Below are 63,044 nucleotides of genomic sequence, written 5' to 3' on the forward strand. Positions count from 1 at the left end.
TCATGATTTACTTGACTCAACGATAATTTGATGTACATTCACGATGATAATACACAAAATTGTCCCTTTTGTAAATTAAAGTTTCATTCTAGATTACACCAACAAATTAAGATTTATTAAAGGTTCTAAATGTTTTTTTTAAAGTTAGTTAGTTAAGACATGTTCATGAAATTTTAGACAATGATATAATTTAGAGTCCAATGTCCCCCTCGTCCCTGGGGTAAGAATGATTCAGTCTAATTTTTTTTTCTGTGTTTCTAATTAGCGCTGTCTACAACTAATAAACAAACAAAATGCACCAAATTACCAGGGTGTTAAATTAAACACTAAATTTAATTTTGTGTTTGTTGAACTTTTTAAGCATTATTTCTTAGTTTAAAATGAACATACATTAATTATTGAGGAATTTAGTAAAATTGCCTAAAACCAGCTCTTATTATGTCTTATATCCAATTATATTAAGTACTGAGATTTTAATAACTACCGATTGAGCTCTCCATTTAAGGGAAGTTTAACATAGGCCATAGGATCGTTTTATTCAATTTTTCTTGCCATCGTTTCCCCTTCAAATAAAAAAGCCCTTAGATGTTCACAGCTTCTTGTTAAAAATTAAATCAAATAATTGAATTTTTAAAAAATGACAAATGTACTTTATAACGTATTGTTAAAGATTAGTGTCTCATAAAATGTGCATAAAAATAAAATCTAGAAAAACATCGTTTGTATGCAGAGTTTGAAATCTAATGGACAATTGAAAAAATGCCTAGGTTAACACGCGGAGTTATCTATATTAGACTGTCCCTAAATTTTGAAAAGCTTTGATCTTAAAAGGAGGGAGGGAGGGGACATTGGACTGTTTATTACACTAGTTCCCGAAGTTTTCTTATTTGTTGGCTTATAAACTTTGGGTACTTTTATTGAAGTTTAATGGGTTGGTTCGTTGAGTGTCTAAACGTTTCAACCACCAATTGTAATAAAAAGAAGGGGTAATTTTGTCCATCATCATGGAAGGATGTACATCAATTTATCGGTCATTGTCTTATCCCTTTATATCCCTGCTTAATGATGTAAACTTGGTTCTGCAGATAATGTCTAATTGCATTTAATCCACCAACTAATGTATAAAAATGCCGGGAATGATGGTTATCCCAGCTTTTTATTGCTTCTAGTGGAGAACGAGAAGAAAGTTTTTTCTCGTATTCATTCGAATCCGGTAAATAGGAACCGGTTCTCATCCATACGAAAAAACTAAGCCTAGCATCGTATTATATCCAGTTTTCTACGAATTTAGAAATGTACGATCATAAGATTAAAACCATTTTTAGCCGGTGCTTTGGGCACCTCGGGGCTAAAAAAACTAATTTACATTCTATATCCGCGGAAAGCCGTTTTTAATACGATACGAGAAATAACTATTATTTGTAAAAATAATATATTATATTCTTTAAATTTATTTAGATAACAAATTCTTTACATATTTATAAACCTAATTTATCTAAGAATGAAAAGAGTACTGAAATACGGAAATATCTTTAAAGTATGGCTTTGAAACCGTTTAATAACCGTAGGATTATAATCGGTTCTCAGAAATACTGAAGACTAATGCATATATGTATCATCGTATAAAAGACAATTTTTTACGAATATTTAAATAAAAAATATAAAATAGACAGCTTTCTGCGAATATTAAAACAAAAAATAATAAGATTGAAACCATTTTTTTTAGCCCGGACGTTCGATCATTCGGGGCTAACTGTTTTTAATCAATCTTATTATTTTCTGTTTTACTATACGCGGAGAACTGTCTATAATACGATGCGATAAATTAATATTATAGTAAACTTTAAATGATATAATTTTAAGGATAATAACAGCCTTAAAAGCAAAGGACATGTGAATACAGAAGAAAAGTCATTACATTGTCAAATTAAACTCCTGACGTTGACAATCTTTTGTATTTAAGATATTGCTTTAGAGAAAAGCTACGCTTGTTTAATTGTGCTCAATTTAATATTGTAAATAAAACAATCGTAGATTTTTAAATCTTGCATAAGATTGATAAAAATAGCAGCATGTTTAAAACGAATATACTGGTAAAAAGTAAGATTTAGCCTAATATAGAAATTTTGAATATAAATGGTAATGAAAATATGATATAGTCATTTCACTTTCAAACAATTTTAAGTTTCATTCCTAAATATTTTTTTACCCTAGCTAGGTAGTTCAGACTATACTTTGTTTTAAATATTTCCCACCCAGGGAATTGGGCTGTTTATTAAACTAGTCCCCAAAGTTTTATAATTATGTTTTCTTATTATTTGGGTTAACAACTTTGGTGACTTTTTTTTCGAAGTTTGATTGGTTTTGGTTCATTAAGATGAGTACGTAAACTTTCCAACCACTAATTATAATCGGCAGAGGGAGTAATTTTACAATCATTTACCGGCCACTGTCTTATCCCTTAGGATCCCTGTTTCCTAACACTATGTCCTTATTTCCATTAGTAAATGAAAGATAAGTTCTTAATAAAAAAGTTGCATCTCATACCATATAAAACTTTACCACTCAAACAAGATAACTCACAAAATTAAATACCATCCAATATTGTCATTTAAGATCTCACGAAGTGCTAATATTTTAACATTACAATTCCAATAATTAAGAACTTTTAATGAAATAAATAAATAAGATACGAAAATTTATCTTTTTCAAGATATAATAGGTATTTTATTCACATTTACCAAGTAAAGAGGGTAAATATCATAGTAAGATCTTTAAGTTCAGACAGATAGACTTACAAGTTAATCATACATTTTGCTAAAGTCAAAGTAACAATAAATTTACAAAATTAAATCTATCAGAAATTAAATTATGAAATAGATTGATGAATATCAATTATGCTTGGATGATTGCTGATATGTTTAAGGCTTCCTATTATAAATTTTCCACATTCGATATCTTCAATGTACAGAAACTCTAATAATGTTATTATTAACCTGTTGATATAATAACAGTAAACTAAAAGTTTCGATTATATATATATTTTCAAAAAGTATTTTTCAAATAAATCTTAAGTGCTCAAAAGTTAGTAAAAATTATCATTATTCTTTTTAAAGTACTTTAGTAATTATAAAATAAAATGTTTCTTTGTATATAATTAAAATTAACAAAATCACCGAAAAATACACCAAGTCTCTGAGAGCTACGGTTGGTATCACCATCTCTCTAAGACTTTGGCCGTGAAACTAGCGGAGATTTTCTGTTCACCTTATAATACCCTCCGATATTTTAGGCACTCTCTCTCCCCCTTACCCTTCCCTCTCCCAAACCCAACTCAATCTCCCGCTACATCCCTCTGTATCTCTATCTTTTTCTCTCCCCATATCTCTCTTGCAAATATCTTCCTGAGTAGAATAATTTTTGTAGTATATGATACCAATAATTTTAGACTTTTTGCATATTACACAGTTTTTTTTCATATTCCTTAAATTTATATCTATTTGAGAATGGTATGCTTTTTAAAAAGCAAAGCTTTTCTATAATTAGGGTCGATTTGTCCGTCCAGAACGGATAGCTTTTTTCATTAATTTATAAATGTTAGAATTGTCCTATCGATTTCAAACTTTGGCTGGCTGACGATTCCTTTATCAGTTAGGTACATTAATTGTTACCAGGAAGTCAGTACGTCCAATTAAAATATGCTGCCTTTAACTGTTTAAAAATAAAATTTTGCATGATATAATTATCCTATTAATCCTACGATTTTTGAAATATTGATTCTCAAAACAACAATGTACAATATTATAAGCGAGAAATCTATATAATTTTTACTGAATATGGTATAAATTACTCAATTTTGCAATAAATTTATGTACAATTTTGTTTTTACTTACAAATAAGTGTTCTGTTTATTATGCTCTGACACAAGGTTTAATGTTTCTTATCCTTTCTTCTTATTTTAGAGCTACGCTTTTGAATGTTGTAATTCTTGTTTACATATTGCTTGAGATTTCATCTGTATCATATAAACAGAAAAGAATATTTGTTTTCATATGAAAATATTTTCTAAATAGTAGAGAAGCTACTCTATAATTTGTTATGTCTATATGCCCGATAATTAGCTAGAAAGAAACGCTTTTTTTCTATTCAAGACAGCTGATTTTTTTTTGTGAATATTCCTATCAAGCATCCGGTGTTTAATTTACTTGGTCCATTGGTCTGTTATTCATGCTACAAAGATATGGTTTTCTTAATTTTCTATTATATTGATTTATGACCTCGGAACATCGGCTCTTTAATTCACCTTGGCCTTATGTCCATCTATTTTGTGCTTTAATACTCATATTTGATGGCATCCTTGTTTAATACCAAAAAACTACATGAAATAATCAACAAGGTTAGCTACTTTCAACAATAGCCAAGCAAATAACTTAACTAATATAGGAACAGTAATATACATGGAATAACAGATGATAGTGTATCTTTAATAGCAGCTTAGAAAACCACGTCTTCTATATCCCTCACTTCGGCTAAACTGCATCGAAGAAGACGAAGAATGTCGCTTAAAACATCAGCATGTGACGTCATAAAAATGAGGGATTATCCATCTATTTTGGACTTTCCTCGTCTTCTGCATTATATTGGACGGACATATGGAAAAAGTGAGTTATAGAGTAGACACTAATTTCTCATTGGTAAGTGGAATCAAAATTCATTCACACATTCATTATAAAGAAGGTTTAAAAATACTAAAAAGTAACAAAATCAAAGAATCGTTATCTATATTATTACACAAAAGCGTATTAAGATCACAACTTAAACATAATTACATAATTTGATTTAAACAATTATATACAATACTAAAAAAATAAGTTATACAAGTTTTGTCCATTCTGACTAGAATTATTTTTTTGTGCTATTGCAAGACGATACTTAATCGTCCTTTTCAAATACTCATTTTCTACATGCTTACTGTTTTTATATAAAATCTTTCATTTTTAAAACATTTTTAGTTTATGCTAAATTAAACACACCAACAGATAAGTCTTGTATATACTGTTGCTTTGCTACAATAAAAAAAAACAATATTTAACAATTAAAATAAATGTTTAAATTAATAACTGTTTCCAGGGGGGGAAGGGACATTGGGCTATTATTACACAAGTCCCCAAAGTTTTAAAAACTTTGCGGACTTTTATTGAATTTTGATTGGTTGGCTCACGGTGGTGAATGTCCAGACGTTTCAACCGCTAATTGTAATCAACAGAAGAGGTTATTTTGTATATCATCATTTGGGATGTAGATCAATTTATTAGCCATTGTCTTGTCCCTGAAGTGTATTACACTTCAACTTCAGAATTATTGGCAGTGCTCTCATCCACAATTTTAAAGCTATCCAAAGAAGAATCATCACTAGATGAGTCACTAACTACAATATCATCATCAGCGTCTGTATACAGTTCGGCCAGCTTCTTGAATGGTCGCCCAAGAGCTCTGAAAAATAAATTAAATGAATGTAAGCTTACAAGAGCTCTTCAATGGCCAATGAAGTAATAACACCCCCACTCCATATTAATTATATTTTAAAAAATTAAGGTTCACTTCCTTTCAATTATTCTATGTTAAATAGGTTTCAGAATAAAATCGCATTGCTAAAGAGAACAAAGGGGCTAAAACAGTTTTGGAAAAAAAACTTCTTTTGACTTCAAATTATTAGAAAAAGAAGTCGAAATGAAGGTTCCACTAAACGGTTTAAGAGATCCGACTTTTCAGTACATGCTATGAAAAATGAAATTAAATACTTTTAATATATGCCTTAACTTTCATGCATATAAAGTACACCGACCGTAGTACAGCTTCTAATCACGGGCGTGCGTAAGGGGGGTGGCAACACCCTCTTTTAAATTAGAACAGGGTGTCACAAGGAGGGAGGGAACATTAAAATCAAATTAGTCCTTAAAGTTTTATAATAACGTTTCCTTATTCGGTTGATTAACAACTTTGGGAACTATTATCAAATTTTGATTAGTTGGTTCATTAAGTTATGTGTTTAAACATTTCAACAACTAATTGTAATCTACAGAAGAGGTAATTTTTAGGGGGATTTATATTTATATATGACCCATTGTCTTATCCCTTTAGACCCCTGAGGTTGTTATGCATTCCCCATATTTAGCCTCATTATCTTCCACCCCCCCCCCCTTAGCAAAACCCTGCGCACGTCACTGCTCCTAAGTAATTGAAATGGTTACAGACAGTGTACTTCAATGAAATAAAAGTTTTAAAGAAAAGAAAAATTATGCTAAGCCTTTGATGTCTGGTGCAAAACTTTAAAGGGATTAATTGATTCTGTCTGTGTTCACCACCACTACATACAACTCAGGGAGGGAGGGGGCATTGGTACCCAAAGTTATCTTAATATTTGACTCTGGAACTTGTATTAAGTGGTTAGTTAAAAACTCATAGTGTCAAAACTTTTCAACCATAAATTTAATATACAGAAAGGAAAATTTTGATTATGATCATTGTAGATGTACATCAAATCAATTTATCTTCATTGTCTTATTCCTTGAGATCCCTGCCACCAACTACTTGTTCGATCAACTGAAAATAGTTGCCGAATGTGTACGCAGTTTCCTGGGTGTTTCCTCATCCTAGCTCAATATTTACTACTAGCTACAAATCTTCAAACTTCCCTTAAACAAATAAAAATTTGAATGTATAAACGATTTATACATTATACATTTTAAATTTGAATTTTTTAAATTTAGATTTCTTTTGTTAAGTTTGAAGCTTTTTTTAGCTAGTAGTAAATATTGAGCTAGGATGAGGAAACACTCAGGAAACTGCGTACACATTCGGCAACTATTTTCAGTTCATCACTTGTTCTGCATATTGGTGTATTATCATTTCCACAAATGTACAATTGTCAACTGGACAGGTGCTCAGGAATCTGCCATGAGGGTTCGAGAAGCACGGTAAACTTAGACATACAATTGATGACTTTTAAACCCTCTAAAATAAATTATTCTAAACGGGGGGGGGGGGGGGTTAAAGACGAGTATATGTAAGTGCTGTCAGAACACCTTAAATTAAAGCATATTTTCTTCATATATTTAAAATTTTAATTACTAAAGCATAAAATCTTAAGCCAACATTTTTTTGGTGTTATTTACACAAGCGTATATTTAATTATTTCTGTGGCATTGATTGACAACTGTACATGATATGTGCTTAAATTTATTTATGACATTGAGTAACTTATAAAAGATGTGTCAAAATTTTATGCTTAGGAACCTTCTTCTGTCAATCGTCTGGGACTACATTTTTATCTTGGCTGCGATTTAAATAGATGACATAGCACATGGTCATTGATTTGTTTGTAATACTGTAATGTGGAGAACTGGAATTTATACGTGTGAAATATAATTCAACAGCTGTTTTACAGATATAATAATGCAATTTAAAGAAAAGATTCTTTATTCCATTTTCTTTAGCTTTATATCTGACTTATTCTGTCTGCCTATTATGGTTCTTAGCTGAAAGTTAAGATACTAATATAAAATTTAATCAAACATTATTAGTATCTTATAAAAAAACAATTACATGCTCCATAAAATTTCTGATTTTTAACTCAACGTTCTTTCTATTTAGATAAGCAGAAAAGGAGAAAGTAATGTTATTTTTTCCTAATCACTATTTCTGATTATTTATATAATTTTTTAGATGACTAAATTATTGCACGATTCATAACTAAGCAAATATTTACTAAAATTCTAAAATTAGCAAAAATTCGCAATATTTATTTATTACGCAACAATTATATGATTCATTTTCTTAATGATGATAAAGAAAATCTACTTGCAATGAGACAATCCTGTTGATAAAATACCTCAAAAGAGATTAACTTGTCTCATCTTTTTCTCAGAGGGACAATATTAAAATAAAACACAATTATCTACTTATATAAAAAATGTTCAGAAAATGAAAATTCATTCTAAAAAATTAGACATGTGATTATTGTTGTAGTATACAATTTAAATGGTGGATAGCAAGGGCGACGGGCGTCCAAGCTTTTTGTTATTTGGGGGGAGTAAGAATTAAAAGTTAAAAATTTTGGGGGTAGGGTAATAACCCCTTTACACCCCCCCCCCTTGGACGTCCCTGGTGGATAGGCTAATTATGTACTTGTCCTCATACCCAAAATATGACATAGACAAAGAAGAAACTGATTTTATTAGTATATTTTGACTTTGAGCTGATTTAGAAACTTACCTAAATTCTGCCTCCAGATCTATGGATTCAGGTTCAGATTGAATACTGGACAGAGATCCTGCTAAACTTCCATTTCCTTCATAGCAGTACTCTTTTGTCTACAAGTAAAAAAAGGATAGTATTATAATTAAATTAATTTGCATTATGTATTCAAATGAATAAATTGCTTTTAAAAGCTTTGCTTGAAAAAAAATTACCATTTGATAACATCATTATCATAATTAGTTAACTAGATATTCATATTTTGTATTTGGAGAACTCAATTGTTTTGGTAGTAATCAAAATCTTAATTTATTGACAATAAATCTTTCTACTTGTGTAGGAGAAATTATTTTTCAAATTCAATGTGAGAAATCTCTATTCAAAAGGTAGAAATGTCATAGAAAAAAACTGATTTTGTGTACATAAAATATAATTTTGGCAAAGATTTACCTGGTCTACAGAGTAATCACATTCTTTTTGTTTACCAATATCTGGTTCTGTATCTCCCAGATCTGTTTGTGTCTGCAGAGCTTGTCCCAACAGGGGTTCTGTTTCTGTTGATACTCCACCACTATAATATTTGCTTAGGTAAGGCAAAAATTAAATAAACTATTATCTCATTTAAAATCTCACTTACCACTGTATTGATTGGAGTTTTTAATTATTTTATATTTCAATCTAAGGGGAGTTTTAGACTTTATTTCTAAATTTCTTTATGATGATGCTCCGGATTCTCTAGATGATCACTTAAATGGAAGGAGAATCCCGCCCTTACAAGAGGCGCAGCTCCCAGTATAATAAAAAATACAGTTAGTCTTAAGCAATATATCTGTAAGTTGTACTGTACTCCCATACAGTTTTACCATTCAGGAAAGCTTGTTGAAGTATCATGCTATTTTCTTTAGCTTTTAGAGAAATTAAAAACTTCCAAAATTTGTAACGGAAAAATAAACTTAAATGCAAAGGACTAATCTAGAAGCCTTCAAAAAAAAATATGCACTGAGATATTTTTTACTTCCAAATCTTATTACAGTTAAGAGGTATGCATTTTGTTTCAATAATCCATTCTATTTGAAGTTACTCTTCAAAACTGTCTTGTCTTAAAACTAGTTTATAAAATGTAACCATAAAGACAAGTCAATGACTGATAGAGTTTAACTTAAAGTCAAGAAAATAAAACATTATGATAACCCGTTTTACCCCATCCCTTATCCTCTACCCCACTTTTGCTTTCATTACAAAATTCTTCCATCCTAACTTAACAACGCTACTCAATACTGTGGCTCACCAAATTTACACATAAGGTGACGTTAACATGGGAAATACATATAATTAATTATGAAAATAATATATCCAAGTGCGTCTGTCGATAAAAAGAGAAAGACACAATAAATCATTTAGCTCTTTATTTTTAATTTTTTAAGTTTAAAAATATTGTACTCGGCTATTCCTTGGCCGATTTAGGCTTTTAATCATATCCTGGCCGAGACAAATTTAGACCGTTGACTAATCAAAAATCGGTTCAGTTAGAGGGATACCCAACGTCTCAATTTATTGCTACCAAAAGTCTTATAACTACGTTGCAATTATATAAAAACCCGTAAATTGAGTTTAATCAAAGGAGTATACTACACATTTCAATCACGCCCCCATCCCGTGATACAGCGTGGCATTAATTTGTCATCGACCCAATGACTAAACTTTGGCAAGTGCATATTGTTGGGGAGGGGAAAATTAATTAGAGATCGTTTGAAAAGTTCATTAGATACATTAGTTTAATTGCTGTTGAGATTTTATTACTAAAAAGGCTAAAAACATCCACAAAACTAAACGTTTTGTTCCAGGTATTTTCGCCTTTACAAAGAATATTTGCCTAGGAAAAGCATAAGCTGCTGGTTAATAGCAGCCGCTGCATTGCAAAGATGTTTTACAGCTTATCACGGCTATAAAATTATTTTTGAAAGAAAAAAGAATAACATGTAATTATCAATCTTATTGTAGAAAAGACACATGAATTAAAATCTAACAGATAAATCGTCTTTTTTCTTCACAGCATTTTAAAATATGATAGAACATAGCATCCTCTTCATTGTATTGCAGTTTAGCTGAATGTTAAATGCCAATTATATAGAATATAACTGCTAGTATGAAAATATAAAATGGAATAAAAACCATGATATGTCTAGTAAGGATCCAAATAATCTAATTGTTTTCTTCATCTAATCTGATTAAGTTAATTTTCCTTATGTGTAACATGTAATAATACAATAACATAAATAGTGTGTATCCACTTGCGCATATGCAATGCATCCTATTGACAAATAATTAGAAACGCATATTGCTCCTATAGCAAAAACTTTCATTGCGGAAGTGAATGAAAGTTTATCTTTATATATTTATATAGCAAAAAAATTATATGGACAAATTGTTTTGATTTTTTTGTGCTAGATCATATTTTGGTCAAAGGGCAAAATCTCTTTGGAGGGTTGGTGGTACTCCCCTTCAAAATAGATATAAACCTTCCCAGGACCTATGATAACCTAAATTGTAAAGGAAAATCATTTCAGTTAATCAGATAGCGGTTCTTTTGGTACACATAGACAGACAGATAGATATCCTGTTACTTTTAAATAAGGAAACATACAAATTTATCAAACAAATTGTTTTGAATCCATAAAAATCATATGTGGTAAAAAGATATACCTGATTAATCTTCCATTTGCTGGGTCTGTCTGAATTATCATTTCTCCTGTTTCTTTACTCTACAAAAATAGTATAATTTGTCTTGTTATTTACAACTGGAGGTTGCTATCATTCACAATTATTTTTGTTATCTTTGAATTTCATCTTAGGGGTTGGCACCCCTCCTCCCAATAGCCTAAAACCAGTCATGGACCAATGTAAAACCAGTTTAGTTTTAAAAAGAAAAAGTAAATTTTTTTAAGGGAGGTATGTTTTTTCATGGTGCGATTTCTGTTGGAAGGGTAGAGGTCACCTTCCCTCAAAATAGGTGTAAACTAACCCAGAACCTACAATAACCTTTATTGTAAAGGAGAACCATATCGGTTCAGTGGTTAGTGAGATCCTTTTGCTCAAGAAAAGACAGTCAAACATCCAGTAAATTTTATAAATTTATACTAAGATTCCATATTCTTATTCCTGTGAAAACTGCAATTGGTTTGGTCAAGTTTCCTTTTATTACTATATTTTGCAGTTTGAGTAAATATCAGGGCTCGGCAGCCGTGCGTCAGCAGCCATGAAGCCTCTAATTTATACCCGTTTGGATTCTTTGAAAATTTTTTTGAACCGGGATTGTCATAGTTGGGTCAGTTTTAGACTTACAGCTGATTAATAAAATGTACTAGCGGTTGAAACACGGCTACGGATCCCTGGCAATTTGAGTAAATATTGTTTCAGCAACATATTTCTTATAGAATTTTAACCATGAGAAAAAATATTAGAAAGATAGGTACAAATATACAAATTACTAAATTTATGTTTAAACTGAAAAAGATATTTTCATAGATAGATAGACAGGGATAGAGAAAGAGTGACAGAAAGTGAAAGAAAAATAAAAGGAGAAAGATAAGGAGAGAAGAGAAGAAAGGATAAATATGATATTCTGATATGATAAATACCAACCTCCAAAGAGAAATTACCCATTGAAAAAAAATTCATCCAATGGATTAATCAATAGTAGGGTCGTTATTGTCATTGGATATGAATATATGATTTCATTGTCCATTGTCTTAGCCTTACAGACACACAGACAGATAAATAACTAAACCAGTAGAAATTAATCTAATAACATAATTATTCTATTACCTCTGATGGTGCTATGGTGACTATAGGAGTAGCAAAGCAAAACCTCTTCGTATAGAACAAGAATCCTGAATAAAATTACTTAAAGATCAATAATTTGAAATCAGACTGTAGGACAAACGAACATTAACACTTGAAGAGTGTCAGAACTTGCAAAATTACGTATACACATAATATTTACTGTTTGAGGACATTCTTATATTTTAGGACTATATTATAGAGAGGATTCTCTAAAAATATTGCACCTTGTTATCCTAGCACCCAGTGTTCCAAAAGTGAGATAAATTGGATAATTATCGTAAAAATGTTTGTCAAAAAGTAAAAAATCAGCAAGTTTTAAACGGAGGTAAGAACATTCTAATAACGATTATAGATTTGGGATGATCGTTCCCATCTTTTAAAGGAGTCTCCGTGCAAAGTTTGAAAGTACTTTGTCATGTGTTTTTGAAAGAGTTATGTTACGATCTCGCAAACCCATAACTGATTGAGTTTTTAATACACATAGATATCAGGCGCGTTTTCAGCTGCTTTATTAATAAATTTGAGCCTTAGTGGTTTTGAATACATAGCACCTCAATGAAATTGAAATACTTACCTACAACAAAAATAACTAGAAGGATGAGAACAATTATTGAAACTATCCCAGCAATCATCTGACAACAAAAAGTCATAAGTTTTTATTTTTGGAATATAAATTCCAAGGAATACGAACGTCCGTCTGTCTGTCCATCTGTCCATTTGTCTATATGAACCTTATAGGGGGGTAAAGTAAATCCCTGGGGGTTAGGGGAGAAGCCACTAGTTTTGAATATTGAAATGCTTGTCAACTAGTTCCTATCAAATCAATTTTCTATTCACCGATTCAACATAATATTCAACTCGAAATTTGGCCCATGTTAATTTACTAACTTGTACCCATTAAAAATTGTTGTATATTAAAGTGTTTATAGAATTGTCAGAGATTTTCGCATACTCTAAAAAATGTCTCTCCCAGCTGGCTAATATAACAATACTCTCCCCCTTCCTTATGACTATACCCAATGCCTTTCACTAACCATGGAGTAACATAATGACCAATATCTAAGGACTATATTAGCAACTAAATTGATGAAAAAAATTACCTTGTCACAATATCAACGTATTCTTTATTCAATTATATTAATGTGAGTAATATTTAACTTCAACTACTATAGTTGTGATCTTTAGATTTCTCTTATTTTACTAAAAAACTTGTCTTAGCAAAAAGCCGACTCTGGGATAAATGTTAAAAAAAGAAAAAAATAAGTGAAAAAATAGACAGTTAGTGTTGGGTATATTTGGGGTGTAAGAAAAGGCAAGAAATTCAAATAAATAAATTCTGAAAAAGTAAGGCATATTAGTAAAGGATTTGTATGGTGCTGAATATGAAGTTGTTGAATGCCTTTTGAATAAAACAAAATATAAATGTTCAAACAGCATCAATGTGAAATTAGGTTAAACAAGGAATTAAAATTGGTAAGAGTATAGAAACTATCTTTTTCTTTATAAAACCAAAAGTTTAAATTTTACATTCTTAAGATGAAATCCTATTATATAAAAAAGTAATAGTGTTTTTCACTGAAGCTTAAGATCTCAATAACTGCCAATCCGATTTTATATATAAGCTTAATGGAATAATACACGGCAACGATGTTGAAAAGAGACAATCCAAGGAGAAACACACAGCTCAATTTGTAGAAATATATATCGATTAAATCAAATCTAATCCTTGTCAACCTGCACAAAATTAACCATATTTCATATATTTAAAGTAAAATCAGATATATATTTTTAAAAAATTAGGTTAAATTAAAGTAAAGAAACAACAAAATAATGAAAAAGTGCTCGAAAATACAAAGAAAAAGTTAAATGTATTATAATGAATATGGTTATCCCTTCTTTACTGTACAAAGGTTTGTTTGAAACTGAGCAATTTAACCGCTGGTTTTGGTGTAAAGGGAAGGGGTAGAAGGGATGACCCCGGTTAAAAAGAATCAAAGTTCAAAAGAATGAAAGTTTTGTACTGTATAACTTTTGTTTTTAAAACAAATATTGCAATTAGCAAAACAGAAATACATGAATGTTTTGAAAAGATTTTAATTTTACATGAAAGTATATGAAAAAATGTCATAAATTAAACAATAAAGTATTGAATTTTTTTTAGTAATGATTAACATTAAGCAACAAAATGTAAATTTATATTTAGATAAAAAAAAACAAGTAAAATTACAATTTTTATTTAATCCATTTCTTAGTGTGTCAAATTTATTGATGTATTCAGCTTCCCGAATTTTTCTGTAGTTTGATGAGTCCAGTTTGCATTTTTCTAAGACTGAAAGCTTCATGTTGGTCATGCTGTGTCCAGGTAGATTAAAATGTTTTCCTGTTGGGTATTTGTCATGATCTGTACTTCTGACATAACCAAGGTGTTGGCCAAACCTAACTTTTAGTTTAGCTTGTGTTTCACCGATGTATTGAAAAAAATTACATGCAGTTTTGTCACAGGAAATGCAGTAAACCACATTTTTACTTTCACAGGTAACACTTTCTTGTAGGTTGATGTAAATTTTCTTGTTATTTGAGCTAACCACTTTTTTACCTTCTTGAATATAGCTACAGGTATTACATCTTGGTTGTTGGCATTTTTTTAAGCCAGGTAAAGATCTCTGTTGTCTTGATGGTAATTTTGTCTTTACAAGGCGTGCTCTTAAGCTAGCAGATCTCGGCTGTCTGTAAGCAACCATAGGAGGATGTGGAAAAATTTCTTGTAGGCGTTGGTCATTCAATGTCATAAATTTCCATGCATCCTTAAGTATTTTTGACAGTTGGGGCAATGATGGATGGTAGGATACAACAAAGGGTATTCTGTTTTTCTTCTCTCTTATCACTTTCTGAAGGGCTTCACTCCTTTTTAGATTTAAGGCTTTTTGTATGCTTGTGTTGATCAGTTTCTCGTCATAATTTCTCATCAGTAAAACTAGTTTAAGTTCATCTAGTCTTTTCATCAAAGTGTACTCTTCTGAGCATATTCTAACTAGTCTGTGGCACAACGAATATGGGATATTATTTATTGTATGTGGTGGATGGCAGGATAAAGGAAGAAGATATTGCATTCTGTCTGTTGGTTTTCTATACAGGTCTGTAATGATTTTTCCGTTTTTATGGTTACCAAAGTGTCCTAGAAGGCTACGTGAAGAATAGCAAAAGCAGTCATGTTGTTCAGTAATATTGCATGGAAAAAGGCAGGTGTAGCTGTGGGTGAATTTAATTGTTGGATGAATTTTGTTGATGTTTGTCAGGTAAGTTTCAAGGTTGTCCACACTTCCTAGCCATATGAAAATAATGTCATCTAAGAATCTTGCAAATTTTCTGATAAGATCTGTGTCTGGTTCAATCTGTGTTGCCATGTGTCTCATAACAGGATCAATTAAGATTCCGATGGTTAATGTAGAAGAATTTACAGCTGAGGGAGAGCCCATTGCTGTACCAATTGTTTGACGATATAAATCTTTACCAAATTGAAAGAAATTGCAGCTGAATACTAGGTTCAGAAGTTGAAATATTAGAGTTGCAGGGACAGCTAAATCTTTGCTTTTGGCAAGGGCTTCGGCCATAGCTCTGGTGGCATCCTCCTTGCAGATGTTTGTATACAGGGCAGTGACATCAACAGTTACAATAATAGCATCATCAGGTATTCCTCCCTCTGAATTTATTTCTTCACACATGTTGAGGAAGTGTCTGGTGTCCTCTAGGTAAGATGGGAGAGTTTTGACCATAGATCTGGTATGATGATCAACAAATCTGGAGTTATTTTCTGTGATGGAACCTCTCCCACTGACAATCGGTCTACCTGGGGGGATGGAGCCTTCAGGGAAGTTCTTGTTTACTTTAAAGAGCTGGTAAAAGTACCCAGGTCCACAATCTGTTGGGTCCATTGCTTTATATTTATCTTGGCTGATCCAACCGTTGTTCTTGGCATTTTCTAAAGTTTTAGAGATTTCTCTTTTTGCCAGTTTTACTGCCTGATCTGTAGCTTTTATGTAATATGGGAGGCTTGAACCATCAGACTGTTTTTGTTGGAGGTTTAGGTGTTCAGTACAACTTGCTACGTAGTCATTATAATTAAGGATGACTATTTCTGAGCCTTTGTCAGCAGGTTTAATAATAATTTTTTGGTCGTGCTGGAGTTGTTGTAGGTTGAGTAAAGCAGTGTATTCTTGTTCTGTAATGTTTCTTCTTGCTAGTTTAAGGAGATCTGTGTTCCAGTTATGTCTGTTGCAGATGTTTGATTCAACTGTGTTAAGGAATCCTGTTAAGTATCTAGGCGTTGGTTCTGTGGGCATACTTGTTTTTTCTTCTTTGAATAATTGTGGTGTATAATTGCCTTGATTGTTGTCCCACATTTTTTCTTTCCATAAGCATCTTCTGTTAAACATTCTACAATCAGTTCTTATCCCAGACTTTGTTGGTGCAGGGCCTTTAACTGCAAAGTTTAGTCCACGGTTGAGAAGCTTAATTGTAGCTTCATTTAACTTAATTTTGGAGTAGTTAAATATCACATTTAATTCTTGTTTATTCTGTCTGTCACGCTGTTTTTTCAGGTATTTTCTCTTTCTTATTCTTTATAAAACCAAAAGTTTAAATTTTACATTCTTAAGATGAAATCCTATTATATAAAGAAGTAAGAGTGTTTTTCACTGAAGCTTAAGATGTCAATAATAAAGTTAGAGAATAGAGGGAGCAAGGGTACATGACTATATAGAACTATCTCAAAGACCTACCAACACAATCCCATTGCTCAAGAAATTTGACAGCTTAGACTCTAAAATGGCTGAGTTTTATACAGGGTTTTTCATTTTTAGAAACAATACCCTAACTATAAAATTTATTATGTATTTGTGTTTGTCCTTTATAGATAATGCATATATCTTAAAATTAATAAAGTAAAAAAAAAACAATTTTGGCGTTGTCAAAAAATTATAAAATCGTAAAAATCTGGATAGTAATTTCATTACAAGCTGTCTTGAGTACAATTATTTCGGAAAGTAGAGATTATTTCCATTTTTTATAATAACAATATTAAAGTTCAAGTTAACAGCACTATAGATTTAATTTGTTTTTAAAAATATATTTCTTTTTTTAGGAGGCTTTTAAATCTTTATCTTAGTACTAGATAGATAACTTTCTTCCTTACAACTTTCCTAAATAGTTTAACTGTCCATAGCAATGTGAACTGAACCAGAGCGCATATCTGTGTATATGTCATATTTAGTAGCGAAGCTACTCTATAATTCACTTTGTCTATCCATCAGAAAGTCCGGATTTTTTTTCAATGAACTTGTAATTAAAATCAATCTGTATTTGCCTTTTATAAAAGGATATTACATCCTAATAAATTTATGTAAATTATTTCAAATTGTAGCTCATTTATGACACTATACATGCTATACTCTCCTTTTACAGTTACCAAATGAATGTAATTATTTTAAATTCCTGAAAATCATAAAAATCTGTAAATTGCTATATACATTTTCAATATTTCATGCAATAAATCAACTGATTTTTGAAAGACATAATTGTTAAATGTTGCTAAACTTGATATCATCATCCTTGTTAGAATGTACTATAGCATTTGAATAAAAAATGTATTATTATTTTTTGAAGCTAGCTTTTTAATAATTACGTTTAAATTCTGTTAGATTTACTGATAATTATCATATAATAATTTTTTGCTTATTTTCAAGGTCTTACTATTGTAATTATATATACATTACTATGTTTAATAAGAAAATTCCGACATTCATCTTAGGTTATTTTTGTTTTTAGATTGCTATCTTTGAATTAAATATTCAAATAAAATTACACAGTATAAATAATAAAAAACAGGTTTTGCTTACAAAACACAATCAAATTAATGGAAACACTTTTAAAAAGATAGCATTGATTTTAAATGATAAATATGCTTTAATTTTTTACAAAAATTAGGCAAAACATTTATTTTTGTCGTTGATAACAATATCTTATTCTTATACTCTTATTTACAAATAGTTTTACACTAAAATCTTTTGATTTAATTGTTTTAACTCTTGTACATTAGGTCACATGACTTTAATTAATAATAAAGGTCCCCCAAATCCTTATACCAAACTATAAGGTGGTTTTGATTAATAAGTAAAGTTCCTTCAAATCTTATTCCAATGACAGCTTATGAGCTTTCTAGCAGCTAAGTGAGAAAGCAAAATTTTTATCGATAAACAACCTTCTGCAGCGTCAGGGGTCTTTGAAAAAGAAAATGGTTTCATAGCTATTTATCACTCTATACATATTACTTTAATATGTCAATAACTGCCAATCCGATTTTATGTAAGCTTAACTTAGGTCCTGTAATGTCTTCAGGCTATTTTATTTCAGATTAAAGTCTTGGGTTAGTTTTAGGCTTTTTTGGCCTTTCCATTATCTTTCAAAGACCCTAGATGCTAGGTACACAGCTGCTAGTGTAATATAAGATACTATACAACCTCTATAAACAAGTGACCACAACAAGAACATTAAATTTTTGAAACTAATGTAAATGAGTCCTAGTTTTAATCTACATCAAGTAAATTTCAATATTCTGTTGTTTTGATCTCAGAAAAATAAGGTTATGACAAGTATCCTAAAATGTTTGCAATTTTACCTTAACATGAATAGCTTATTTCAACTAAAAAAAATATTTTACAATTATAACAAAATGACTTTTTTCCTGTGTTGAAATAGGTTCAGTTCTGTCAACTGGTTGTGGACTGATATACAGGTAGAAACTGTTCTTCTCATTGTATTCCTCACTATTCACCAGTACAAGATGCATTCACAAATGATTCACAACAGCTGAAGCCAACAAATGATTTAATTTGAAAAATAAAATACTTTAAATTAAACTAGGGGTTAAAAAAAGAGAAATAGTAATAACATCATAAGCAGGAATTCTCTTAACAACAAATAACAGGAAATAAAATAGCTTTTTTTTAGCCTCTGACACTAATTTTTTTCAATGAATTTTGCCCTGAAAAACTTTTGATTTGATGCCATTTGACTAAAAGTTTATCAGTCATTGTAAAAAATATCAATCTATTCTTCCACTTAGTTACCTTAGAATTTCTTTATTGTTTTTTGGAAGGGTTAGTTTATTTTCATTTTTCATAACAAAATTTATCTCATAAATTTTTGTATAACAAAAAGTGAAGAAATTCATGATTTTGTACAAAAAATTATTCAATTTGTCAAACTTTCATGGTTACTAGCTTAATCCTTTAATTTTATTCATGGATGGAATTTACTTTATTTAATATAAATATTTTTGTTATATTGTATTTATAAAAATGCAATTGTCAAATAAACTCTTGTGTTTTTCTCTTTAATTTGTAAAGACAAATAGAACTAAAGAGCCTTCTAAAATAATAAGTTCATACTCAGAGATAGAGACAAAATATCTGTAAAACTAATATAAAAGGATATATAAATTTGTAAACATAAATCTGTTCTATTTTTAGATAGACTTGTATGGTAGAAAATAGGTTCTGGTAGTTTTGTTTGATTGGTGGATAAAATGTTGATAGAAAAATTACAATAAATTAATTAGTGTGTGACAATAATGTTTTACCAGATTTCCAGATTTCCATCCATGCCAGATTTCCAACCCTGTCTAAACTTTACGAACCAAAGCAAGCATTGCTATAATAAAGAAGCCATTTTAGTTTATCCCAGTATTAACAGTAAAATCTTATATTATAATAATTTTTCTGAATAAATTTCTCCTAATGTATTTGTAAAACTGGTGCAAAGTGCATCAGATGTCCAGAAAAACAAACAATCATAAAATCTATCCAGTACATATCAAATTTTTGTATGAAAGATACTCTCTGTAATGTTTTTATTTTTGGTCTGCAATTTAGTTCCAATGGTTTAATTTAAAACTCTTCATATATTTTATTTATGCTTCTAGAAATGTAAAATTAACATGAAAACATTTTTTAAACACTAGCTTCTAATTATTTAATCAACTGAACCTAAAATTTCAATGAAGTCCCTCCACCTTGAAAAATGTCAGATTTTTATTGGTCTTTGTTTGGTTATTAATTGTAGATTTGCTTCCCCACATGAAATGTAGCAAAAACAATTTGGCCAAGTTTCAAAGAAAGATATCAGTTTCAAATTATTGAAAGACAAATCTATTGTCACTTTCTGACAAACTGGCCTAAATTCTATGTTTATAATGTAAGCTTATTAAAAATAAATATGTAAGGAAAATATTGGGAATTACATCACTCAAATTTTTAGACAAGGTTTATAGAACACATAACTTTTCATTGATTATGAATATTATAAGTAGGACCACTAATGTATGTATATGTATGTATGTAAAGTATTAATGCTCAATCAAAAGATACGTCTTTCTGTGTATGATAATTACTCAATAACTTTACTATTAATGAAGAATTTTTAAAAATTTTCTTAGATTTTTAAGTGATAAAATGATTGAAAAAAGTCTACCAAAATTTCATGCAAACCTAGGAACTTTTAAAAAATTACAAAAAAATAGATTTTTAAAAATTAAAAAGTTAAATATTGATATTGAAAAATCATACTAAGCAATAAAAAACAACCCTTGCAATTAATGATAAAAGAATGGTTATAAATTTTGAGAAGATTCAAAATATATGGCACAATTTAGTAAAGTTTGACTATGCTCATTAAATACTTATTGTTCCAATAATCTTCCTGTTGCATGAAGCTGAGAACAGTCATACTTTTCAGAGTACAATCAAAACAAATTGTAGATTTTGGTAAAGTTTGCCTATGGTTATTAAATGTGTATTGTGCAAATAACATTCCTGTTGCATAAAGCTGAGAACAGTTATACTATTCAGAGTACAATCAAATTAAATCGTAGATTTTGGTAAAGTTTGCCTATGGTCATTAAATGTGTATTGTGCAAATAACCTTCCTGTTGTATAAAGCTGAAAACAGTTATACTTTTCAAAGTACAATCAAAATAAATTGTAGATTTTGGTAAAGTTTGCCTATGGTCATTAAATGTGTATTGTGCAAATAACCTTCCTGTTGTATAAAGCTGAGAACAGTTATACTTTTCAGAGTACATTCAAATTAGATTGTAGATTTTGGTAAAGTTTATCTGTGATAATTAAATGTTAGAATAGTGAAGCATATTGTCTCCCTGATGTTACTTTCATCATCAATCTGTCTACCTCTGAAAAAAGAAAAAGTTAAAAAAATAAAAAAAAATATTAAGATAAAAAAAAATATATAAAAAAATGCAAAAATTAAAAGATGTTTTACTAAATATTTCTAATTATTCAACCATGAAACATGATTGTTTATCATATTATTTAGATATTATATTTTTCTTTATTAATAACAGGTACAGCACACTATTAGTATTAGGCAATCAAAAACCAGTTCTGTAGCGTACTTAAACACATCTAGTTTCGTATTTTAGAAAATTGGTTACATTTACTTATCAGTTCATCTTGTAAAAAAATCAATGTTTATATACAAATCATTTATGCCAAGTATTGGCCAAAACCACAACCGTAATAATATGTGCTAATTCTTAAGGTACAATTGTAAGAAATAAATAGTGTATAAATAGTGTAATAAAGGGATAGCTATAAAAATAGAGACATTAAGACATGTTTACATATAGAGTAGCTTCGCTTCTAAAAATCCCATTTAATACGTTTTTTGTTGAAAAATTGTTGGTTGTCAACTTGGTAGTTGCTTGAATAATTTGCATTCATGTGAAGCTAAATACATCCATCTTTAATGTTTCTTCACATGTATATATGGTTTTCTTTGGTAGCAAAGCTACTCTATGATTCCTTCTTTAGTTGTTTCGCTTCTCTTTCTTATCATGATATGTACTTTTTATGATTCTTTTTATCTTCTATCTCTACTCTGGCCATAAAACTTTCTCTTTCCATTTCCGTCTCTCTCTCTCTCTCTCTCTCTCTCTCTCTCTCTCTCTCTCTCTCTCTCTCTCTCTCTCTCTCTCTCTCCCTCTCTATCTCTCTCTCTCCCTCTCTATCTCTCTCTCTCAAACTCGATCCTAACACATACTTTCTTTTCTACTTATGTTAGTCTGTATAGCTTAACATAATTTTTAACTTCTTAACGATAGTTCATTCACTCAAATTGAAGTAAAATTTATGTACAATTACACAAAAAGGTCTACAGTACGCGTTTTATTGCCTTATTTGCACTGTAAAATGAAGTTGTTTAGAGTGTTGGAGACGCATTACAAATATAGAGAAGCTGCGCTACTAAAATGTTGGCATTTCTTTCTCTAATCATTATATAAATATGCCTTTTTTCTGTCTAGGGATATTATTTATCATATCAATTTCTCATTTTATGTGTACCAATGTAAAAAACAAGTAATCAATATATTTTGGTTAAAATACATGTATACATTCGTATTTAATAGTTAGTTATTGTGGAGGGGTGGGGGTGGCCCCTATTCAAGCGCATATTATAATCATGCGCATTTAGAACTTTAAGTGCTTTGAAGTTTCTTTATTTCATATCGCTATTGAATCTAATACGAGGGGTTGATTTAGATGATCAAATAAATCAATTTTATAAAATGACTGTGGATGTAGGTACAAAATTTAGTGTTTTTGCTGCAACAATGGATCAAGTGCTTTGTTAAATTCAAACTGCTTTAAATATGTCAGAAAAACATAGCATTCTTCAATATATTTTCCCTACATAAAAGTATCAATATGTCAGACTGTTTGTCCCAAATGATCTCGCTAACTACTAAACCGATATGTTTTTCCTTTATAGTATAGATTTTTATAGGAACTAGGAAGAAAAAAAATATTTTGGGGGAGGGTACCATATCACTTCTAATAGAAATAACCCCTAGAAAAAATTATCAACCCCCCCAAAATAACTTTTTTCCTTTCTTTTAAAAAATAAAACTAAGAAAAGGGATGGTGAATTAACCCATACTTCTCCTAGAGATCTTTAGGGGCGTAACCGCTAGTAAAACCAATAAAACAGAACAGATGTTAAAAATAAAATGGTGAAACACTAGATGGATGAATTAAAAAAGGACTATATTCTATTGGGAATTAAACTTATTTATCTACAGACGAAGGAGGACATGATTCATAAAATGAGGTAAGTGAAGTTTTAAGTTGATCCAAAAAACGTCATAAAAAGAATATCTCAGATGATTCTAAATATACTGACCGACCACTAGGTCTTACTTGATTGTGACATATAATCTATCTTACTAAAAGTTACTCTATAATTCATTTCCACTATCCGTCAGTCAGTCCATATCGCTATTGGGAATATGATTTTCTCGGTTGCTATTTATAATATAAGTTAGATTTTTTAGGTGAAGATAGCTATGCCAAGGAGCATAAAGTAAACTCTTTTTTTTCTATAGAGAATATAACTCACTTTATCTGCTAGTCCATCAATGTTATTTGCTACTTATGGATGTTGTCAATCTTGTTTTGAAATGAAATCCAACCTGCAACTTATCTTCTTTCCATTCTCTTTAATACCAGCTTTGTATCTAAATAGTGATTTATAGCATCGTATTATAGACAGCTTTCCGCGGATAGTAAAATGAAAAAATATAACATTAGAACCAGTTTTATTAGCTTCGATGGCAGAAGGTCCGGGCTAACAAAACTGGTATCAATATTATGATTTTACTTGAATTTTCTTTGAAAATTGTCTGTAATACCATACAATACATGATTTTCAGTAATACTGAGAACCGGTTCTAATCCAGCGGATTTTAATAATTTTGAAGCCATACTGGAAAATTAATTATTTGAAAATTCTTTAAAAGCGAAGATTTTTCCTGTTTTTTATTACGTAACAAAGTCATTATTTAAGCACTTTTTTTTATAAAATTTTGAACGTTTTCTAAAGTAATTAATATGTACAGACAGAATACATTTTAAAGTAGCTATGCTACTAAATTATAAATAAAATGATTTTTCAAATGTGGCCTTTGGAACCTCGGGGATTACAAAACTGGTTTGAATCTTATAATTTTTCGTTTAATATCAGTGGAAAGCTGTCTATAATATGATGCGATTGATAATTATAATAAAATTATGGTTTAATAATATGAAGAAGTTATTTTTCTTATTAACTAAATTGAAAAAGATATTTTAACGGAAATTGAACTAGTTAACTACTATTTAATAATGCAAATAATTATTTTGATGCAATCATTGAAATTGAAATTAAAAAGAGTGAGAAAAAGGATTTGTTTGTCCAAGAAAATAGCCTAAAACCACTACAGGACCAGTAGGTATACTCTGAAGAGTAGACGGTTCAGTGGTTACCGAGATCTTAAGCTTCAGACGGACGAACAGACATCAAGCTACTTTGTATTATAGATATTTTAAAATAAGAACCTATATAAAAGTAAATGGATCGCGCTTGTTTAACAAAAAAAACGAAAAACTTTCTCTTCGAAATTATTATAAAAAAAATAAAAGATGTACAAATTTAACAATAATTCATTTGAATTTTCTGGCGGATCTATTTTAATTTTAATTTAGACAGATTAATTTGTTTTGTAATATAAAATTCAGAGACACGCATAATGATTCTAGCCTTTTATTATATAAAAGGGATGGGATGTCGCAGTGTCTGTCTGTCTGACAGATTTGTATATACGTTTGTTCATATGTGTCTATTAAGATCTCGCAGACCGCTTTGTCTATTTCTTCATAATTTACAGAAAATCTTGTTTTTGGTACCGAAAGGTTACTGGCTTTTTGCAGTAATTGTGGATCAATCCTCCTAAGAGATATGCCCCAGAAAAAATATAACCCCACTTACATAAGATGGCAGAATATTTTTCTTATTAATTGTCCTCGGATAAATTAAATTGCAAACATTTTAAATAGTAGATTAATTAACCAAAGTTCAATACTTCAAAAATCTTCTAATGGATAGAAAAATCTTCAAAAACATTTTTTGATAATTTTTGTTTTAAAACTTTGGGAGATTTTTTGAAGTATTGAACTCAGAATTAATTAAGGCCATTGCATTAACTCATTATTATAAATGTACAAGGATAAAAGTCAAATTAAAATGAAAATTAGATAGACAAGTAACATACAATTATCGAAAAAAAAATTTTAGTTTTGGAGATTATAAAAACATGACAATTACATCCCTAAAATTTCAACAAATTAATACAAGTTATGTTAGCCCCTAAGGCCCTTGCAAACAAAACTTACATACATTCTAATCTCCAGAAGGGGTATTTTTGTGTATTATCATTGAGAATGTGAACAATTTATCGACCATCCCTTTAGATCCCTAGTTTTTTTATTCGTTAAAAAAAAATTCTTACCTGATTGTTTGTTGTATATAATATCGTTTGGCTGAAGATTCCCTAAAAAGCACAAAGCAAATAATAATAAAGTCAAAATATCGAATTAAGAAACTTTCCAGTAGTTTTACTTCTAAGTAATTCACAAGACACTACAGAATGCAAATCCATTTTGTACTAGTAGTTGTCCAATACCAATTTTTTTTGGCTAATTTCTAATCTTTAATAATGTAAAGTATGACGTCATTTTTACAGGCTCTAAATGCTGCTTTCTAAATGAAGTGAAATTTAAGACCTTTTCTGATAAATGAAATAACAAAAATAAGAAAAGTATCAAAAAAGGAAAAAAATGGTAAATAAAATAATTATATTTGATCCACTTTATATATTTGTTCTCTTATCTTATTATAAGAGATCAAATCACAGATATATGTAATAGAGAGGACCACAGGGAGTATAGGATTTCAACTTAAGCTTTTTATAGTGTCTATAAAAATAACATCATACTGGCCTACCATTAGTCAATTAAAATGTACACTGGCCTGCCATTTACTCTGTGTATTTGCCTATCATTGGTCATTTGTACTTTATGACGTCATTTGTGTATATACTCTTTAACAGTTTCATTCCAAGTTCAATCATCTTTAAGATAATACTTATAAAAAAGTAACAGGATGTTTGTCTGTTTGTTTGTACCGAGAAATCTTACAAATCACTCAACCAAAAAAGTTATCCTTTACAAAGAAGCTTTGTTTAAGTCCTTGGAAGGGAATTTTTTAATATCAATTTATTCCTGACTTTATATGGACTAATCTAATTTACTGATTTGTAGCCCTCAGACAAAATCTCACAGGGGAGGTGTGTATTTACTTCCGCATTTGTATCACATTATTAACATGAAGATGGGGATATTGGGCTGTTTATTATACTAGTCCCCAATGTTTTATAACAACTTTTGGGACTTTTATTAAATTTTGAATGGTTGGTTTATTAAGTTGAGTGTTCAAACGCTTCAACCCCTATTTGTAATCTACAAAAGGGGTAATTTTATGTATTATCGTTAGGAATGTACTTAGATTTATCGGCAATTGTATTATCCCTTTAGAGCCCTCAGAATTCCTATTATCATATAATAAGATCTATACATTAAAGCACAAATTATTACCCCATCCGATTTTGCTTCACCTTTATCAGATGAAAGGAGAAAGTCGCTCAAAATATCTGCATGTGACTTCATAAAAATATGGGATTATACGTCTCTTCTTCAAGGGTTTTCTCTCCCATTCTTCCTCTCCTCATCCCTCATTTTTATGACGTCAGAAATTTTATGGAGCGACTTTCTCCTTTCACCTCACAAGTAAACTTCTGCTTAATTTGCTGATTTTGTTTTGCGAATATGAAACAATAATGAGATATGATAATATGCAGAAGTGGGGGCACACTAACGTTATTTTATACTTTCGGCCAGGGAAAAAAAGTCCCCTAAAATTTAATCAACACGCTCTCGCATATGTTAGCTAATAAAACCTGTAGGTGTTTATTAGATCTTGATTAGGAAGTACAAACTGGAAATGTTGAAACTTCAACTAACAATTTATCGTCCATTGTCTTATCCCTTAAAACCCCTGACTCTAGGCCCATTATTTAATTGTGTCAGTAGTACATGATTTTAGAAACGAAGCTACTCTAATAGATAGCTCTTTTCATTAATGTCAAAATTGTCCTATTGATTTCAAACTTCAAGTCCTTAAGCACATTTAAAAAATACATTTTATATATTTGGTGCACCGTGTTAAATGTTGATCTTATTGAGGGGTCTGAAGGCATAAAAAAATGTGTAATAAATGGATATACACCCTTAATGATGATAAACAAAATTGCCGCTTCTGTTGATTACTAGTTAGAAAGCATCCAATCAAGATTTGATGAAAGTACCCATAGTTTTATAGGCAAGAAAACGAAACATTTTGTTATAAAACTGAGGGTACCATTGTCATTTACAGTCCACTATCCCCTCCCTCCCTGTAAGCTACTGCACTTGACCTTCTGACTCAAATATTTGACTGTATTAGTATTGGGTAAAACCTTTCAAAATTGTCCAAAAGAACTGCATTGTCAAATCTTGCTCTGACAAGCTTATAACACATTTTTCGTGAAGAAATATAGGTTATTTATACAATTGGATTCATTTAAGCAGCAACTCTTTCTATTGCATTTATTTTTTAAATTAATTTAAATAATTACAAAAAATACTGAATTTCTAAAAGTTGAAGTTAAAGTCTTGTTAAAACCTGGGGGTTTGTTTACCCAATTTCAGATTATAACAAGGATGACAACAAAAATTCCACACGTTTATCTTGAACAGTAGTTGAGATAATTATGAAAACTTGAAAGAAAAACTAGGAATCGATCTAGCATACCAATCATTATATAAATCTTAATGAAACTTATTAAAAATATGTTGGATGCAAATTTACTTTATCTCTGAAAATTTCAGTCGTCTGTCCTGAAAAGGAGCCGAGAAAATTACAAAAACAAAAAAATCTAGTAAACGATCTAGCACCCCTAAATTAACAAACAGATGGACAAAACAATGTATAGATTTGATGCGCATAAGTCACAGGAATCTTCACTTAAAATTTCAGCTTTCTATCTTTTATAGGAGCCGAGAAAATCACGTTTCCCCCACTTTGTCTCTAACAGACGGACGGACAGACGGACCGATATTTCGAATTATAGAGTAACTCCGCTACTAATAAAATAGTAAAACGTAAATATTTTTTCAATTTCAAGGCAAAACATATACAGAAGAGATTCGAGTATTTGTAGAGTAGCTTCGCTACTAAAAAAACTTTTTACCTCGGCCCGTCCGTGTGGACTATTGAAAATTGTTCATCCCTGCGGAAATCAATTTGAACATCATTAATAAACCAAACAACCTCTGAAAAGTCAATCCTTAAATTATATACTTTTTTTTGCAGAATTTTTAAGTCATTATTGTTTTTTTTTCCCAGTCCGTCTGTTCTGTAATTTAATCATTCTTTTTTTATTTCTAGCAATATACAAACGTTCCTTTCTAATAATTACTTGTCCTATTTACTTTACTCTACGTACCTATCTGTTTTTTTTATCATCTGTTTAATGATCAGTCTTTAGAGAGCTAGAAACGTATTTTTATGCTAATTCGTTAATATTTTTTTTCTCCTTACATAAATCTTAATGTTACAAAATACTAATACATGGATAAATTTGTCTTTAATATGTAACTGTCTATCTATCTATCTCTTCATCTATCTCTTCATCCATCTATCTCTTCATCTATCTCTTCATCTATCTCTTAATTTATCTATCTTTCTATCTATCTATTTATTTATCTATCTATCTATCTATCTATCTATCTATCTATCTATCTATCTATCTATCTATCTATCTATCTATCTATCTATCTATCTATCTATCTATCTATCTATCTATCTATCTATTTATCTAATTATCTATCTATCTATCTATCTATCTATCTATCTATCTATCTATCTATCTATCTATCTATCTATCTATCTATCTATCTATCTATCTATCTATCTATCTATCTATCTATCTATCTATCTATCTATCTATCTATCTATCTATCTATCTATCTATCTATCTATCTATCTATCTATCTATCTATCTATCTATCTATCTATCTATCTATCTATCTATCTATCTATCTATCTATCTATCTATCTATCTATCTATCTATCTATCTATCTATCTATCTATCTATCTATCTATCTATCTATCTATCTATCTATCTATCTATCTATCTATCTATCTATCTATCTATCTATCTATCTATCTATCTATCTATCTATCTATCTATCTATCTATCTATCTATCTATCTATCTATCTATCTATCTATCTATCTATCTATCTATCTATCTATCTATCTATCTATCTATCTATCTATCTATCTATCTATAATGTAAGGTATATTCCTGGGGCTGGGTATCCATTGGAAGCTTCACAGGTAAACTCTAGAAATTAAAATAAAACATTCGTGCATGATATCTAGTGATTTATTGGCAATTTTCTAATTATTTTCAGTTATCATTGCGTTATTTATTATTATTAAAAGCGAAGCTTTTCTATAATTAGGGTCGGTCCGTCCGTACGTCCGTCCGTCCGTCCGTACGTTCGTACGTTCGTCCGTAACGGATAGCTTTTTTCATTAATTTAGGCATGTTAGAATTGTCCTATCGATTTCAAATTTTGCATGGTGATTCCTATAGTAGTTAGGTACGATCTAGAAAGCGTAGCAACTCTATAATCATTACCAAAATGTCCGTACGTCCATTTTAAACATGTTGATTTCTTTACTCTTTTAACAACAAATTTTTATGTGAACTAATCATCTGATTGATCTGATTTTTGGTATATTGATTCCTGGGACAACAAAGTATAATGTAATAAGCGAAGCAACTCTATAATTAAGTCCTAAAAATGTAAGTATGTCCATAAACATTATCCTGAATCAAGCAGTTTTTTTTACAAAGAAGTTGTATATATGAACACATACTTTTTATGCCTGTGAGAGGATATTTTTAATTTCAAAGTTTTGATTAATCCGAGGTTAACAAAATAGATTTTTTTCAATAATTACTTAACAGAATTTTAAAAGTAAGGTGTCAAATTAAAAATTACTTCAAAAATAAGAGGTCTACAAAAAAACCGATTGCATATCTGAATTCTATGAAAAATTTTACATCTACTACTTACTAAAAGAGCCGGCTAGCTATCTTAAATAAAAAGTGAAAAAGTTGATACACCTTCTTTACTTACAATTTTGCTTTGACCATTATGAATTTATATTATGATTATTCAGTTCTGACACTATTCAAGTGTTTATGTCCGTTTGTCCTACCGTTTCAGTGCTTCGCTTTTATGGATGTTGTCATCCTTGTTTTTTTATACTTCCAGTAGCGCAACTATTTTAGAATAAATATGTCTCTATAACGTTAATCAGTCTGTAAGTCCATATGTCACATATTAGTACTTATTTGTACAAGATTTCCTATTTTTTATGTTCTTTTATTTATTTACAGTTTATCTTAATTCTTTTTAAGACATACTTTTACCAACTTCTTCTTTATCTTTGACAATAAGAGTTCATTGTTTTATTTTCATACACGTTATCGTTAACTTGTAGTGCTGCGCTAATTATGGGTATAATTGTCCTTATTAGTAACCTATTCTATAATTAACTTTGTCTGTCCGTCCATCAGTAAGTCAATCCATCCGTAACGCTATGGCTTTAATGTGATTTACTTGGCTGGTTTAATTTCAGATAGACAGCTGAAGTTTTGATGAAGATTCCATAGACTATTGAGCATCCAGTATATAATTCACTTGGTTCGTTAGTTTATCGGTCAAGCTTTTCTTATTTTTCACTATATCTCTCATCATTTTTTAAATTTTTTTATGACAGCTGAACCTCTTCTCTATACATTACTTTGTCTGCTTGTCCATTTATTATTCGCTACCAATGGGCATAATTGTTCTTCGATTCAATACTGGTAAGATATAGATAAAAAGAAAAGTAATGCTAAATAAAATTAAAACTTTGATGTAATAAAGATAAAACATTTAATTTAATTATGTCTGGTTACTTTAGTATTTATATATATGATAGAATCAGTCTTTTAGCTCTTTGCCTCCCCGAGGCTTTCCCTCTAAATGCCACTCGTGCACTGGACCCCTCCATTCTTATCCAAAAAATAAAATAAAATGAGGGAAGGGGTTCTAAGCCTAACCCTTGCGGGGCCTTAACTCTGCGTGGCTTACACCTATGATGCCCCAACCCTGCGGGGCTACCCAGTGCCCAATATAACCTAACCTAACCTAACCTAAAGTAATAAACAAACACAAAAATTAACCTCCTCCATATTACTTCCAAAATACGAGAGGGGATGGTAATTAAGGGACTTTAGTGGAAACGATGACTTTCCTTTTAGAAACAAAGTATTTCCACAATAAAGGCGTGTCCGTCCTTACTCACAACGGACGTCACCGAAACTGTCCCAATTTTGTATAACTTTTGCGGAACAAGTTCCAATTACGTCATATTTTTCTTTCCCGAAAAAGGGAGGGGGGGAAGAAAATCTCTTCAAAAGAGATGGGGAAAACCCCCTTTTCTCCCATCTCTTTTTTCTTCCCCCCTTCCCTTTTTTTTCTTTCCCCCTTCTCTTTTTCGGGAAAGAAAAATATGACGTAATTGGAACTTGTTCCGCAAAAGTTATACAAAATTGGGACAGTTTCGGTGACGTCTCACAACGCTTTATAGATTAATCCATAAGAAAATTTGACGATTTTATCCAATAAAGCAAAGTTCTCACTAAGTAAACACTAAACATAAATATATAAATTAAATAATGGTATAATAATAAAATTGTGTTACTGTATGGTTATGTTGAAACAGTTGTTTAAATGTTTTAAACTTTACAAAGTTAAACAGTAACCCATGTTAGTAATAAGATCCCTTTTAGGTTGATGTTAGTATCCTATTATATAAAGTAAAAAGGTTTTTTTAAGCTTATGGTCTTAATAATTACTGAACTAAATGGGTTCTCTTTTTTAAGTAACTTTCACACAAATCCTGTGTTAGATGCTAGGGGCACAACCGCTAGCATAATGTAAAATAGTAAGTTTTTTGTCTCCAAATAAGCTTTACATAGCTACTGTGATGATAGTTTTAGGTCATATTATCAGATTTAAGTCTTGGGCTCATACGGACAGTTTTAAGCTAATTTAAAAGATTTAAAGAGAGGATAGAGAGAGAGAGAAAGAGAAAGAGAAAGAGGGAGAGAAAGCCAAAAATGAAAGCATGGGAAAGAAAGCAAAAGAAAGAAATTTGATGAAAATCAGTATGAAAGCTATTAGAGTAGGTTCACTGCTAAAAAGTGGTTCAAACTAGGTGTTGAGGAATATCAAAGTTTGTAAAAGGCTTAAATTTACTTTGCATGGCTTAAAAGTTTATCATGTAAAATCTTTTTAAATCCAACAGTTTCAAAGCTTGGCTCTTATAACACAGCTCAGTCAGGGATAAGAAATAAGAAATAAGGATTAAGAAAAAAACAGGACAGGAAAAGATTAAAATAGGCTATGCATAAATAAATCTATGATATAAAGTAGTAAGATTTTTTATGCTATAGCATAAGATTTCAACTACTAAACGAATTTAGGGAAACTTCACAAAGTGTCCAAGGCGGTTTTAGGCTATTTTATTTGAGTGTTGGGATGGTTTTAAGCTATTTTTCATAATCATTGGAATAAAGATTTGATTTTAAAAATAAAATAAGCCTTTATAATGGATATATGATATACGTGGATATATTGACAGGGAAAATTTGTCGTCAATTTTGCTTGCTAGACTGTACCTCATTTATTAGTCAATTCTTTCATCCAGTAGGATTGGAGGGAAGTAATTTTAGCCAGTTGCGAGCATCACTTTATCAGAGTGCATAAAAATCTGGCGAAACATCCAAGTAATAATGTATCGATTCCTTACATATTATTTTAATAAGGATGACATTAATGGCAGCTTTTCAAAAAAGCTGAGGAGAAAGCCGTTCCATATAAATGAACTTGCAGCTACGCCCCTAGCGTCAAGGGGCTTTGTATTTAAAGAGGCAGTGAGTTAATTAAAACCAACTCCAGACTTAAAATAGCCTTAAACCAGCACTTGACCTATATAAAGGTTACTTTAAGTAGAGAACCCAATCGGTTTTGTAGTTATTGAAATATTAGCTTCATACAAAACCCTTATTACTTTATGTATATGACAGGATAAACTATACTAGCCTAACATAGTCAATTTAAGATATCTTCGCTACTTAAATCATACTGAAACTGTCCATGACATAGAATTTCAGAATTATAAACTAGTGAGGTAGGGGACATTGGACATTGGACATTTTTTTGCTACTTATAGGCCCTCCCCTCAATTTTATTTATTTTAAAATTAGATTTTAAAAAGATTTATCTTGGGAGGGTGGTGGTACCCTCCACCAAAATTGTTATAAACCTTTCCAATACCTATGAGGAGCTATATTGTATAGGAGAACCATAACTGTTCAGCAGTTAGCGAGATCCTTCGGTACAGACGCACATACATCCTGATTCTTTATTATAGAGATTTAGCAACAATGTTTATTTTTGCCTATTTCATCTGTTTCGTAAAACTGTTGTTCTCCATTTTGAGATACTGATCCAGAGCTGCTCGTCTAAAAATATAGATAATAATATAATAATAGAATTTATATCATTTTATACATTGAAGCATTTGCATTGAAAAAAAAAGGGGGGGGGGGGGGGCTGAAGCTATATAGACAAACAATTCCCAATCACCCATCTTTTTCTTCAATGCATAAAAGTCTTCTATACAAGTGAAACTATTTGGTTCAAACTTTTCAAAATTATTATACATCAAACAATGATCAACATTGAACTTTATCATTTGTTCAAAGGGCTCCTTAACTGTACATGTTTTTTTGTAAGACTCTTTTGTCTTTTTAAAATTTCTACTCTCTTTTTCTTTTGGCATTTGTCTCTGTGTTCTTTTATGGTAGTTACACTTTTTCAAAACCCGTTTAAAGTAATCAAATGGTTTTATTCAAATTACAAAACGGATTAACCTCCTAAAAAAGAAAATTAAAACAACCTTTTTGAAACGTATTTTTAATGCTTATTTTGTAAATTTGGCTTATTTTCTTTTGATTAAAGGTAAGTTGGACATCTATTACGGCAAAAAGGTGAAAATAAAAGCTGGATTTAAGGTTGAGGCCCAAGGGGGAGTTCTATTGCCCTCCAGTCGGTTCCAAGGATTTACCCACAAAAAGTTTGGCAGTTATGTAAAACGTTAGGGCTTAAAACAGGTCATCCAAAACTACATTGTTCAACTTTCAATTTTCTACTGATATAGAATAGTTTCATTTAATTGTATGTCACTAGGGTTGGTAGCTATGTACGATATTCGTTGGTTGTTCGATTTAACAAAAGCCTTTGATTGTATACTGATATATTTTAACTTCTCATAATTGTTAAGTTAAAGGTTTCGTGATTATTCAAATATTTCTTAAAATACAACAAATTTAAATTAGTCTAAATTGTATAATGTATATATCATTGACATATAGTTTTAAAAGAAAGCATTTGATTTCGAGAACATTTGTTGGAAGTTCTTATTGTGCATCTTAGAAAACTGCGCCTATAGAACATATATTAGAGGATTTGCTACCCTACCAGCAGTAGTAAATTTTTAACGTCCTTAGCATTACGGGATACGTGTTAAAGTTAATTTTATTTATATAAATTAACAGCTTAGCAAATAGCCTAAAAACACTCCAACAATATTTTGTTTAAAAGAAAAAATACTTTTTCTACATTTGAATGATGGTACTAAGCCTATATCTATTTGAAATAAGATCTTGTATGTAAAGTTGAAAGTTTAAGAGATTTCTGTCTATCAAATTTATCAGGAATTTAGGTATAAACCGAGGTTCTTTAAATTTGTTGAAAATAATTTAGGATAAATTTAATAAATACATAAAATTCTATTTAAATTCAACTGTTTATAAAACCATACTAGATATGTAAATACATATATTGCAATGCTTTTACTAAAATCTATTTCTTGGCCATGCACCGAACCCTCTATTTCATTTTTAAATGGAATTGAATTTTAATTATTTAGCTCCTGGTGGTTACTCTAACCCTTTTGGGCCCTTCTTTACGGAGTACTATTCCTATAGGAGGCTCTACTAACCATTACTTAACCTAACCTAAATTAAGAATCAAAAATACTTTTTTTCACTATAAGAAATTCGCAAATATTTATATCCGCTAAATCCTGAAATTTATGTGACTAGTAGTTGAAAACTTCCTCCTACTTTACTTCTATATTCAAGTCTCAATTCAATAGTTAAACTGGAAGATTTTTTATATTTATTTTGAAGACTTTTAAAATTCTTTTATGGTAAAATATTAAGATATAGGATATACGTTTGGCTGTTCCATAACGCTATGAGAAATTATATTTCTAGTGAACAAATGTCTATGTTGAAAAAAAGGATAATTTGTACTACTAAAAAATCTTATAAAATGTTAACTTTTGTTGTCATTCTTGTTGAAACATCAAGAATCTTCTAAAATTATAAAATTTATGCTAAAACATAGACATTTGAGTAGACAATTTAGTTCCATATCTTGGTAGTTAAAATTCAATGTTATGTCTTAAATGGCCACTATACTTCCTTCAAAATTCTCATAATTTTGAATAAGAAATAATTTAATATAGTTCAAAGTTTCTTTGTAACTTGAATTTAGAATTTTCTAGCGGTTTCACCGCTAACATAGATTTAGATGTTGTTTTTGTAGATATGAAGCTGCCAGAAAAAGAACAGCCAGATTTTTTAATCTATTTTAATACAGGAAAAAAATAATGTTTTTTTTATATTTTCTAGCGGATGCGCCCCTAGTAGTCTCCATTTTCAATATAATAATTTTTTTTAAATGGGTGATTCCTCATAGAAGGGTGTAACTATTCACCAAAAAGCTGTATTGGTTCAGCAGCTAGATTCTTCGCAAAACACAAATACAATGACAGACATCCTGTTACTATTATAAAAGCACTATACCCATACAGAACGAATTTTTGTAATAGAAGAAAAATATATAAAGCAATACATGTTTCAACCTTTTAGGGAATAAACAAAATAAGAAAACCAAACACTTACAATTATTCAACTGCCTTCAAAGTTTCTTTAAGAATATTTTTAAGATTATGATGGAGACATTGAGTTTTGTAATTAGTTGCTTATAGAGATTCTATGCATGTAGCGAACAGACCTATAGTAAGGGTAGTTGCGCAACTACCTCTGGAAAATAAATATATAGTACAAATTACCTATTTTAAGAAATCATAATTTTTGCATAACCATTGTGTATTTGGGAAGGAATCCTTTTATATAAGGTAGTAAGCGTTTTTTGTCTGTACTGAAGGATATGGCTAACTGCTGAACTGATTTTGTTCTCCTTTACAATGAAGCTTCTTATAGGTCCTGGAAAGGTTTGAAACTGTTTTGGGGGAGGGTGTCTTCACCCCCCTCCCCCCAAAAAATATTTTTTTTTCTTTTTGAAACTCAAATTTTAAATGGGATGAGGTCGACTTTTCCTCCTCCTACCTTAAATAAAGTGCCCCTAGATGCTTCTAGGGGCGTATCCGCTAGTCTTTTTATATCGAAATTGACCTAAACTAATTATTTTTGATAATAATATCAGTTTTGTTAAAACTTTAGACCAATAAACTTGTAAATATAAATCTCCGTTGTTGTTGGGCTTAGAAGCAAAGCTTCTCTACAATTAAAACCATGGAACGCCCGTCCGTATATCACACAAGACTTACATGAGAAAATCTGATTGTTGGTTGTTTGACGAGTTCCAAAGCAAAGAATTCTTGTGCATCAACATACTTCGGACTCTGAGTACATGTTTTCATATCAAATTCAACAAATTAATACATTATTACTGGGATGTTGTACCAGATCTTCATGTACTCTCATAAAGTGATACTCGAAGCTGGCTGAAATAAAGATACATCCCATCTACGACCCATCCCCTCCCCTCCCACTAAATCAACGACCTGTCCAATAAATATTAAATATATAAAATATCAATACATGTAAAAGGTTTCGTGAATTTCCCTATTAATAAATTTATTCTTGATTGTTCTCTTTACATGACCTCTTTCGTAATCGAATCAAAGATTGTTGTCCTTCGCTACTTATGTATGTTGTAATCCTTGTTAAAATTATTTGTATTGATTTTTAGATATGAAAGACCTTATCTTCATTGGCTTGAAAGTCACAATTCCATAATCCCTAAAACAAGAAGGAAGTATATATTAAAGTAAGACTAAATTGATATTTTAATATTTTACACATTTTACAGTTCGCCAATAAAAGTTGATTGCAATAAGTTAGGAGTTTGCTTGGTTTAATCCCAGACATACCCGTGTTTAACCCAAACGAAATATACAATATTTGGCTATTTCAAGTTGAATTAGATTACTGAATCACGGAAACTTCACAACAATTTCTGCTTTATAGCTTTGATGCAAATCAAGTAAATTTATTTTTCCCAGAGAAAAATCAAAAAACTCTCCAAGCATAAATGACTGACAGACAGACAAAACAATGTATAGACTGGATGCAAATAGGTCATAGGATTCTTCACCAAAAGATTCATCTTTATATCTTTAATAGGAGCCGAGAATATCACGTTTCTCCATAGCTGTTCAGAAAGACGGATAGGCAGACAAGTAAGTTATAGAATAGCTTTACCAATAAAATTTACCTAAACATTTTTGTTTATAAATCTTGTACTAAGGTAGAAAGGTATTATTTTACGCTAAACGGGAATTACCTCTAAATTGAGGCTAGGATCCAATGTTCCAGAAATTGAGCATGTTCTTAGGTTCCCATTTTGCATGCGTCTGATTGAGAAATCCCCAAACCCAATTCCACATTGATCCACAGTTTTTCTGAAGAAAAAATAATTTTACAAAACAAGGATGCAAACTTTCATAAAAGCGAAGCTCTGAAACGGTAGTACAAACGAACATTAACATTTGAAGATTGTCAGAACTGAATAATCAGAATATAAACTTGTATGTCAAAATAAAATTGTAAATATACATTTGTAGCAAATCTGTTTAGATACAGGATATGTACTGTTTAAGCTCATTCTTACATTTTTAGAACTTGACAATTAAGATAATTAATTTTTCAGTTTTAATTTATCCATGATGCATACCTTTTAGTAATGATACAAGGATCGTCAGCCAGAGGTGACTTCCACATGCATAGAAACCACTCCTCTAAATATTAATTAAGTAAACATATATGAATAACACTAGTCTAAATTATTCTTACCCAACTATTAGGGGGGTGCAAAATAAGCTCCCTCTCTTCCATAAGTTTTTAAAGATTTTGGAACCATCAATTATTGCGGCATAAGGATCTATCCAAAATATATAGTTGAGTTCTCCAATAGGTCACAGAGGTTTTAGGCTATTCTTTAAAGATCTTAGTCTTTGGTTGGTTGTTGACTTCGAATACAGAGCAACTAGATGCTAAGGACACAGTTACTAGTTTAAAACTTAGACTATAAGTAGCGTAGCTTTGATACTAAAAAATAGAAAACTTACCAGTTGAAGAACAGTTAAAATTGAATTGTCTCCCAGGTTTGAGGATAATGCTAGGTGTTGTTCCAGAGCGTCCACTGATAGTTTAGTATTATCATATTAAATTAACTCTTAAAGTCAGAGTTTGGTTGCCGCATTTATCCGCGAGGATTACATAAGCCAACTAATAGTCTAATTGTTAGCAACGCAGTTAATTAAGCCTACATTAGAGTAAAACACTAGAGAGAGAAAGGGTTAAATAACTGTATCTCCCCATCGCATCAACCTTATAAACCTTTATATTGGGTCATTGCAAATAAACCAATGTCGCTTATATTATCACAGCCAAGTAGCAAAAATAGTTTAGAAGCAGCCGAATAAGGTCTTTGAAAAAGAAAGGGAGCTAGTTGTCTGTATATACATCTATACTATAGATCTGTTAAGCCTCCAAATTAGCCTCAGCCGCAGCCACCCTCACCAACTATCAACTTTTACCAGCCTCATTAAGCCTAAGCCAAACTTGGAGACTGCAACCCTGCCGCAGGCAGCACCCTGTGCTACGCGTCTTTTTAGAATCTTAGGCCGCAAAAAACTGCATTGATTCTAGAAAGTTTAAGGGTCTTGTTTGGCATAAATTACTTTCTCTCCTATTATTTTCATCTAAAGTATTACATTTTGTCTTAAAGCAAAGATCTCGTAATAATTAAATTAGTTTTTTTTATGAATCTTAATAATTCAATAACCAATGAGATCTTCATTTTGGGGAATTTTCATATAGGTTCTAGGATGGTTTTAGGCTACTTTATTCTTAGATTTCAGTCTCTAGTAACAATTTCTATGATAATATGCCTTGGATATCTGTCAATGATTTTAATATTTGAAGCTCTGGAATTCGCACCTAAACATAGAAAATATTTCAAATCAATGCAATGTAAGCAAAACCTTTTTTCTGTTCTTGTATTATTATTTGTGATTTGAAGATGTATTCTTTTATGCATCGTTTAATGCAAAAGTATCTAAAGCCTTTAGAGGGCTAACTTTTATAATGCTATATGACAATGTTTTGGTTTACTTCAAAAAAATTTATATTTGAAGCTGCACTCATTATGGAATCATTACCCTTGTTTCTATTCAAATGTTGTTATTTTGTTATTCTTTTGAAAGTTTAATAAGATGAAGTGACGAAATATGTATCGGTAGCAAACAACAGTCATTCAATATCAAATATTCATTTTCCCCACATCTAATTTTCCCTAGAAAAAATGGATGTTGACAAAAGTTCTGGATAAAACAAGGATGACAACATCCATAATAGCAAAGTCTCTATTAATAACAACGCATTTGAAGTTATTTGGAAGTATAGGTAAAAAAATCCGTATAATACATCTATCCAATAAGGGGGAGGTAAGTTGTGCTAAGATTCCGTAAAGGTGTGAGTTTTAAGGCTTAAAACAGTAGTAGAACGATAATATTCACTAAATATGTGTATTCCTTCTTGAAAAGAACTATAGACAAATTTTATTAACATAAATTTTATCGTTCTACTACTGTTTTAAGCATTAAAACTCACACACCTTTACGGAATTTTAGCACAAAGTACCTCCACCTTAATTAATTACAGAAATTAAATTTATCAAATAAATTTAAGAATTAATTTTAATATACCTATTGGTCATAGGAATCTAGATTTTAAAGATAATGTTGAAAATTATATTATATGAAACAAAAAAGGCAAAAAGCATCATGTTTGAAAACGACAAAAAGACTTTATGGTATTTTTATAGAGTTGCTACTATTTTTTAAGGGGGTGGGAGGTTTAGCGCTCTAAAAGTACTTAAAGGGAAAGCCAACATAATGTTTCATGAATAATTTTCTTACTCTCTAGCTAAAGATGAAAAACAAAATTTGAAATTATTTTTAAAGTTTTCTAAATTAGATTTGTTACCTGGAGCCTGCTTAATATTCTCCTCGGCTTCCCTGCAAAATACAGAATAATGAAAAGGAAAAAGGGATATGTAAGTTATAAACTCAATTTTGTCGAAGATTTTTTTGTGATTTGGAAGATTTTTTATTTAAAAAAAATATATTTATTGTATAGCAACAAATATTAAAAATGTTAAAAACAAGGGGCTAACAAAACTTGGCTAAATCAATCTTATAATTTTTAGTTTTTCTATTCGCGGAAAGCTGTCTAATATGATAAAAATAACTCTTATTCTTTAAACTTTTTTCAGACAGAATTTACATCTACTTATCTCTTTCTCTTTTGATAAAGATAGAAGTAAAAATTATGAATTCAAAGAGTGGTATAATATGAATCACTTAGCACAAAAGAAAAGTGTGGCTTTCAGTCAGCAAAAATACAAAAAAAAAAAATTTCAGTTGTAAATAACAAGTTTTCTACACTTAAGGCAAGTCCGTAAGTCTGTAAAAACAGTTGAAAATTTTAAAATTGTCAAATTGATTACTCTTTTATTTGAACTTCGTCATTTTATGTTTCCCTGTTTAAACTTAGAAGATTTTTGTGTTTATTTTTTTTTCAAGGGTTGATTTCTCTTGGGAGGATGTAGGTAACCACCCCAAAATAATTATAAACCTTTTATTGAACTATAAAAAAAAACATTGCTTTAATAAACATTGCTAAGATGACCCAACACCAAGCTAGAGAAAATTAATGGTGTTCTTAGCTTTAATGTTTCCACACCCCTAGTTCTCTGGGGAAAATATAGAAGACTTCTTTTAGTGCAAAAGTTTATTTATCATGGTTACTTAAATTAATTGGTCTTATTTTTCATTAAACTAAGCAATGCATTTCTATTTTGCATTAATTTTCTCTATCATTAGATATTATTTATCAATTTTGGTTAATAACCAGTCATTAACACGAGATGCGTCTGACATGACAACTGTTTTAAACAATTTTTACAGTCTATTAGTAAAAGATTTGAAGCTGAAAATCGACAGCAAGCGGACGGTATTTAATCAAAACACATTTTCCTGGAAAATCATTCGCGACTTAAAGAATCTACTTAATAATATCACCACCAACAAAAAACGGATAAACAAGGACATCTATATTTATTCCCTTCAAGAAAACAATACTAATAGGCTGTATTCTTTAGATTTTTTTTGCAATTTCGCTAAAACTAAAAGTAGACCTAATGATCATATTTTTATGATTATGGTCATGCATGGTTATGGAAGGGTTATAAGAGCCCCGCAGGGTTATAGCTAGAAGTTGATATAATAGGGTTGGATTTTGTGGTCCACTCGTTGTTTCGAGGAATCTTGCCCAGTTAGTCAGTTGTAAATCTCAATTTTCAAAGTTTAAACTGTTAAAATTTGAAACTTTCCTATAAAAACTTTGCCACTAAAGAAATGTGAGATGATTTTTAAAAGAAGGAATATAAAGTTAAAACCAAATTTTCTGAATAATTACACATTCACACAAATATACTTTTACCTTCCAATTTTATTTTTATAAAAAACTAGCGGATACACCCCTAGAGGCCTCTAGTGGTACGTAATGTTAAGATCAGCTGTTTACAAAAAAATATCTAAATGTATGATTGATGGCGCTATTAGTATTTTTTTATTTTTGGTGATTTCTCTCGGAGGGTGGTGTTACCCTCCCCCAAAATAATTATAAACTTGCCCTGGACCTATGAGAAGTTACACTGGAAATTAGATCCATATCAATTCAGCGGTTAGCGAGATCCTTCAGTACACACAGACAGACAGAGATCCTATTACTTTACTATAAGGATAGAGAAACAAGGATCCCAACGTCCATTAAAGTTCTTTAAACCAGACAGCCAAAAAAAACGAATATAAACAACGATTTAATAGGATATTCTAGGATACAAAAATATTTTCTAAAAAACCTAATAAAGTATAATTTTTAAAATGAACATACACGACTTTCTGATAATGCTTATATAGAGTTTCATTTATATTAAAAGCATGTGTTATTAAGCTTTCATTTATGGATGTTGTCAATCATGTTTAATAAAACTTACCTTTTAACATTTCTTGTAGAATTGAAAGCAAAATTATTATCACTATAAGTTGGAAGTCCATGAGATTCAAATAAAACTGCTAGAAAAAGTAAAATTATTTTCATTGTGATATTTGATACTTCACTATAATTCACTATGATTCAATTCAAATAATATTCTTCGTTTAAACTATCAACACATTCTTGTATACTAGGTATGTGTCATACTAAAGACAATATTGGTTTTAAAAAAATGTGTCTGATGAGTAAGAAATGTTTATATTGAATGTATTTAATATCAGTGTTACTCACTTTTTACGGCCTTATCTTTTATTTGATTTTATGGAGTTTTATAGGGTGCACTTTCATCACCCCATGATTTTACAACAAAAATTGTGTTAAAGCGAAGCTCTAATCGTTAACTTATTCAATGCATGTTAAAATTGGCCTATCGATTTTAAACTCGACATGATTATGCATGTAACAATAAGGTATAATTCAGCAAAGCATAGCAACTCCTTGGATGTTGTCATCCTTGAATTAAAACCAATAGACATTGAATAAGAGAGGAAGCCAGGGATCTAAAGGGATAAGACAATATCCGATAAATTGATGTACGTCCCTAATGTTGATTTACAAAATTACAACTCTTGTAGATTATAATTAGTGGTTGAAGAAACGTTTGGACACTCAGCTTAATGAACTACGTAATCTTAAACTTAATAAAGTCCCCAAAGTTGTTGAGCCAACAAATAACATTATAAAACTTTGGGGACTAGAGTAAGAAACAGCTCACTGTCCCTTCCCTCTCTGAGATGTAGCAGTTTTTGACATGAAATAAAATGCGGGTGTGATACAATTTTATTTATATGCGGAAAAGGATGCACATCTCCTAATAACTAGGAAAGATAAGATATTGTTTCATTCAACTGTTTTTTTAAAATCACAGCTACTCTTAATTTGATAAAAAGTTAATATATCTTTCATTTTAAGGAACGTACCTACTTTGTTAATTTTTCTGTTCGTTCTTCTGCCTGTCCGTTTGTATGTCCTTGTTCCTTTCTGCCCGTCTGTCTGTATGTTTGTCTATCCGTCTGTTTGTTTGTCCATCTGTTCTTCTTTCTATGTATTAATTTTGAACTTGCTAGCCTATTTTTACTACTCTTTTTTTGAATTTACCTCACCTAGTAGAATGTATGGATGTTGTCATCCTTGTTTTATCCTATTAATACTTGTTTGGTTTAAAGATAACAAGGATGACAACATCCATAAAAGCGAAGCACTGAAACGGTAGGACAAACGGACATTAATACTTGTATAGTTTTTGAACTGAAAAATCGGAACATAAATGTATAAATGTCGAATCAAAATTGTAGGTAAATCTGTTGATAAACTGCTTAAAAACAGGATAATGTTTATGGACATACTTACATTTTTGGACTTGATTATAGAGTTGCTTCGCTTATAATATTGTTCTTTGTTGTCCCAGGAATCAATATACCAAAAATCAGATCAAACGGATAATTAAAACACTTGATAATTTGTTGTTAAAAAAGTAGAAAAATCAACATGTTTAAAATGGACGTACGGACATTCTGGTAATGATAATAGAGTTGCTACGCTTTCTAAATCGTACCCAACTACTACACGAATCATCATGCAAAGTTTGAAATCGATAGGACAATTCTAACATGCCTAAATTAACGAATAAAAGCTATCTATCTCGGACGGACGGACGTACGGACGGACGGACGGACGGACCGACCCTAATTATAGAAAAGCTTCGCTTTTAAAAATAGGTTGTGTATTAAATACATATTGGTAGGAAAAATTAAAGTTTTTTTGACTTTACCTTTTTACGAGGATGACAACATCCACAAGTATCAAAGCATATAAAAATCATGGATGGATAAAATGAAATAGTGAGGTTTAAAGCAGAAGCTAGGTTGTCATAAAAAAGGTATAAAAGGGTGTAAAAAAATGACCGATCGCTCACAATTTGAACCACCATAAGTACTTCAAATCTTGAAGATAGACCCCATAATGTTTAGAGTTTTTTATGGGGCATGTAAAGACCTTTCGGGTATAGTCCTTTCCATGACATCGCTCCATATGGGGCGATGATTTTAATTGATCGCCTCTTATGACAAGGGGCGATGTATTGGCTCCTTGAAAGGGGCGATTTAATAGCCCCATATAACAAGAGGCGATGTTATGACTCCTTGAAAGGAGCGATTTGATAGCCCCTTGCCCTAAGAGGCGATTAAATGATCCTTTATCGCTCCTTTATCGCCCCTTCTAAAAAGGAGATGATATGTCCTCTTATCCCAAGGGGCTATTTAATTAAATATCGCCTCTTCATGGCCCCTTCACTATTATATATATCTTAGTCCCTTGATGGCCCCTACATCGCTCCTACATCGCCCCTTCATCGCTCCTCCATCGCTCCTTCTCCAAATTTATATTACATTGTACTTTGATGGCCCCTACATCGCCCCTCCATCGCTCCTACATCACCCCTTCATCGCTCCTTCTTCAAATTCATATTACATTGTACTTTGATGGCCCCTACATCGCCCCTCCATCGCTCCTACATCGCCCCTTCATCGCTCCTTCTTCAAATTTATATTACATTGTACTGTGATGGCCCCTACATCGCTCCTACATCGCTCCTTCATCGCTCCTACATCGCCCCTTCATCGCTCCTTCTCCAAATTTATATTACATTGCAACTTGATGGCCCCTACATCGCTCCTACATCGCTCCTCCATCGCCCCTTCATCGCTCCTTCTCCAAATTTATATAACATTGCAACTTGATGGCCCCTACATCGCTGCTACATCGCTCCTCCATCGCTCCTCCATCGCTCCTACATCGCCCCTTCATCGCTCCTTCCACAAATTTATATTACATTGTACTTTGATGGCCCCTACATCTCTCCTCCATCGCTCCTCCATCGCCCCATCGCCCCTTAATAGCCCCTTACCTTAATTTATATAAAAAAGCCCCTACATAGCCTCTCCATCGCCCCTTAATAGCTCCTTACCTTAATTTTTATAACATAGCCCCTACATAGCCTCTCCATCGCCCCTTAATAGCCCCTTATCTTAATTTATATAACAAAGCCCCTACATAGCCTCTCCATCGCCCCTAATAGCCCCTTACCTTTATTTATATAACAAAGCTCCTACATAGCCTCTCCATTGCCCCTTAATAGTCCCTTACCTTAATTTATATAACATAGCTCCTACATAGCCTCTCCATCGCCCCTTAAAAGCCCATTACCTTAATTTATATAACATAGCCCCTACATAGCCTCTCCATCGCCCCTTACCTTAATTTATATAACATAGCCCCTACATAGCCTCTCCATCGCCCCTTAATAGCTCCTTACCTTAATTTATATAACATAGCCCCTACATAGCCTCTCCATCGCCCCTTAATAGCCCCTTACCTTAATTTATATAACATAGCCTCTACATAGCCTCTCCATCGCCCCTTAATAGCCCCTTACCTTAATTTATATAACATAGCCCTACATAGCCTCTCCATCGCCCCTTAATAGCCCCTTACCTTAATTTATATAGCATAGCCCCTACATAGCCTCTCCATCGCCCCTTAATAGCCTCTTACCTTAATTTATATAATCCTTACCTTAATATATATAACATAGCCCCTACATAGCCTCTCCATCGCCCCTAAATAGCCCCTTACCCTAATTTATATAACATAGCCCCTACATAGCCTCTCCATCGCCCCTTAATAGCTCCTTACCTTAATTTATATAACATAGCCCCTACATAGCCTCTCCATCGCCCCTTAATAGCCCCTTACCTTAATTTATATAACATAGCCCTACATAGCCTCTCCATCGCCCCTTAATAGCCCCTTACCTTAATTTATATAGCATAGCCCCTACATAGCCTCTCCATCGCCCCTTAATAGCCTCTTACCTTAATTTATATAATCCTTACCTTAATATATATAACATAGCCCCTACATAGCCTCTCCATCGCCCCTAAATAGCCCCTTACCCTAATTTATATAACATAGCCCCTACATAGCCTCTCCATCGCCCCTTAATAGCCCCTTACCTTAATTTATATAACATAGCCTCTACATAGCCTCTCCATCGCCCCTTAATAGCTCCTTACCTTAATTTATATAACATAGCCCTACATAGCCTCTCCATCGCCCCTTAATAGCCCCTTACCTTAATTTATATAGCATAGCCCCTACATAGCCTCTCCATCGCCCCTTAATAGCCTCTTACCTTAATTTATATAATCCTTACCTTAATATATATAACATAGCCCCTACATAGCCTCTCCATCGCCCCTGAATAGCCCCTTACCCTAATTTATATAACATAGCCCCTACATAGCCTCTCCATCGCCCCTTAATAGCTCCTTACCTTAATTTATATAACATAGCCCCTACATAGCCTCTCCATCGCCCCTTAATAGCCCCTTACCTTAATTTATATAACATAGCCTCTACATAGCCTCTCCATCGCCCCTTAATAGCTCCTTACCTTAATTTATATAACATAGCCCTACATAGCCTCTCCATCGCCCCTTAATAGCCCCTTACCTTAATTTATATAGGATAGCCCCTACATAGCCTCTCCATCGCCCCTTAATAGCCCCTTACCTTAATTTATATAACATAGCCTCTACATAGCCTCTCCATCGCCCCTTAATAGCTCCTTACCTTAATTTATATAACATAGCCCTACATAGCCTCTCCATCGCCCCTTAATAGCCCCTTACCTTAATTTATATAGCATAGCCCCTACATAGCCTCTCCATCGCCCCTTAATAGCCTCTTACCTTAATTTATATAATCCTTACCTTAATATATATAACATAGCCCCTACATAGCCTCTCCATCGCCCCTGAATAGCCCCTTACCCTAATTTATATAACATAGCCCCTACATAGCCTCTCCATCGCCCCTTAATAGCTCCTTACCTTAATTTATATAACATAGCCCCTACATAGCCTCTCCATCGCCCCTTAATAGCCCCTTACCCTAATTTATATAACATAGCCCCTACATAGCCTCTCCATCGCCCCTTAATAGCTCCTTACCTTAATTTATATAACATAGCCCCTACATAGCCTCTCCATCGCCCCTTAATAGCCCCTTACCTTAATTTATATAACATAGCCTCTACATAGCCTCTCCATCGCCCCTTAATAGCCCCTTACCTTAATTTATATAACATAGCCCTACATAGCCTCTCCATCGCCCCTTAATAGCCCCTTACCTTAATTTATATAGCATAGCCCCTACATAGCCTCTCCATCGCCCCTTAATAGCCTCTTACCTTAATTTATATAATCCTTACCTTAATATATATAACATAGCCCCTACATAGCCTCTCCATCGCCCCTAAATAGCCCCTTACCCTAATTTATATAACATAGCCCCTACATAGCCTCTCCATCGCCCCTTAATAGCTCCTTACCTTAATTTATATAACATAGCCCCTACATAGCCTCTCCATCGCCCCTTAATAGCCCCTTACCTTAATTTATATAACATAGCCCTACATAGCCTCTCCATCGCCCCTTAATAGCCCCTTACCTTAATTTATATAGCATAGCCCCTACATAGCCTCTCCATCGCCCCTTAATAGCCTCTTACCTTAATTTATATAATCCTTACCTTAATATATATAACATAGCCCCTACATAGCCTCTCCATCGCCCCTAAATAGCCCCTTACCCTAATTTATATAACATAGCCCCTACATAGCCTCTCCATCGCCCCTTAATAGCCCCTTACCTTAATTTATATAACATAGCCTCTACATAGCCTCTCCATCGCCCCTTAATAGCCCCTTACCTTAATTTATATAACATAGCCCTAGCCTCTCCATCGCCCCTTAATAGCCCCTTACCTTAATTTATATAGCATAGCCCCTACATAGCCTCTCCATCGCCCCTTAATAGCCTCTTACCTTAATTTATATAATCCTTACCTTAATATATATAACATAGCCCCTACATAGCCTCTCCATCGCCCCTGAATAGCCCCTTACCCTAATTTATATAACATAGCCCCTACATAGCCTCTCCATCGCCCCTTAATAGCTCCTTACCTTAATTTATATAACATAGCCCCTACATAGCCTCTCCATCGCCCCTTAATAGCCCCTTACCTTAATTTATATAACATAGCCTCTACATAGCCTCTCCATCGCCCCTTAATAGCCCCTTACCTTAATTTATATAACATAGCCCTACATAGCCTCTCCATCGCCCCTTAATAGCCCCTTACCTTAATTTATATAGCATAGCCCCTACATAGCCTCTCCATCGCCCCTTAATAGCCTCTTACCTTAATTTATATAATCCTTACCTTAATATATATAACATAGCCCCTACATAGCCTCTCCATCGCCCCTAAATAGCCCCTTACCCTAATTTATATAACATAGCCCCTACATAGCCTCTCCATCGCCCCTTAATAGCCTCTTACCTTAATTTATATAACATAGGCCCTACAAAGCATCTCCATCGCCCCTTAATAGCCCCTTACCTTAATCATATAACATAGCCCCTACATAGCCTCTCCATCGCCCCTTAATAGCCTCTTACCTTAATTTATATAACATAGCCCCTTCATAGCCTCTTCATCGCCCCTTACCTTAATTTATATAACATAGGCCCTTTATGGCTCCTGTACAGCCTCTGTAATTGTATTGCCCCTTCATTATAGAAGGTAGGGCATTAAGGTAAGGAAGGAATGTGACCCTCTACAGTTTTAAATTTAAGTTTTAAAAGGATGACAAGGATGACAACATTTATAAAAGCAAAGCTCTGAAACGGTAGAAAAAAGTTTAAAGGAAACCTGCAAGAAATACCACGCTTTAACTGCTGAAAGACTGCCACAAGTAGACCAAATACCCCAAATTTGAAGCCTTCAGCTTCTATAACAAAAAAGTTCTAGGCATTTTAAAATGACATTTTATGTACAATGGAAATTTTGAAAGAATTGCAATGCTCATGTTGAAAACTTTAAAATTAAACTACGTGGCCTAGAAACAAAATTATAAGCTTATTTTTTTTGTCATAAATTTAGGTTTCCAGTAACTAATTATATTTTTACAATAAAAATACCCATTTTTATAGTCAAAATCATTAAAAAAAATAAGTTTTACTTGCGTTGTACCGAATGTACTGTAGCCAATCAGAAGGCTGAATCAGCTTAACAACCAATCACAGCTAAGCTTGTATTAGTTTACCCCTTTGTTTCCGCTATGATTTTCGTTTAAAAATGCAATTTAAATCGATTTTTTTTCATAGATTTTGACTATGAAATGTGGTGTTTTTATTGTAAAAATGTAATCAGTTACAGGCAATCTAAGTTTCTGACAAAGATAAGGTTATAATTTTATGTCTAGGCAACGTAATTTAATATTGTTTTTTCTTTTATGAGCATTGGAAATCTTTCAAAAATTCCATTGTACATAAAATGCTATTTTGAAATGCCTAGAACTTTTTTGTTATTGAAGCTGAAGGCTTATAATTTGGGGTATTGGGTCTTCTTGTGGCAGTCTTTTAGCAGTTAAAGCGTGTTATTTCTTGCAGGCGTCCTTTAATGAACATTAATAATGTAGAGTGTCAGAACTGAATAGTCAGAACATAAATTTAAAATTCGAAACAAAATTGTAAGTAAATTTATTGAGAAATTGCTTACATGCAGGAAAATGCTTAAGGACGTACTCACATTTTTTGGACTTGATTATAGATATGATTCGCTTATAACATTCTATTTTGTTGTCCTAGGAATCAGTATCCCAGAAATCAGATTAATCGGATAATTTTGATACATAAAAATTTGTTGTAAGTTAATAATTAGTATGCTTAAAATGGACGTATGGATATTCTGATAATGATTATAGACTTTCTAAATCGTACCTTTCTACTACAGGAATCACATGCCTAAATTAACGAAAATAGCTAACCGTTACGGACGTACGGACTGATCCTTAATATAGAAAAGCTTTGCTTTTAAAAAGTTAAAAAGATTTTTTGAGGGGATGGGGTAATATTTTTCTTGGGGTGAATTTTCTGGGAGGGTGGAGATACCCTCCCTCGAAATAATTATAAACCCTCTATGAACTTAAAAGAAGCTTCACTGTAAAGGAGAACCATATAGGTTCAGCGGTTAGCTTTTCTACAGACAAAAAAAAGATTACTACTTTATATAATAGGTTATGAAAAAGGAAAAAAAAGCAAGATAACAAGGATAACAACATTCACAAAAGCAAAGCTCTAAAATCAGGAGGTCAAACATAAATTTTGTTAAAATTAGCGTAAATCTATAATACAAAGTAGAATGATGTCTGTCCATCCGTCTGTCTGTCTGTCTGTCTGTCTGTCCGTCTGTCTGTCCGTCTGTCTGTCCGTCTGTCAGTCCCTTAAGATCTCGGTAACCACTGGACCGATTATATTCTACTATTCAGGGAATATACCTACTGGTCCTGTGGTGGTTTTAGGCTATTTTCTTGGGGGGTGGGATACCCCCAACCCCCCCAAAAACAAAAAAATCCCCCCCCATTTTTTTTTTTGCTGAAGATTTTCTTGGTCCTATTACGAATTTCGCCAAAAAAAAATTTTATCACCTCTTGGGGCAAAGCCCCTGAGGCTAGGGGCGAATCTGCTAGTATAGAATATAGTAAAAGGGCATAATTTTATTTTTAGTATTTGATTATAATACTAAACCTTGTTGTCCTAAGAAACATTACTCCAAAACCCAGATGAATGGGACAATGATATTATACAAAAAAATGGACGTACATACTTTCTAGTAATGAATATAGTATTGTACCCAACTGTTATAGAAATCATTCTGCAAAGTTTGAAATCGATAGGATATTTATAACATGTCTAAATTAAAGAAAATGTCGTCTAACCGTTTGGACGTACGGACAAACCAATCCTTACTATAGAAAAGTTTCGCATTTAAAAAGGAAAATTATAATGAAAATATAATGAATTAATAAAATAAATATAAATAATATAATAACATAATGAAATAAAGAAAAAAAATAAACTAAGAGAATGAAATTTTTTAGTTAAATAGAAATTTGAATAAGGATCATATAATGGACAAACAGACAAAGTAAGTTATAGAGCAGACTTTAAGAGAATATGCTATTACTCAAAGATTATCACGAAACCTAAGTCTTTTGAAGCATAATTGAGAGACAGACAAAATAATTTATAGACTGGATATACATATGTCATGGGAATATTCACTAAAAATCTCAACAGTCTATCTTTAACAATAGCAGAGAAAACCACATGCTTAACTTAATGAGAAGAGCAATGACGAAAGGACTAGCCCTAATTGTAGAAAAGTCTCTCTTTTAACAAAAAAAGTATTTTTTTTGGTCTGAAGCTTAAAAAATTTCATAAACTGACTAAATTCTCCATTTAAGGGAAGCTTCACATAGGACATGGGATGGTTTTTTGCTTTTTCATTTTCAGATTTAAGCCCCTAATTGGTTTAGGCTATTTTTCTGCCTCCTTACATTAAAAAGAGCGCAGCTGCAAGTGAATAAGAAAAGAGAAATATAAAAGAAGAATACATATTATCCTATTATATAAAGTAGTAAAACATAAACAAACGTTGGAGTGGACAAACCTAGGAATGGGACAATCGTCGGAGTGGACATTGCTTATGTAAAACGCAGGAGTGTCTTTTATTTTATTTATAAGATAAAAATCTTTCAAAACAAAAAAAAATCTTGAATATCTTTTCTCACAGACTGAAATTTTAAAATCAGTCTAACAGTTTTCCAAAGTAGGTAAGTTCTATCGAAAGGCAAAGGTTTGAAACAGATAGAACATTTCATTAAACTAAAACATATTTTTTTCTCACATTGTTTACAACTGTCAAATATGTTTTTTTATATGCCTAACCCCTGCAGGGGGCTTATTTGTATATTTATATCTTAACCTAACCTAACCTGTGTAGAAATAACTAAACAAATGTTGTTGAAACCTAATTTTTAAGATATTATAGACACTTCTGCGTTTTACTTATATAATGTCCACTCCGACATTTGTCCGAAATATCCTGTGTTTGTCCACGTTAGTAAGGCTTTCTGTTCTAAAACTTAAGATCTCAATAACTACTAAACAGATTGGGCTTTCTATTTCAGGTAAGCTTAATATTTGTCTTGTAATGGCTTTAGGCTATTTTATTTTAAGTCGAGGGATGGTTTTAGGCTATTCTATTTTAAGTCCTGGGAAGGCTTTAGGCTTTTATTCATTCCCCTTTGAATACAGAGCCAATAGATGCTGGGGGCGTAGCCGCTAGTCGATATACAAAGTTTTTTTTTGTCTGTAGCAAAGGATCTCGTTTGCTGCTAAACCGATATGATGTATGTCTGTCTGTCTATACCGTAGGATCTTGCTAACCGCTGAGTACTGAGATGATTTTAAGATAGTTTATTTTTTTTCCTTATAATAAAATAACAGGATATTTGTCCATAAAAAGCGAAGCAATATCTTAATTTTTGTTGTTGGAACTGTTATTCAGTTGATTATACCAAGGATCTAAAGGAATAAGACAATGGCCGATAAATTTTTATCCATCCCTAATAACGATACACAAAATTGCAACACTACAACCAAAATATGACAAAAGTCCCCAAAGTTTTGAGCCAACGAATAAGAAAACTTCATTATAAAACTTTGGAGACTATTGTAAAAATTGCCTAATGTTTCCTTTATCCCTGAGATTATACAGACTATCCTTAAACTAATATTTACATTAAAGTAACAGGATGTTTATCAGTATCAACTGAACCGATATGCTTCTCCTTTACATTGAAGCTTATTTTACTCGCAGGAAAAGTTTTCATTTTGGGGAGGGGACTAACACTTTCAGCCCCCGGAAGGTATCACTTCCCTTAAATTCTTAACCTTCCCCCTCCCCCCCCCCTCTCCACCACATCTATTCATTAAAGTACTCCTAGGGTCATCTATGGGATTAGCCGTTAGTGACTTAAAAATAATTCAAGTGCAATGATATATTTACCAAATTAATACGATAATTTTGTATACATTTTTTATGAAAAAAAATTATTTTGCCAAAGGCAGCCAAAAAATAAGCAGCAAATATTTCAAAAATGCTCTGATAATCAGAGATCTACAGGGATAAGACGATTGTCGATAAAATGATATATATACATATATACAGTGTGTTTTTTTATGAGAACTTTTTTGAAAGCAATTTTACCTTACTTATAGTTATTAGAATTTAATGATTAATGGCTTATTCTCTTCTTTTTTATAACCTTTAATAGAAAAGCAAAAAATATTTCAGTTTTTATTCAAAAAGTACAGTAAATTAAAAAATTTAAAACTTAGGTGTCAACATCTAAAAATGGTTTTAGTGCATTTTTCTTATAATCTACCTTTGCAAGAATGGCTGCAAAACGCTTCAAAGTTGAGATATTGAGCTAAAAATTTATATAGATACTACTTGTGACATGTACTAGAACATTTTGAAATTTGAAGGCCATATCTCAACCAGGGAGGGAATACTGGCCCCCCAATGTACTCCCTCCATTCTTGGAAAGGGTAGAAGATTTGAGCATAAGAAAAATGCGCTAAAACCATTTCTCGTATTCATTTGAATCCGGTGGATAGGAACCGGTTCTCATCCATACGAAAAAATTATGTCTAGCATCGTATTATATCCAGCTTTCTACGAATATAGATATGTACAATCATAAGATTAAACCCAGTTTTTTTAGCCGGTGACTTCGTCACCTCGGGGCTAAAAAAAACTAGTTTTAATCTCATAATTGTACTTTCTATATCCGCGGAAAGCCGTTTATAATACGATGCGAGAAATAACTATTTTAGATGTTGACACCCATGTTTTGAAATTTTGAATTTACTGTACTTTTTAAATAAAAACTGAAATATTTTTTTGCTTTTCTGTTAATGGTTATAAAAAACGAAGAGAATAAGCCATTAATCATTAAATTCTGATAACTATAAGTAGGGTAAAATTGCTTTCAAAAATGCTCTCATAAAAAAAAACACTGTATATATATGTATGTTTATATATTAATTATTCCCATTGATGATTCACAAAATTACCCCTTCTTTAGTTTAGAATTAGTGGTTGAAACATTTAGACACTCAACTTAATGAACTAAACAATCACAAAACAATAAAAAGTCCCCAAGGTTGTTAATCTAACGAATAAGAAAACGGTATTATAAAACTTTGGAGACTAGACAGCACTCTTGGATAAGCCAACTTATAACACTTTGGGAACTATCCTAATCCTCCCTGGCGAAATGACAATGAGATTTTTTGGTAAATTTGTGGCAAACTTTATTCTTAATAAATTAGCACTTGGCAAAATTATACTGGAGAGATATTTCATTGAAGAATAAATTTTTTTTTTGCCCAAACTTTTCGTCAGCCAATAATAACAGATAAGTTAAACATTGTAAAAATAATATAGTAACTTAACTCGAGTTGTCAACGGCAGAAATTAGGTCCTGAGATGGTTTTAGGCCTGGAAAGGTTTAAAACAATTTTATCTGTATTTCTTAAAATAAATTAACAGAATCTTTGTCTGTATGTATGAATGTCTGTCTGTACCGAAGGATCTTGCTAACCGCTGAACCAATATGGTTCTCCTTTACAGTGAAGATTCCTATAGGTCCTGAGATCGTTCTCCTTAATAGGGTAGCTTCTCATAGGTCCTGGGGAGGTTAATAACTATTTTATTTTAATCCTTATAATAAAGTAACAGGATCTTTGTCTGTATGTATGTCTGTCTGTACCTTGCTAACCACTAAACCGACATGGTTCTCCTTTACAGTGAAGCTTCCTATGGGTAATGAGATGGCTTTAGGCCATTTTATTTTTAATCCTTATAAAAAGTAACAGGATCATTGTCTGTATGTATCAAAGAAGATCGCTAACTGCAGAACCAATATGGTTCTCCTTTATAGGGTAGCTTCCAATAGATCCTGGGAAGGTGTATAACTGTTTTGAAGGAGGATATAAGGGGCTATTAAGGGGCGATGGAGAGGCTATGTAGAGGCTATGTTATATAAATTAAGGTAAGGGGCTTTTAAGTGGCGATGGAGGGCTATTAAGGGGCGATGGAGAGGCTATGTTATATAAATTAAGGTAAGGAGCTATTAAGGGGCGATGGAGAGGCTATGTAGCGGCTATGTTATATAAATTGGCTATTAAGGGGCGATGGAGAGGCTATATAGGGGCTATTTTATATAAATTAAGGTAAAGGACTATTAAGGGGCGATGGAGAGGCTATGTAGGGGCTATGTTATATAAATTAAGGTAAGGGGCTATTAAGGGGCGATGGAGAGGCTATTTAGGGGCTATGTTATATAAAATCGGGTAAGGGGCTATTAAGGGGCGATGGGGAGGCTATGTAGGAGCTATGTTATATAATTAAGGTAAGGGGATATTAAGGGGCGATGGAGAGGCTATGTAGGGGCTATGTTACATAATTAAGGTAAGAGGCTATTATGGGGCGATGGAGAGGCTATGTAGGAGCTTTGTTATATAGATTAAGGTAAGGGGCTATTAAGGGGCGATGGAGAGGCTTTGTAGGGGCTATGTTATATAGATTAGGGTAAGGGGCTATTAAGGGGCGATGGAGAGGCTATATAGGGGCTATGTTATATAAATTAAGGTAAGAGGCTATTAAGGGGCGATTGAGAGGCTATGTAGGGGCTATGTTACATAATTAAGGTAAGGGGCTATTAAGGGGCGATGGAGAGGCTATATAGGAGCTTTGTTATATAAATTTAGGTAAGGGGCTATTAAGGGGCGATGGAGAGGCTATGTAGGGGCAATGTTATATAATTAAATTAAGTGGCTATTAAGGGGCGATAGAGAGGCCATATAGGAGCTTTGTTATATAAATTAAGGTAAGGGGCTATTAAGGGGCGATGGAGGAGCGATGTAGGGGCCATCAAGTTGCAATGTAATATAAATTTGGAGAAGGAGCGATGAAGGGGCGATGTAGGAGCGATGAAGGAGCGATGGAGGAGCGATGGAGGAGCGATGGAGAGGCTATGTAGGGGCTATGCTATATAAATTAAGGTAAGGGGCTATTAAGGGGCGATGGAGAGGCTATGTAGGGCTATGTTATATAAATTAAGGTAAGGGGCTATTAAGGGGCGATGGAGAGGCTATGTAGAGGCTATGTTATATAAATTAAGGTAAGGGGCTATTAAGGGGCGATGGAGAGGCTATGTAGGGGCTATGTTATATAAATTAAGGTAAGGAGCTATTAAGGGGCGATGGAGAGGCTATGTAGGGGCTATGTTATATAAATTAGGGTAAGGGGCTATTCAGGGGCGATGGAGAGGCTATGTAGGGGCTATGTTATATATATTAAGGTAAGGATTATATAAATTAAGGTAAGAGGCTATTAAGGGGCGATGGAGAGGCTATGTAGGGGCTATGCTATATAAATTAAGGTAAGGGGCTATTAAGGGGCGATGGAGAGGCTATGTAGGGCTATGTTATATAAATTAAGGTAAGGAGCTATTAAGGGGCGATGGAGAGGCTATGTAGAGGCTATGTTATATAAATTAAGGTAAGGGGCTATTAAGGGGCGATGGAGAGGCTATGTAGGGGCTATGTTATATAAATTAGGGTAAGGGGCTATTTAGGGGCGATGGAGAGGCTATGTAGGGGCTATGTTATATATATTAAGGTAAGGATTATATAAATTAAGGTAAGAGGCTATTAAGGGGCGATGGAGAGGCTATGTAGGGGCTATGCTATATAAATTAAGGTAAGGGGCTATTAAGGGGCGATGGAGAGGCTATGTAGGGCTATGTTATATAAATTAAGGTAAGGGGCTATTAAGGGGCGATGGAGAGGCTATGTAGGGGCTATGTTATATGAATTAAGGTAAGGAGCTATTAAGGGGCGATGGAGAGGCTATGTAGGGGCTATGTTATATAAATTAGGGTAAGGGGCTATTTAGGGGCGATGGAGAGGCTATGTAGGGGCTATGTTATATATATTAAGGTAAGGATTATATAAATTAAGGTAAGAGGCTATTAAGGGGCGATGGAGAGGCTATGTAGGGGCTATGCTATATAAATTAAGGTAAGGGGCTATTAAGGGGCGATGGAGAGGCTATGTAGGGCTATGTTATATAAATTAAGGTAAGGGGCTATTAAGGGGCGATGGAGAGGCTATGTAGAGGCTATGTTATATAAATTAAGGTAAGGGGCTATTAAGGGGCGATGGAGAGGCTATGTAGGGGCTATGTTATATAAATTAAGGTAAGGAGCTATTAAGGGGCGATGGAGAGGCTATGTAGGGGCTATGTTATATAAATTAAGGTAAGGGGCGATGGAGAGGCTATGTAGGGGCTATGTTATATAAATTAAGGTAATGGGCTTTTAAGGGGCGATGGAGAGGCTATGTAGGAGCTATGTTATATAAATTAAGGTAAGGGACTATTAAGGGGCAATGGAGAGGCTATGTAGGAGCTTTGTTATATAAATAAAGGTAAGGGGCTATTAGGGGCGATGGAGAGGCTATGTAGGGGCTTTGTTATATAAATTAAGATAAGGGGCTATTAAGGGGCGATGGAGAGGCTATGTAGGGGCTATGTTATAAAAATTAAGGTAAGGAGCTATTAAGGGGCGATGGAGAGGCTATGTAGGGGCTTTTTTATATAAATTAAGGTAAGGGGCTATTAAGGGGCGATGGGGCGATGGAGGAGCGATGGAGGAGAGATGTAGGGGCCATCAAAGTACAATGTAATATAAATTTGGAGAAGGAGCGATGAAGGGGCGATGTAGGAGCGATGAAGGAGCGATGTAGGAGCGATGTAGGGGCCATCACAGTACAATTTAATATAAATTTGGAGAAGGAGCGATGTAGGAGCGATGGAGGGGCGATGTAGGAGCGATGAAGGAGCGATGTAGCAGCGATGTAGGGGCCATCAAGTTGCAATGTAATATAAATTTGGAGAAGGAGCGATGAAGGGGCGATGTAGGAGCGATGAAGGAGCGATGTAGGAGCGATGTAGGGGCCATCACAGTACAATTTAATATAAATTTGGAGAAGGAGCGATGTAGGAGCGATGTAGGGGCCATCACAGTACAATTTAATATAAATTTGGAGAAGGAGCGATGAAGGAGCGATGTAGGAGCGATGAAGGGGCGATGTAGGAGCGATGTAGGGGCCATCAAAGTACAATGTAATATAAATTTGGAGAAGGGGCGATGGAGGAGCGATGTAGGGGCCATCAAGTGGGTTGTTATATAAATTAAGGTAAGGGACTACGGAGGGGCGATGGAGAGGCTATAAAGGAGCCATCATGGGGCTATAGCATAGCCTCTTATCATAAGAGGCGATATGAACGCCCCTTTAAAGGAGCTATTAAGAGGCCATGAAGGAGCTATAGCATAGCCTCTTATCATAAGGGGCGATATGAACGCTCCTTAAAAGGGGCTATCACATCGCTCCATATGATGAGAGGCTATGCTATAGCTCCTTGAAGGAGCTATAGAAAATCATCGCTCCATATGGAGCGATGTCATGGAAAGGACTATACCCGACCTTTCTTTAGACACCTTAACAAGGTTTCTAACTCAATCTATGCCAATTTGACATAAAAAAAGACATCCCCATCCAACTTTGAGGCATGACGGCTCTGTCTATTCCAATTCTTGATGATTGCCAGGTCTTTCTTTTTGATGCCAAATTGGCTAAGATTTTGTTAGAAACCTTTTTAAGGTGTCTAAAGAAAGGTCTTTACATGCCCCATCAAAAACTCCAAACATTATGGGGTCTATCTACAAGATTTTAAGTACTTATGGTGGTTCAAATTGTGAGCGATTGGTTTTTAAAAAGATACATTTGTAATAAAATATGCACTTTTGGCGTAGGGCAAATTTCTCTGCAAGGGCTAGGTCTTAAGCGCTTGGGCTCTGGAAGGGTGAGTAGATTTAAAATTCAATATTGTTTTCTCATTGTCATTGCTTGTGCATGAATTTTATTTTTTTTTTTTATTAGTTTTGGACCAAAACTGTAAAGTTTATATTGAAAAAAGTGAAGCGATTGGTTTTTATTTTAACACCCTTTATGTGTAAAAATCACGAAACATTTATAAAAATAAACATAACCGACAAACATATGGATCATCATATGATTATAAACTCTATGCTCATTTTACATGGAATTGTTTCTTAAATAGCAACAGAATAAGTCATGTCCAAAGCTTTAAAGACAGTTAAACAAAGTAAATTATATAGTATCTTTGCTTTTTAAAAGTGACAACTCGATGTCCTGCTTATTACTAAACAGTTTTTGCTACAGCTCCAAAAACTTTTAAAACTACTGCCCCCTGAAGTTCGTAAACTCATTTTTTTTACTTAATCACCTTTTGTGATTTGAATGTACAAAGTAACCGTGTCCAAACATTTCCACCAATTATTGTAATATACACAATGGTTAATTTTGTTTATCATTATTGGGGATTAGAATTTGTCTATCTCCAAATGTTCTATCTCTGTTAAGAAACAAACATTACTCACACAAACATCCAATAATCAAACATCCACGCACACACACAACTTTTTAACGGGGCTACTCTCTAAGAAAAAGCAAACATTTGTCCTGGAATCTCTTGCTAAAACTTGACTTGAAGTTTTTAGTTTAAATTAACTAATATTAATATGACATTTTTTGTAGCGAATCTGCTACAGGATTCGTAAATGTATGTCGGTTCAGTTTAGGGAGAAAATTATCTTTAGTCGAGAAACTTCTCTATAATTCACTTTTTTGTCCGTCCGTCCAATTTTACTCTATAAAGTATTAGAAATATGAGTGACTAATTTTTAGCATTAAAGCTACTATTCAACTTCAAATGTAAATAAAGTAAGGTACGTTTATCATTAAGAACCTTAAATAGATAACTAAAATATAATATGCAAGTACATTTCAAATTTTGAAAATTCGCTAATAAATAAAGTAATCAGATTTTATGAAAGAAGTTATAAGATTCAACAAACAAACGGACGGACAGGTAAAAAAGGAAATATAGGAGACAAAGGGAAAGGAGAAAGAAAGAAAGAATGAAAGAGAAAGATTAAGAGAATTAATGTTTTCTTTCTTGGAATTCCTGAACAACTTTCTCAAATTACCCACTTGCCACACTTTACAACAAGGATGACAACATCCTGAAAAGAGGGACTCAAAAAATCAGAAAATGTAATTAACATTCAACAATTAATAAAGAAGTTAACATTTCAATACTTTCGTATGAAACTACTATAAAAACGACGTTTAAACTTTCTGTTAAGGTTTGAAAAATAAAGCTTTTAAAATTCTTAAGCTATTGAAACAAATGTAAACACACAGACATACATACATAGATTATAGAAAAAGCCTCGCCGTTTAACAACACCCATCCCCACTTTCTGCTGGGAATAGTCACCTTTCTTTCCTCTCTTATATCCTCACTCTTTATACCTCCCCCTAGCTGACCACCTGTGACAGACAATATAAGAATAATTAGTTTAGAATTGAACCAGGTATTAACTTGTTTAAATGTCTGTGTAATGCCTTAACAAGTTACGGGTGCCACTCAAGCAAGAATATGGAATTATAACAACCGAGCATGTAATAAAAAGCCTATCTTACTATTGTTATCTAGCTTCATCTAAATATGTTTTTTTTAAAAGAAAAGTTAAGACAGTATTATACTATGAAGTTGGTTTAATTATGTTAAATATTGAACTGTTAGAGTTCCCTTTCTTGGGTCATAAATTAAAAAAATTACCTAAATATAATCTAAGTAGTATTTCAAAAAGGATACTATGTATTGCAATTATTTATCTGATACTAAATGTTAACACCTTTTTTGAATTTTCTTAATAAAAACGACCATAAACCAACAAATAGCATTTATTAATTTTACCTGAATGATAAAATTTATTCTATATAAATTTTTCTTCAGATATTGTCCTATTCCCCTGCCCCCCCCCCCTCCACCAACCATAGAAATCTTTCTGATTCCTATACCCCCCCCCCCTTCCCTGATATACCCATTTTCAAAATAAATAATCCTCTAGTTTATATTCTAGGATATTTAAAGAAATTATTCTATATCCATTATTCTATGATAATATCCTACTCCCCCCCCCCCCCACCACCTATAGAAATCTTTCTGATTCTTGAGCAAAACTTTTGCTTGTTTTTCTGACTTTCCTTCCTGTTTACCTACTTACCCAACTCCTTCCTTCTCCTTCGCGCAAGGATGAATTCATTAATGAAAGCGCAGCTAAATAAGTCAGACATTAGAACGGTAACAAGGTCAATGTTATACCTAATTGTCCTACTATCACTAATGTAATTAAGTATCAATAGTATAATTTATGAAAGTTTGGTATTAGAACATGGTGTTAATTGTAGATTTACTATGCTTTCCAGTTTTCACCAAATTAATGTAAGAATCATCCTGTAGGTTTTAAATCTATAAGACGATTCCTACAGGTTTTTATTTTAAATTAAGATCAATCCATTGCGATCGTATGAACATGACTCTAAATGTAGAAAAGCCTCGCATATACAAACCTCCTGAATAATGCTCCCATCCCCGACCTCCTTCCCTCTCCTTTCTCTGGGAGGCTGGTGCCTATTATAGGCTGCATGTAGTGTGCTCTGCTAACTTATACAATCAAAACTTTCGCGTATTTTAGAATTCTTTAAATTTTCATTTGTTTATGCTTTGTGATCATATTTAATATGATATATATGTGAAAATGTATTTAAAACAACCTATACTGGTTTTTAAAAATCATGAATAGAAATAGTGTAGTATTTTTCATATTTTACAATTTAAAAAAATTTAGTTTATGAATAAGGTGAAATTATTCTTACAACAGTATAGATGGATAAAATTTTGAAATTGAACCTTTATTAAGACTTTTTGAATTATAATAACTTTATTAGAAATTACTTTGTTTGGTTGAAGTGATTGGCCTCATAGCATCTAAAGGCTTCTATTCGAATCGGGGAGGTTGGGGGCAAAAGTTTAAACAACCCCAAGAATAAAATTATGATTGTAGGCAATTTTCAGCACAACCCCCTTGCCCCTTCGAATACACAGCCCTTATATGTTAGTGGCGCAAGGGCTTATTTTTAAAGTTATTTTTTTTCTTTGGTTTTTGTTCTTAAAAATGTCCTAATAATGGTCAGTGGGTCGACAAAAGAAGGAGGCCTTCAAATTTTCTAAATTTGTGACAGCTGTAACTTAGTTTCAGGGCTGCGCTTCAGGGATGGAAGGGATGAAT

General features: G+C 32.3%; 1 protein-coding gene across 1 annotated transcript; it reads right to left on the reverse strand.

Moving 5' to 3' along the window:
• Positions 1–4,764: 4,764 nt before the first annotated feature.
• Positions 4,765–43,010, reverse strand: LOC145328221 (uncharacterized). Its single transcript, XM_080171823.1, has 21 exons — positions 42,714–43,010; positions 40,640–40,671; positions 39,544–39,592; positions 38,719–38,792; positions 38,325–38,388; positions 37,935–38,052; positions 37,352–37,390; positions 36,916–36,990; positions 33,673–33,736; positions 29,453–29,491; positions 28,334–28,415; positions 25,496–25,537; positions 23,642–23,686; positions 21,311–21,343; positions 18,839–18,920; positions 12,674–12,731; positions 12,082–12,146; positions 10,960–11,018; positions 8,707–8,827; positions 8,275–8,372; positions 4,765–5,493 (listed from the first exon to the last, which is right to left on the reverse strand). The coding sequence occupies exons 1-21, from the start codon at positions 42,815–42,817 to the stop codon at positions 5,340–5,342; spliced, it is 1,497 nt and encodes a 498-aa protein (XP_080027949.1). The 5' UTR covers positions 42,818–43,010; the 3' UTR covers positions 4,765–5,339.
• Between the last annotated feature and the right edge of the window lie 20,034 nt (positions 43,011–63,044).

The sequence above is a fragment of the Acartia tonsa genome, chromosome 9, assembly GCF_053477335.1.
Source record: "Acartia tonsa isolate MP-2025a chromosome 9, ASM5347733v1, whole genome shotgun sequence".
Taxonomy (NCBI): Eukaryota; Metazoa; Arthropoda; class Copepoda; order Calanoida; family Acartiidae; genus Acartia; species Acartia tonsa.

Coding starts and splice junctions, on each gene's coding strand:
- LOC145328221 (XM_080171823.1), bottom strand. CDS start 42,817: ATGAAAATAATTTTACTTTTTCTAGCAGTTTTATTTGAATCTCATGGA. Junction 33,737..36,915: donor CAACAATCAGATTTTCTCAT/GTAAGTCTTGTG, acceptor CTATATTTTTAG/ACGAGCAGCTCTGGATCAGT. Junction 5,494..8,274: donor GATCTGGAGGCAGAATTTAG/GTAAGTTTCTAA, acceptor TTTATTTTTCAG/AGCTCTTGGGCGACCATTCA.